The 60,194-nt window shown below is 44.8% G+C and overlaps 2 protein-coding genes and 2 long non-coding RNA genes across 9 annotated transcripts; 2 read left to right on the plus strand and 2 right to left on the minus strand.

Moving 5' to 3' along the window:
• Nucleotides 1-256: 256 nt before the first annotated feature.
• On the minus strand, nt 257-12,194 carry LOC129212612 (C-terminal-binding protein 2). 4 transcript variants are annotated; one of them, XM_054841438.1, is made up of 11 exons: nt 11,939-12,194; nt 11,677-11,756; nt 10,777-10,931; nt 10,540-10,684; nt 7,847-8,053; nt 7,014-7,228; nt 6,101-6,231; nt 5,793-5,920; nt 5,347-5,397; nt 5,109-5,229; nt 257-3,763 (listed from the first exon to the last, which is right to left on the minus strand). In XM_054841438.1, the coding sequence occupies exons 2-11, from the start codon at nt 11,723-11,725 to the stop codon at nt 3,592-3,594; spliced, it is 1,374 nt and encodes a 457-aa protein (XP_054697413.1). In that variant the 5' UTR covers nt 11,726-11,756; nt 11,939-12,194; the 3' UTR covers nt 257-3,591. The 4 variants fall into 4 exon arrangements, with proteins under 4 accessions (XP_054697413.1, XP_054697415.1, XP_054697411.1 ...); XM_054841440.1 differs by lacking the exon at nt 5,347-5,397 and having other exon boundaries at nt 11,939-12,193; XM_054841436.1 differs by lacking the exon at nt 11,939-12,194 and having other exon boundaries at nt 11,677-11,929.
• A 3,432-nt stretch (nt 12,195-15,626) lies between these two features.
• On the minus strand, nt 15,627-19,629 carry LOC129212615 (uncharacterized). Its single transcript, XR_008579229.1, has 3 exons — nt 19,415-19,629; nt 19,187-19,291; nt 15,627-18,939 (listed from the first exon to the last, which is right to left on the minus strand). It is a non-coding gene; the product is annotated as an uncharacterized LOC129212615 (long non-coding RNA).
• Nucleotides 19,630-20,142: 513 nt separating this feature from the next.
• On the plus strand, nt 20,143-31,981 carry LOC129212614 (uncharacterized). Of its 2 annotated transcripts, XR_008579228.1 has the most exons (5): nt 20,143-21,015; nt 21,164-21,235; nt 22,645-22,781; nt 23,185-23,340; nt 28,001-28,473. It is a non-coding gene; the product is annotated as an uncharacterized LOC129212614 (long non-coding RNA). The 2 variants fall into 2 exon arrangements; XR_008579227.1 differs by lacking the exon at nt 23,185-23,340 and having other exon boundaries at nt 28,001-31,981.
• Nucleotides 31,982-32,364: 383 nt separating this feature from the next.
• On the plus strand, nt 32,365-43,591 carry GFRA3 (GDNF family receptor alpha 3). Of its 2 annotated transcripts, XM_054841441.1 has the most exons (8): nt 32,365-32,491; nt 35,218-35,493; nt 36,212-36,304; nt 36,732-37,077; nt 37,156-37,265; nt 38,382-38,516; nt 39,480-39,610; nt 39,920-43,591. In XM_054841441.1, the coding sequence occupies exons 1-8, from the start codon at nt 32,449-32,451 to the stop codon at nt 40,052-40,054; spliced, it is 1,269 nt and encodes a 422-aa protein (XP_054697416.1). In that variant the 5' UTR covers nt 32,365-32,448; the 3' UTR covers nt 40,055-43,591. The 2 variants fall into 2 exon arrangements, with proteins under 2 accessions (XP_054697416.1, XP_054697417.1); XM_054841442.1 differs by lacking the exon at nt 38,382-38,516 and having other exon boundaries at nt 39,920-40,828.
• Nucleotides 43,592-60,194: the final 16,603 nt, after the last annotated feature.

Genomic DNA, 60,194 nt, shown 5'->3' on the forward strand with positions numbered 1-60,194 from the left:
AGCTGTCCCTTAACCTGTGAACATGGCTTCTTCCCCAGTCTGCCACCTTCACAGCCTTGATTGACAGTCAATACTCCAGAATCCAAAGAAAGTAATTTGCCAGAGTGGCTGATCCAGGGAGTGATTGTGTGGAAGATCCAACTTACCCAATCTGAGAAAAGTGGGACTGATGCAGACACTCACCTGTACAGGTTTTCAACCCTCCCCTTCAATATTGTATCTAAGGCCACCCCTTCCATAGACAGCAGCCATGTTCTTTGGAGAACTTTATTAAAATATATCCAAGAAGTAATCAAACATTTTCTAATGAGTCAGGAGAGAGCTGAAGTGAGGAAAACATCTGTACAGAGGACAGTGCTTTAAGTTTTTGTTTACATGCTTTATTTCAATGTTTCACAGTTTAGTCATCGTCTACAAAAATATATTTCTGAAACTCTGAGTCCTCTATAAAAAAAGCTGGTCAGCAGCAGTGACCCTGACAAACAGAATGTACCTTGGGACAGTGTGAGCACCTCCTGTAAGCAGATTAGTGCAGCTAGGGCACTCCTGCCTCACCCTGGGAGACTTCTGTTCTTTGGGATTAAAGCTCTGCACTAGTTCTGAAGGAAGGTGTTAAAAAAAAAAATAAATCCTTCCACTACTGTATACTGCACTAAGCTTGGGTGGGGGAGCTGCAAGTCAGTGTATCACACAGGGAAGAGTGCTAACAAAGAACTTGGCGCTCAGGGGATCGAGAAGACCACAGCGTACTTTAGTACTGGTAAAATTTTCTTTGAGCTATCTGTTCAGAACAGCCTTCATCTGGCAATAATACGTTCAGTCTATAAGCAGAGGTACAAATGGCATACAAGCAGAGTAATCCTATAAACACAAAGAGAGTCCTCCTTTGAGGTCATGATAAGGGTTCTGTTCATTTTTACCTCAACATTTTCTGCTGTGGCTTTAATCAAGGGAAAAAATGCCTTCATATCCAATCACAAGCCTACATAGTGTTGGATAGAACAGAACCACTATCAATGCTGTAAGCTTCAACTCCTTTGTACCCATAACTGGAAATATTTCTTAATGACATCAATTATTTAATTCCTACGCTTACTAGTCACCAGTATATCTAGGCACTAAAAATAAGAATTGAGAAATTCAAGTGTCCCCCAAATGAGATCTTTCCACTCTTCCTCTGCTCAGTTGACTGGTCTATAGAGATACTTGCAGTTAAGAAGAAAGAAAAAAATTGCTGCCTCTTTTAAAAAAATAAATCTATCTTGCATTGTGTTCTAGAAGAGACAAGGTCAATGTACTTTGATCCTCTGTATTCACAAAGCTCATAACTAGAAGCCCCTTACCACAAAATAATCTCAGACCTGAACCTCTAAGCAGGGCAGGAATTTTCAGCAGCAAAAGAAAGAGTAGTTTTGATAGATTCCCTAACATGGTAATAGACAGAAGATGAGCTCTCAGCCTCTGAAAACTTTTCCCAATCTGCCTGTCAGAACAGCAGCTTTCCGAGCTAGTAGCTTGTAAAATTTAGATTTCCTAGAGATTAGAGAATTCAGGAAAGTGCTGCTGGCTATTTTAGGTACAGCTGCAACCAAAGTGCTTCTGAGCTCTAGGTTTTTGTTCAGAAAAAGTTCTCCTGCAACTTGTGCCTACCACCAGTCCCAGTCCGATCTGCTAAACCTGAGCAGCCAAGGAGGTATATGAATTAAGTAGAATCAGCATTATCCATGAAAACACAGAAGCCAAAAACCTTCACCGAGACAACTTATCAAAAAAGACACTCAGCACTAGAGAACTAGTATCTCACTAATGCTAAACAGTTAAAGTGTAAAATCAGTAAGAAAACACCTGAAGTTTACTTCTTGCCTATTTTCCTTTCTTGAATTGCTGAGGAGTGTGGGGGGTGGACAAGAAAGGAGTGAATCACTTCACTGTATCAGTAGTAAGCCATTACATGAAGGCAGTATTGCAGAAAGCTTTAAAACCAGGAAAAAAAATCTGAAAACTTAGTGACTCCGAAAGCTTTCCTCAGCTTCCCAAACTGTAAATAGCCTGAACAGAGGATTTTGTCAACACCTCAATGTGTATTTCCAGTCTGTGCCCAGCTGTTCAGCTTACAGTCAGACACACAACAGAGGGAAGAATCAAGAGAGGCAGACAAACCCACGCATAGGGTATGCCTCCCATATAGCACCGACTTTAATATACCCACACGACATGAACAAATCCATGAGGAATTGTTACATCTTGTGCACGGAAAGGTTGTAACTAAAGCGTAACAAGATGAAATTAAAGGAATATTTGGAATTAAGGAAAATCTCCTGTGGAACCTGTTTTGCTGAAGACTCCATACCCCTTTAAAGAAGTGATTCATATTCAATCATTTGGGAAATGGGAAGAGACTTGAAAGCAGCAATCCTGCCTTGGCTTCAGGTGACAAGCTAAGAGTGTTCTTTCTCCTTTAATATCACAAAGCTTAATCATGTAAAAAAACCCCACTGCCTTGCCCTGCCCACTGTTGGAGATGCGGTATATGCTAGCAGAGCAAAAGTAGACTACTTTGGTCAACTGCTGAAAGCTGCCTTCTCCGTCAGCCCAGAGACAAGTGTCACTAGCACTGGTATGTTACTTCCAGTTGATGCAGTTATGCAAAAAAAAAAAAAAAAAAATCTGTAGCACAAAGCTTACAATTCTAACGTGTGGCTAAACATCACCATTAGACTGCGAGGTACATGTGTGTGAGGAACCAGCAACTGCAGCTGCAAGTTATTGCTACTTGCTGTCTCACAGTGCAAGTTTTTCCCATTTCTGCATTCTCTTGCCTTCTCCGAGTTACACAGACTCTAGGGTGAACTATTCTTGAAGCCTCACAAACACAGTGGCCACCAGAACACATTTGATGACGTTTTAATCCCTTCCAAATTTTTTTACAAGGCCGGCTTTGAGACTGTTACTGTTAACTTCAGGCCTAGTACTGCATAGACAAAGCTTTGTATGGTCAAGAACTAGCAATGCCTGCACTATGTCTGTTCTCACAGGAAACCTTAATAACAAGCAAAATAATACACAGAGCTGAGCCTAGACTGCATTCTACCAAGGGCATAATAAAGACAATAGTCACAACTTCTCCAAATCACTAATATTTTTCTAATATTCCCAGTGGCTACACTTAGAGAGGTTCAGCCAAATTAAATTTAAGCTACAAGTCACAACTGAAAAGCGTGCACTGAAGTCTGGTGTTAGGAACACTGAGGGCCATCCCTGATCAGGCAGCTCCACTTCTGTTTTCAAGTGCACAAGGACAGTTCCCTGTCACAGACAACCGAAGCAGATATATGGGAAAAATCATTGGTTAAACCAAGTATTTCTGAGGGGAGGCAAGGTGTCTGCTGCCTTGCCCCAGAGAAGGAGAAAGATTCATTGAGAGATTAAAACTAAAGGGTTACAAAATAAAGGCAAGAACTAAAGTTTGCCGGTAATGAAATGCATTCTCCCATCCTGTATGAACAGGACACAGTCTCTGTAGGGTGTTAAAGAAGGTCCTAGGAGGAGATACCCTCCTTTTTTCTGCTGCCAGAGGAGCGAAAGATGCTGCTATTGGTCAGCAGGAATCTCTCTGTCTGCATCCAGTTTGCTTGTCTCTCCTGGGGAAGGGGTACGCGGTGCAGAGTGAGAAACAGAAGGGATCCCATGAGCTACAATCCCTTCCACTACTGGCGGTTCTGGTAGCCCAGGGGTGGCTACTCCCACTACTCCTGGAGGAAACCTAAAACCAACAAAAACATAGAAATTACAAGCTTGTCCAACAGCATTATGCAAGGAGACAGGAGCCATGCCCTCAGGCACCTGTTGAATACAAAACCGTCTTTCTAACAGAAATGCTCTAGAGATAGAACACAGGAAAAGTCTACAGAGCTGAAGAGTAGCAGTTATATCCCAATACCAAACGGTACCTGTTCTCAGAGAGAGTGAGTCTCGGGTCACACACTAAGCATTTGGGAAACAGGTACAAAGTTTATCTCCAGTGGGAAACAGTGTGAGGCACCGTATGAAGGTACCCTGAAGGGCTGGAAATTCCTTCCCCATCAGCAGGAGGAGTGCAAGCTGCCAGTTATGATGGAACAAGGGGTAATGGGTTTAAGCTAAGAGAGGGTAGATTTAGAGTAGATGTTAGAAAGAAATTCTTTACTGTGAGGGTGGTGAGGCACTGGAACAGGTTGCCCAGAGAGGCTGTGGAGGCCCCATCCCTGGCAGTGTTTAAGACCAGGCTGGATGGGGCTTTGGGCAACCTGGTCTAGTGGAGGGTGTCCCTGCCCATGGCAGGGGGGGCGGAACTAGATGATCTTTAAGGTCCCTTCCAACCCAAACCATTCTGTGATTCTACGATTATCCTTCACTGGGCTCTAAGATAGAAAAAGTAAGGAGCTGAACTAAAACAGCTACACGTAAGAGGAAAAATGGGAGAGCAATGCTCATGAATTGCTAATGAACCATTCTTCCATTACTTCCATTCTGCCTCCCTGTGCCTTCTCCATAAATATATTTGAAGCTCTGTAGATCTCTCAGAGAAGGGAAAGAATATATTTCCTACTTTGCAAATGGGAGAAAAACAGAAGGGAAGCAACCTACCCACAATCACTTGGAAGCCTGTAACAGACAAATAAACTGAAATACACCCTATTTAGACCATGGCCTAAATCCACTGGGCAGTGTCTCTTTAATAGCCCATATCTGGGCTACAGATAAGAACTGTGCTTTGTACAGCCCTAATGATATGCACAACTTCAAATGTTAAGATCCAACTTTTTTTCAGGCAACCAGCAGGCTTTCTTATATTAAGGTGTCTCTTGGGCAGATCTTGCAAGGATTTGGAAAAACTAACCAGTATGCAGCTGGAACTAAATATGACCAAGTAAATGCTAAATCCTAGAGTACAGCTTCAGAAGTGCTGCTGTTAAGTTTCTGGAAAGAGCTCATATACAGAGTATATGGGAACAGAAACATACCTGCATGCAGGTACAGGCAGGTCTCAAACCCAAAGAAGGATGTTGACCTACTTCAGTAGGAAGATAGGCTTGGAAGCAGTAACTTGGACAACCTAGATATCTCACCTGTAAGCTGCAGCTCCGTTGAGTTCTGGGTGGACAGTTGCAGGATCAAGACTGGACCACTGAGCTGCTAACAGCAAGTACTCCTTATTAACACAGTTCCTCAAAGCATCAGGTATGTGACCTGCAAGAGTGCCAAGAATGACAAAAAAACCCCCAGGACACAAGTAGGAGGGGCTCGTTCCCTGAAGCATTTACAAGGGAAAGTAGAAAGGAAATGCGCAACACCTTTTCCATCTACCTCCACAGGATAACACTGGGCAGGGGAGACTCTCCTCTGAACAACTGGTCTCTGGAGAAGACAAGAAACTGATCATTCCTTTCCACTTCTGTGATCACGTGGAAATTATTGGCCACAAACTGCAATTGCAATGCCTCAGCCTTCCCCAAGAGACAATACGTACTACTCCAGAAAAAAAGGTGTACGGTATAACTGTCAAAGGAATTATTGCAAAGGATTTGGAAGATGTGCTAGGTACAAGGCCTTCCCAGGGAGGGAAAGTGCCCCTCCAGCATTAGTTACAAGATTCTCAGAAGGCAAAGAGACAATTACCAACTTATGCTCCAGTTCCAGAAACCAGCTACTGAGTCTTAAGTTTTCAGAATAATCGGCATAATTGTTGCAGTGAACTAACAAAAGAATACTAATTCAGCAGCAGCTGCAGAGCATGCAGTCTTCCTCATTACCTGTAATAGCTCTGCGGATCTCTTTAGCTGCATCTTCTCTGGATTCAATGGAAGCCTGCTCACTGTACCAGGCAGTGTGAGGGGTGCAGATCACATTGGGTGCATCTTTTAAGGGCCCCTGAGCAAAGCTGTGGGGGGGAAGAAAAAAAAAGAAAAAAAAAAGAAAAAAAAGTGGTTTCTCTCCAGAAGTGATAACCTCATCTGTCCTCTCGAGTATCACTGTAACTCAAATAACAAAAATAAAACAAAAGAATCATCCAGCATAGGTGACTCACAAGATAGCAGCAGGCATGCAGGCACAACATTACCTGAAAGGCTCAGACTCATGCACATCCAATGCCGTTCCTCTGATTCTCCCCTCTTTCAAGGCTTGTGCTAAGGCTTTCTCATCTACCAGCCCTCCCCGGGCTGTGTTCACTAAGAAGCAGCCCTGGCGCATCTGGAAGAAGAAAAATATTAAGTGGGTTGAGAATGAGACTTTTCATGGAAGCTAAGTGAATCTTGGGAAGTCTACTGGAAATGAGCAGGAGCCTGCAGTGATTAGATGAGGCCTGGACGAACTAGGAGTGCTCTCACTGCAAAGCTAACCACAGGGGAAATGCCTGCAAGCAATGCTTGAGAAATTGCTTTAAAAATGAACAAACAAAACCACAAGACAACAAGGGCAAAAGTGGAACTCTCAAGTTCTGCACTCCATATTCATCCTACTACATTAAAAAAGAAAGAGGACATGAATCAAGTATCCAGCTACACAAAACTGGACTACAACGTCCAGCTGTCTCTCATGAAAGCACTGAACAGTATTCATAGACTAGCAGAGTAGAGCCCGAGACTGACTTTGCAGTGGGCTTGGGCAGAGAGGCTTTGGCAGAGCTGTGTAAACAAACTTACACAGCCCCAGCCACACCACATCTGGCATTAACCAGCAGAGTCAATTATGTATTTTAAAGGTAATTTGAAGTTATTGAATCATTTAAAACATTCTTTATAAATGAAATTACTTGGCAAAAAAGAGCCAATCCTACTCTTCTCTTAACATGAAATTCTATACAGCACAAAGCACAGGCACCCGGATCCACACGCTACCAGCCTCCAAAGGCAGCAGGAGGCACACGACAGAGGCAGCAGGATTCACACGCTCTCAGCCTCTGTGAAAGCAGCAGTTTCTGTTTGCATTCATTTCCACAGTGCTCTGTGGGGGAAATCAAGCTCCTGCTGCACCTGTTTAATAGTGAAGTCATTGATGAGGTGATGGTTATGTTCATTCAGGCTGCAGTGCAATGTGATGCAATCGCTGTGCATTAGTAGATCCTGCAGGGTTCCTACTCGTTGTAAACCCAAGGATCGCTCCACTCCATCCGGCAGATAGGGATCATAGAAAATCACGTTGAAGCCAAAGGACTTGGCTCGCAGAGCCACTGCCTGTCCAACTCGGCCTTCACAAAAGAAAACCCACAATCATCAAGGAAAGGTAAAACAAATTTTTAAAGACAAGATACTGGGATAGACTGGGAGCCTACACTGGAGTTTACTGCCAGGGCCCAAGGTACTGCAGCCCTGGAAACCCCTAGGATTGCCATAGGGATCCAGAGGAGGTTATTCAGTGCTGATCCCATGTGGCTAATTCTAGTCCTTCCCCATGCAATAGCCAGAGCTTAGCCTAGAAAGAGCTCTGTTTTTCAAACCAAATCTGGATCCTGAGTCAGAGGCAGTAATAATCTGATTACAAGAACTTGGAGAAGGAATTGGTAGCTTTCAGGTGGCTTTGTTACTGATACAGAGCCTAGCACACAGGGAAACAGTCACCGAGAAGAGCTGTCTGAATGTTCCAATTCTTCTAGCCATTTGAATACAAAAAAAATTCCCCAATCCCATGACATACACCCAACTCTTGAAGATATCCAGCATCACAGAATAGGGCACTAGCATTCCTTATGAGTCAGTGTGTTTCACAATGAACAGCTGTAAAATTATCACTTTTTTCAGTCTGTGACTCTTAGGTTCCCAAAAACTTTCACAGTTCACTTTTCAATTTAACAATTCCCATCACTTACCCAGTCCAATGATGCCCAAAGTCTCCCCACGGATACGCACAGCGCCTCCAGCCACCTCTCGAATCTGTTCTACACTCGAGGCTCGATTCCCTTCCCGCATAGCCTGATGTAGCCAAGTAACACGGCGATAGAGGTTCAAGATGTGGCAGAGGGTGGAGTCAGCAGTCTCCTCTACTGAGGAGGAAGGGATGTTGCAAACTGCAATGCCTACAAAGCCACAGAGGTCATATAAGATTTTTAGCATCACAACGCTAAACAAACATAGAGCTCTTAAAGCATAAGTGCTGAAAGATAATTCAGTGCTCCAGAACTACTGCCAGGAAACACAGGACTCATTTCAGAGGCTCATTCTAGAGCAATATAGATGCGACCAGCCAGCTGCAACCAGCCTGCTTTTTAACCCCAAGGAAATACCATTCCTTCCTTGCAAATATCCCTTTGATTGACACACGGCGGGGCAGGAGAGAAAGGCTGAAATGAGAAAACTGGGTCATTCAAGTGATGCAAGAAACTGACTGTTTTAGATGATCTGCATCCAAAAAAATGCACTTGCTCCAGAGATACTCCTGACAGATTAACTGGCAGACTGTAGAAGAATTAAGACAGATGGTCGAGCTCTTTCACGCCTCACAGTCCAGATGCTCACTGCAAGCATCAGCTTCCCCAAGAGCAACAATAAGTAACTAACTCGTTAAAGGCAAAGAAAAGCCACAGGAGCCTCTCTAAATCCATTTGAAGTTACACTTAAAAATAACATCACATAAACGCTCCCACTCTAGAATAACATACAATCACAAGGGACCATAAAACCAATGGCTAGAATTATCAGGTAAATTACTAATGCAAACAGAGTTTAAACCCTGGAAGCACAAATTACTGTCAGGAATGGCAAAGATGAACACTGTAGCAAAATCTGGTCATTCCTGAGCAGCCTATTTTAAAAAAAAAAAAAAAAAAGGAGGGGGGGAAGAGGGGAAGGGAAGCAGGGGCTGGCAACATACCGCTTCACTGCTGCTATCCTTCATTCAGCAAACCAGCCAAGAAATAAAAATAACTAGATGAAAAAATGGTCTCTTCCCAAACGTAACCCCAGCCACTTGCCAAACCAAGGAAACTCTTCCTCCTCAAAAGTCCACTTCCTACCTAAAAACTAGGAATAAAATCTAGGCAATGGTTGAAGGCACATAAAATTCAGCAATGTATCACTCTTGTAAGCCTATTACAGAGGAGACATTCAACTAAACTCAGACCATGGTCTCCCAGGAGAGCAATGGCCACACACAATCCCAGATAGCTGACTCCTTTTCTCTATCAAATCCTCTGCAATTGTGCCATAATGCCACAGGCGACTCGGAGGACATGAGATGAGGAGATAGGGAAACCTAACTTCTTCTCATCTCACTGGTTACCATCTTGTTCAACTTCAGACAAGCTACATGCATTCATCTTTTATGCAGGTAGACTCAAATTTGTGATTACATGCAATATTATGCCTAAATGTAAGAAAATGCAAACACACACAACAGCCCTTTGGTTTGATTTGAAGATTCAGAACATGTAAGGAACAGTATCTTACCTCAGAATGAATTAAAGGGCCTGGCTAAGCATGAAAATAATCAATAATTGTCCATGAAAAATCAAATCTGGCCATGCATAAGGGTCATCATACTATCGCTCCAAAGCAAAAGTGGCAAGCAGCAGTCTCACATTGAAAGAACTTTGACCGATTTCTCCTTGGGTTAATGAGTGTGGAGTGAGGGGAAAGGGAAAGCTTTCAATCTGAATGAATCAAAGACATGGATGGTGACTTTAAGTAGAGAACCCTAAGAGCAAAGTAAGTTCCAAACTCAGCCCAAAAACATAATGGCCGGATGAGAGTCAAAGACCTTGCCGGGAACTCTTGAGACTACTCAGTTGAATCATTCAGATGAGAAGATTCTTTAGACCTAATTCAAGCACTAGACAAATATGCACTCTTCATTTATTTGCAATCCATCTGTTCTTACAGATCTGGAAAATGTAATGCCTATTTCAATTTTATATATAAATACTTGCATTTGATTTAAACTTAATCCAATCTGCATTACATTAAGTAAGGTTTCAAATCACTGACACAAACCTAAAAAAGAAAGGGCAGGGTACTTAGATGATCCACCTCACCTAGGAGACTACAAGGTCCAAAAGTCTCCCTGTCATACGTTTAATAAATAGCAGCTTTTCGTCACCTGATCCAGAGACTCTTCACATGCCTAGGGCTCTAAAGGGATCAATAATAAAGTGTTGAATCAGAACCCACCTGCATATAAAAAAAATTAACAGGAAAACTCACTTATCAAGCATTTACAGTGAGTTTATCCTGCATCAGCATTTGCAGGCTGCTTTCAGACAGAGCTTGCTCACTTCTTTCCCCACACACAACCCAAAGCCACCTCACCAAAAGTTACCTAGACACCACATTCAGGTTTCTGAATCCCACATAGTCAGATTGCAGAGCAAGCTGAGAATCTCTCTTTCAAGCCACCTACCAGCTCCCATATTGGTCAGCTTCCTAAAGATGCCTGATACTAAGCAGCTCCGCATCTTTTTACATACAAGGTTTTAAATGCACTCAGGTACACAACAGAAAAACATGTGCAGTGTTCCACTTCACATTCAGTTCTCATCGCAACAGAGCCCTAATGGTGTCATCATACCTAATTCTGCAGCGGATTTGATGTCAACATTGTCATAGCCACTGCCAATACGCACAATGACCCTGAGGGCTTTGAATTTCTCCAGATCCTGACGAGAAAGGGTAATGGTGTGATACATCAGAGCTCCTACTGCCTCATTCAGCACCTACAACAAAAACCAGTCCAAATCAATCTCTGCGTTGGTTACACTAAGAGGCAGAGCTCTATATCCAAATGCTTGCACATTTTCTTGCCCACCTTTTCATGGATTTCCTGAGTTGACTGAGCATCACAAAATGCCACTGTAGCAACATCCTTCAAAATGGGCATCTCCACAGTGCAATCTCGTCCATCCAGGAGTGCAACCAGTGGCCGTGCTGGCATTGGGCCATTCACAATAGGAGGACGTATGCCTATTAAGAAAGTCAGCAGGAGCGATTAGATGAAAAACAAGAACTCTGGAACCCTCATTCGTTAGTCTAACAAGTCCTTAGTTCTGTCAGAGTTCTATAGTATTTAGAAAGGGATTGGTCAAAGCAACAGAAATAAATAGGAAACACACACAGGGAAATGAAGCTAGGGAAAAAACCCAAACCTCTCTGCCACCTCTATATAAAGAAAAGTAAAACATGTTTTATCAATAACAAGATAATAGAGGTGGTCTACTCAGAAGCGTGCCATCTTACTCTAGGCTCCTGAAACTAGTTATAAAGCCACTTCAGCCCTGCTCCCCATTAACTTCCCCCACATACACCTCAGCAGGCCAAGATACTAAGTCTATTTCTTCCTTAAGTGACCAGAAGAACCTGTACGTCCACAGGGCCTCCGACAGTCATTGGCAGACACCCCTTTCTAGAAGGGCGAGGCACCGACGCCCCCCAGCAGCGGGGCCGCAAGCAGCGTGCTGCAGAAGCGCCGGGTGGAAGCCCACCCGCAGGCAGCAGGACCCGGACAAGCCGCCGGCCGGTCTCTTCGCCGCCGGCCGGATGGGCACCTCAGCTCGACAGGGAGAGCAGCGGCCGGGCCAGGGTCTCCGCCGCACAAGGGCAACGCTGCCGCGGCCGGCGCTGGTCTCCGCCGCTCGGGCGCTGGGCCGCTGCTGGGCGTGTCCCCACGCGGCGGCACCACCGCTGGCGAGCAGGGCCCGCCCCGCCTCACCTTCGCAGATCCGGTCCAGCCGCTGCCGCTTCACTTTGTGCCGGTCCATGGGCCGGGCCAGGCCGCACCGCCCCTCAGCGCTGCGGAGGGACACGCCGTCACTCGCCGCCGGCTGCCGCCGCACGCGCAGACGCGCCCGCCACCGGCTCCCGGGAGGAAGCGGAAGGGCCGGGCCGCGACCCCGCGCCGAGCGGCCCAGCCGCCACAGAACCGCCGCAACTTGGGGCGCCGCTCGCTTCCGCTTCCGGCCCGCCCCACAAACCTTTGCGGCGCGGCAGCGAGCGAGGCCCAGCGGCCGTCACCGGCACGGCAGGGCGAGGCGGGGGCGAGCCGGATGCCGTCGCCGCTCTGGGGCCTCTCGGTCCTCCCGCGCGCCGCCAGGCCCTAGTTCTCCTTGGCCGCAGCCGGATCCGGGCCGTCTGGGTCCCGCGGGAGCGGCGTGCGCCTGCGGACTTGGAACCAGCGCCGGGGCGCGCCGGGCTCCGCGCCCGGCCGGGGATCCGCCCCCTTCCTGAGGGCCGCCGGGCAGCGAGAAGCGGGACGGAGCGCGGCAGCCGCCCCGCCCCCCCGCGCCGGGCGGGACCTGTGCTGCCCCCGCGGCACCGCCCGCCGGGAGTGGCTGCGCGGCCTTAGCTGGGCCCACAGTCAGGCCTGGCGAGGCCTACTCAGCCGCGCGGGGGGGGGGGGGGCGTCTGTGTAACGTGGCTTCAGCAATGACCAGAGCGGCAAGCGTAGGATTAGGTGGCACCTAGCCTGCTCTGTGTTGGGGGCATCTTTTTCTCCACATTTCTTCTGCTTTTGGAGGCAGGAGCCCAAGTCCTTCACCGGAGAAGGCAAAGCGCAGCTAGTCTACCCTGTGGCTTCTGCTCCTTTAGCCCTCTGCCACCCCCTCCTGTGGATCATTTCATATTGGGGCCTGGGACTTGTTCTTGTGTGAACGTGAGGTTGCTAGTATCTCAGCACTTCTGCCATGGAGGCATATGAACTCTTGGAAGGGCAAGAATGAAAAGCAGCAATGAGAAGCACCAGTACAGGCTGTAAAGATCCAAGATGTATCCAATTCTCAGACACTCAACAACAGGGAATTCCCAGCATAGGCCCAGGCTAAAGAAAGGGGGACGGCTCATTACTGCCTTGTGCAGGCAGGAAAAAACAAAAACACTGGAGGCCTAGCCAAATCTGAGAACACAGGCTTTTTGGGCCTGGCTCTGCTCTGCAGTACCTGTTGGAAAGGCGAACTAAAAAAAGTCTTCTCCAACATAAATGATTCCTCAGTAGATGTTTGAGATGCAAGTTTGCCACTTGAGAGCAGTGTCTTGGCTGCAAGGAGCTGACCAGGAAGGGTGGTTACAAAAGCCTGCATTGCCTGGAAGGTAGGTCCTGGGATATGGCTTCAGGTCTTCCCAGGAAGCTTGCTCTGCATGAGACAAAATGGGGAGCTATTCAAAACAGCTCAACTTCTGTCCTGCCACATTTGCAGCCTTATCTTCCACACTTGTCCCATGGTCCTGTGAGTGGGTCAGCACTACAATATCCTCTCCAGCATCTCTGTATCCCATCTAGTAATATCCTGCACTTACCTTGTTGCTGAATGCATCATGCTAACTGCCTTTCCTGGAGGAAGGTTTGACCCCAGGTGCATGCTGACAAACATCGCAGTTCAACTCCCTTAGCTAGTCACCACAATTGTTCATGCTTCATGTACAAATGAGCTGCACAGCATCACAAAGCAGACTAGTTTTCTAGCTCACCAGCTACCCACAGTCTCCCTACTGTTCCCCAGTGCCCACAGAGCTGGAGCTGGTTACTTCCAGACATGGGTCCCAGAATCCGTCTTGTTTGCACAGATTGTGCTAAATAGAGACAGTTTCCTTCTGACCAAGCAAGAAAGGATGCAATCGTTGTGAGATAGGTGGGGCAGCAAAGGACATTACATAAATGGAGCAAGCCTCAGGAAGTGGGACAAAGTAAGTGAGGACACAGACAGCACAAGCCTTCCTCACTCCAGCTTACATTCTGGATATCCAGAACTTACTGGCAGAGCATTAATATACACCAGTTAGAGTTTGGAGGTGAAAGAGGAGATGTGATCACCTCCTTCACTACCATTTTTTCCTCAAAAAAAAACCCTGAGCACAAAGAATTTTACTGAGTGTGTACACAAGTCTGAATGCACCAAACTGAAGTACAGCAGATGCCACAGTCACTGCAGAGCTCCCAGAATTCACAAGGCCTTGCTGCTGCACCATCAGTTCTTAAAGAAGCCTATTTTCACAAACACGCTGAAAAGCTGGTGATCTCAGTTGCCTACTAATATCATCAAACCCTCAGTTGAATAAATACACGCAAGCTGCATTTCTGGATATGGGTGACAGATGAGAGATAGGACATGCACGCCTGTGCTGTGGAACCACAGGAGCCACCTTGAGCTGTCACATAGCAAATAGTCCAGCTGCTAAGTTTGATGCCACAGAAAAGCCAAAATCATGCATGGTGGGACAAGGAGAGTTAAGACTAGACATATGGTGAAACACAATCTTGAGACAAAAGAAACAAGAGGAAAGTCTCACTCTTGTGCTTCCTAGAGCCAGACAAGGGTCTGAGCATTTCTCTTTACCCCATAAACTTACACACCCACTTTGCAAACTGACCTCTGGTCAAATCCATACCACTTTTGCATTGACCTCATCTCTGATAACTATTTAAACTAGTAAAAAAAAAAAAAAAAAAAGAAAAAAGGGAAAACCAAACAAATCAACAACAAAAAAAACACACCACAAAAAAGTTGGGGGGCAGAGGAGACTTGATGTGGATACAAGTAAAATCCAGCCAGACAAATTAACAGTTGCACATTGGAGGAACTGCCATCACAGGCCACATCTGGATGATCAGGGAAAGGTTATGGAGGGAAAAAGAGTCATCACATCTCAGGAAAGACCAAAACCCTTGCACCAACCCACACAGTGATGGCCACCTCTGGAAACCTTAAGCAGCGAAGCATGACACACCAATTGTCACCACAGCCCGCTACAGAAGAGCGGATTTCTGCTCCACTCGGTACTTGCTCAAGTCAGTCTTCTAACTAGACAGCAAGCCCCTAGCCTACAAGTAGTCTTCTGGTCAGTGAACCAACTCCTCTCCAACAAGCAAGCTCTTTCCCTCTCCTGTGATGTCCACGATGGAGCTGGGGAAGAAAATTAACATGAATGACCACCAGTATATCATATATATCCATCTGTCTCCTCTGCTCTGGGCTATTCTGGGTACTGCCACTCCAACTTCTGACTATAGAAACAGTATAACAAAATACAGCCCTTTTTATATCCTCTTCCCCCATCGTCCCCTAGTGCCCAGGGACCCACCTTTGCATGGCATGACTGCACCTTCCACAAATCCCAGATAGCATACCTTTCATCAGAAAAGCACAGCAAGCACAAGGAAGAATAAATTCAGAAAATGAGAAAATTTAAATCCACAGAATCAGCATGGTCAGCACTGAGTAAAGTGTGCCCCTGCTTTCTTTGCAGCTCTTACTGTTTACTGTGTTCCCTGGAAACTCCATGGAGTCTCTGGAAGAGTCTAATCAAGAGACACATCCCTTGCTGTGCCTGACCACAATGTAAGACAACATACATGTTTGCTGACTACAGCCAAGTTCAACACAAAATCCATCTTTGCCTCTCTAAAAGCCTCAAAATCATGAGTTACTTTTGCCATCCTTCCCAGCCAACATAGAGAACAATCTCAATCAACTACATGGATCCTGTACCACATCCTAGAATCTGTTAACTTTAGGATCAGTCCAGGTAAGGAGAAAAAAAAAAAGTTACTCACCCTGAGAATCCACTACATAAATTAGGACAAGCACAGGGGAAGTAACATCACCAAGCAAGTGCTGTACAGTTTATTGAATATCAAATCCAAGGTATTTATTATACAAACATTCCTGGTACCTGATCTGAAATCCATACAACTGATCTACTTTAACATGGCCCTTTTCTTCAACAGCTCCCAAATTCCATTCAGATACACCACTGTATGTTTTAACAAATCTATGTGCCTTTCTCCTGCTGTACGTTGGGATTTGGTGAGCAAAAGGACAGATGGTGATAATGGGAACTGTGAGCTGGTGACAAGGGCAGTTAAACAATAACAAGAATATCTGGCAAAGATACAGACAACAAAAGCATAGAGAGTGCTTAGAAAAATGCCGTATTTTCAGGCTCGCTGGGTCTGAAGACCTTTAAATATCTCAGGATATTTCATGAACTGGTTGAAATAATGACAGATTCATGAAGGGTGAATCAGATACCAGGAGTGTGAAAGAGGCCAAAACCTGCCTATGTGGAAAAAGACAAGAAGATAAGCTAAGGATTATGAACCAATGAATTTGCCTATAATTTAAAAAATAATAATAATCTGGTCCATGTAAGTTGTTTGTGGAAATCACTAAGACTACTACTCATCTCCAACACAGTTTGTCAAGAATTAATCTGTTTTCTCTTTCAAAGTAACAGCCGTTATCTATAAAGAAGAAGCAGAAAAGATCACCTATCTTGACTCTAGCGAGCCTTCTGAAACTGCTGTGGTATTGTGGTCAAGCTAGGGAATCATGAACTAGATTCAACTACTGTAAATGTCTTTGTAATTAATACTACTCAGTGGCTAGCTGCTGGAGAGCATTTTAGGGTAGTATCATTACATATCCTATCTTTTATGCCTCCCAAGGCATACACTGCTGAACATCATCCATAAGGATGAACTACAGTCAATGCTTAAAACATTAGCTATCCAGAGATGTTGGGAGGACACAAACTAGGGAGAATTCAAACAAGACCGTATGTTAAACAAACAAAAACAAAGTGCTGAGAATGAAAACTATTTTACAGGTGCCTTCAGAAACAGCATATTCATTAGAAAGACTTTCAATTGACCCAGTATGGTTGTTTTTACAAGAGTATCTCAAGCTGACAACAGGTGAACTTCTGGTCTTCCTTGGGAGAGCAGGATAGACCAGAGGACCTCTACCTGTTCCCTCTAGCTCTGTTTCTTTACAAGTACAGATCCTGACCCAAAGACCGTTAAGTCAGTGGGCAGAGATTTGCTACCTCCAGCAATCTCTGAAGGCTCTGTAGCAGATAAAAGATGACAGAAGAACCATTCTTTCCCCCGCTCCCGTTCTCCCAAATGTCAGTTTGTCAACAATGCAGAAAGCAAGCATAAGAATAGGTGTTGAGCTATCCAATCACCTTCTGGAGGTGCATGTGCACACTCACAATTCTACAGAAGGCATTGAAAATGAGGAAAGCTGTGGAACACCTCTGTACAAAAAGCAGTGAAATTAAGACAATTATTAACTTTGGAAAAAGACAGTGAGGCAGGGTAGACAGAGTTCTATAGACTCTTGAATTGTCTGGAAAGAGCGAACAAAGGCTGACTATGAGTACCAAATTGAACTGGCAGGTTCCAAACAAGTGTCAAGCACCTATTTCTGCACCACCACCACTACCCCCAGCTCCCCTTCAATTAGTTGAACAGTGGAACTCTTCGCTAGGAATGCGACAAGTTTACAATGATCAGAAAAGAAACAAAACCTCCATACCCACCCATCACATTGACAAAAGAAAAGCACACTCAGGACTACTAAACACTTCCAACTTGGGAAATCCTTTAGTGGCAGATCACTGGAAACCAGGATTGCTGCTGGAAAAATCTTCCAACCTGATTTCTTAGGCACCAGTTCTTGGTCACCGTCAGAATACTCTGACTTGCTCTGACTCGATGGAACAAAGAGCATTTCAGTATAATGTAACAATTACAACTGCTTACAGATTAAATTAAGGTAATGACTTGAAATCTTGTAATAACTCGGATCCAAACGTAAACCAGCATGTTTACGTTCTGGTTGTCAATGGCCATTTCGATCCTGATCTGGGACGCGGACGGGAAGCAGAAGGGAAAGCCGAAGCCGGGCTTAATCGAGGCTCAGAGGAGAGCTGTCGGCCGGCCCCAGCGCTGAGCCAGCCCCAACCCCTCCCGCCGCGGGGAAGGGAGGAGAAGGGGCGCGACCGGCGGCCGCTGGGCGGAGGAGCGGCCGGGACCGAACCGGTGAGCGCGCGGCCGTTGCAGACGGCGGGGCGGTCCCGCGGGCACTCACCGGGCGGCCGCTCCTGCGGCGCTGCCGCTGCCCCGTGAGCAGCGCGCCCGCGTTCCCCGCGCTGCGGCGGCGCTCGGCACCGAGACGTGCCGGGAGCGCTTCGGACCGGGCGGCGCGGCCAGGCAACGCGGTCGTCCCGGGGGAGGCACGGCGACGCGGGACCCGGAGGCGCTGGCTGGAGCTGCGGGGCCAGAGCAAAGAGCAGCTCCGTGGGGTGCCGAGCCCATCAGCCGCCCAGCCGCCTCAGCACCGCTAGCAGGGCTCGGACATACCGGCCCCTCCTCGCAGGGTTTCTTGAGGTTGCAGGTCACTGGAGCACGCTGCTGCGGATCCCAAGGGAGCAGCCAGCCATCTCATTCACCAGTCCAGACAAGAAACAGCAGAGTTCCTTGATGCCATTGCGAGCAGGGCTGTTTCTCTGACACGGGGTGAAGTGGTCAGGTACACCTAGCAGGTGTTCTGCTGTGGCACAGAGGGAAGGGACATCAGGATAACAGATGCCTATAGCCTCGATCTGTGTCCCAGAGCATTTCAGACTCCAGTCACCACAGCACTGATGGGACAGAGATAGGTGACTGTGCAAGCACAGGAGACTGCATTTTATTCTTCTCCAGTCCTCAGAAAGCAGCTACCAGGATGGCAGAATTGATGCTGAACACTGCAGAGAGGGAAGCAGTGTTCAGAAGAGCTGGCAGGCATCAGGGCAATGTCTTAATCTCTCCTCTGAAGAGACCTCAGGTGCCACAGAGCACAAAGTCTCACAAGATGCCTGCTATGCACAATAAGTTCGGTCAATGTGTTTGGGCTGCCTGAGAACAGAAATGTGACAGCCAGTGTCAAGTGAGAGCCCAGAGGAGGATACTCAGGTTTGAGAGGTCCAAGATTAGCATGACTACACTTCCTCCATTCTCCCTTCCCTCAAAGGGCATCTCAGATACGACTGAATAGACACCTAGGACAATGGACAAAAGTGTCTTCCAGAAGTCCTTGCCCATCCTGAGTAGGATACCTGTTAGAAGGGTCCCAGGCACACAGAGCTCATCTCCACATCCCAAGAGCAGCAGCTATATTTCTTGTACTTGTTTGGAATAGGAGGATGAATCTGGCTGCCAAGAACAAAGCACAGAATTCATAAGTGAGTAGAAACCTCTTAAATCCCCCTCATCTAGCAGCAAGTCTTCCTCCTCTCCCCCTTCCAGGGGGACATGAAAGGGCAGTGAAGGTGCTTTTAGCTCATTTGAAGGAAAAAGGGACACTTCAAGTGATATTTCAGGTACTTCTCCCCAGTAACATCTGCAACCAGCCAGAATCAGAAGGGTTGTAGGAAAGCAAATAGACCCAGAACTGCCTCACCTGAGGACTTGCTGAAGGAAGAGCTGGTAGCCCACAGTGTTCTTTCCATAGGCAATCTGCTTCTGCCTCCTACACAGGATGGCCTCATCCCTCTCAACATCTGATCTGGGAAGGGAGTAGCCAGCACTAAGACACAGCACGAGAGATGCTGCAGGCACAGCCTCTAAGCACCAACCTGAACACTGAGCAGGCTCCTCTTGGGATGCCTGTTCTCACATCAACACTTACCACATTCACACCAGAGGCAGAGGGCTCCAACAACAAGACCTGTCCCAAGTAAGAGGGAATCTGTTCAGCTGAAAGGCTCTGCAAATTAAGTGATTCATTACCAAAAGCGCTGGAGGAATTGCAGGTATCCCATGGTGAGAACCATGGCTGCTTCCTCTCTCGGCCATCAGGGACCCTCCGGCGCCTAAAGCAGCGGGAAGGGAGGCCCGGCACAGCCGAGACACTGGCGCTCACACGACCAGGCCCCAACAGACCCGACGCCTCGTCTGCGGCCGGTCACGCTTTACACACCGCAAACCACGCCCTCCTACACCGAGGAGGGTGATTGGCTCGCTAAGTACGCCGAGCCTTCTGGTAAGCGCAGCGCCCCGCCTGCGAGTTACGTGGTCGAGACCCAATCGGAACGCTCCTCTCCGGCCGTGCCCCTCGGCCAGCCCGACCGCCCTCTGGCGGCGGTGGCCGCGATTGGGCGGCGCCGGGCGGCGCGTTGGAGGCTGCAGCTGGTGACGTTCGAGCGCGGCGGCGGAGGTGGAGGCATGGCACGGCGTAGCACGGCACGGAACGGCTCGGCTCGGCACGGCACGGCTCGGCACGGCACGGCTCGGCTCGGCACGGCTCGGCACGGCACGGCACGGCGTAGCACGGCACGGCTCGGCTCGGCTCGGCACGGCACGGCACGGCACGGCGTAGCACGGCACGGCTCGGCTCGGCTCGGCACGGCACGGCACGGCACGGCGTAGCATGGCACGGCGTGGCTCGGCACGGCTCGGCTCGGCACGGAACGGCCCGGCATGACGTGGCGTGGCGTGGCGTGGCGTGGCGTGGCACGGCACAGCACGGCCGGGAGCCGCACCCTCCGCGCGGGCAGGGCTCTCGCCTCGGCCTGCACGCCCGCTGCGGGCTGCTGCTGCGCCTACCGCGGGAGGCTGGGCTCGCTGCCCAGTAGCCGCCAGCGGCTCTGCACGGCCCTCGCCGACCTGAGGCGCGGATTCCGCCGCTTCAGCACCGTGCCCGGATGAGAGCTGGAGGCCGGCGACGGGCGGGTCCCGGGCCGCGCTGACGCCGCCGTGCCTGGCGGGCCCCCCACGCGCCGCCCGGTCGCCCGGCCCCGGTGTCGCCGCGGCCCCCGGTGGCGGTAGGCGCGGAGCCCGGCGGCGCGTCCCCGCGCACGGCCCGCTTGTCCCGGGGGCCGCCGCCTGACGTCTCGCCTCTCTCCCGGCAGACCGGGCGGCTCGTAGGCGGGGGGAGGCGGAGAGAGGCGCCGCGGGAGCGATGGGCCCCGGGCCGGTGTCCTGGTTCCTCCTGCCTTAGAGCTTTCCCCCGGGACAGCTCGGCTGTTGCTTGAGACCCGAGACGCTTCTTAGATGACTGGCTTACCTTTTGTAAGGGAAAGCGAGCGGTGCTTGTACAGTAGCTTTGATGAAAAGACCAAGATTTGAACAGAACACAGACATTGCATTTACCTTAGTTAGGGCTCTTTGGCCTAGCGCTGCCCATAAACAGGCGAAATGAAATTTCCTACAGCATGCAGGCACCTGCTGATATCTGGCAATTTTCTTCCTTGCAGAGTGACGCAGAAGCAGCATGCGAGACCTTTCCTGGTAAGCAGTTCCTCGTTACTGTGAGATGGGCTACTCTACTGTGAGGATACAACCAGGAGGAGGGCAGCGTGTGTGCAGCGTTTGAACATACTGTTGGCTGCTGTTGTCAGGATTCACGGTGAATGTTTCTTGTCTGTTTTGGACACAGGTGCTGTGCTCAACACCACGTTTCCAAGACACTGTGCAGTGAGACAGCAGGGAGATTGATAGCCTCCAAAAGGTGAGTTTTCTTTCAGGTAGGAAAAGAGAACAGTGGGCATTTAGCAGTAGCTTGAAACTCTGCTCAGTAAAGGAATTGGAACATGGGATGGGGCAAATCTTTGGGGTTTGCAATCCCCTGTTGTATTTTGGGAAGGGGCTTCCCTTATGCAGGGATCTGTGCCTTCTTACTGCCATTGTGAAGTCTCTTACATAGGTATTGGGAGGTGTTACTGGCTTTCAGTGCTACCGAAGTGCCACAGCCCGCCCTTTCTCATTTTTCTCAGGAGGGTAGCTGGTTTAGGCACTTGGGTTGGCACGTACCTGAGGCTCTGCTGTTTTGGGAGAAAGGCACAGACCCTCTGACCCACCTCACTTCTCTGTTTGTGAGTTCATGCTTCAGTCTTTTGGTACCTACTGACTTAATGGCAGGTGCTGGGACAGTAGTATCACAGTGGCCCAAGCCTAGGTCAGGTAAGTTTGACCTCCCTGTGGGTAGAGAACAGGGCACTGTCTGCTATTCGATGAGAAATTTCCAGTAGGGAACTGGAAACTGTTGAGATGTCTATCTACGTACATGCACATCCACGTACTGTGCTTTGGTCATGAACAGTTAGTGAATTCTGCTCTGGATCAACCATAGGAAATGCTCAACAGGATAAACGTACTCAGTCATGACAAGAAAGCTTGAGTGTTTGCAATTGCTTTTGTTCAGCAACAGCAGAACAAGTGTGAGAGTAGTGCTATAGGACCATACATAGTGACTTTCTATGTAGTGATGACTACTAATGACTGTGTAGTTTTCCATTTCACGCTCTCCAAGGCACTCAGGGTTTTATAGACCTCTGTCAGACCCTCCTCAGTCATTTCTTCTTGACTGAAGAATCTCAGTGTGTTCAACTCTTCCTTGCTAGGAAGCCATTTCATACTTTGATCAGCCTTGCCACCGTTCTCTGTATCTCTTCCATCTCTGTTATATTCTTTGAGGTAGAGGGCCTAGAAGGACTTCATACAGTTGCACAATGCTCTTCTCTGTTTTGTTGTTCATTCTTCACATTTAATTAATTTTGGTTTTGGCCATTACTGAGCTGATGAGAACTGATATCATAAAAGGCAGTTTTGTGGAGCTCCCACGACCTTCCTCCCAAATAGTCTGTGCAAAGCTGATAATTTTTTTTTATGTAAAGCCAGGATTGTTTTCTCCCCATAGGAGCTGATGTAGCTAAAGATACTCCTGGATTGCCTGACTCCTAGTTTGTTTCAGCCAGCGGACTATGCTGCTGTCTCACCTGTAGGTGCTGGCATGGATAAGCAACGATTCTGCCCACACTGAGAACATGCTAGCTCCTGGGATAAACGATCTACTTGTGTCTGCCCAGCACCTGCCAATACTAACCACTTGACCTTATCCATTTTCCCTCCATTTACCAGGAACTCTGTGAACCTCAGAGCTATTGTCCAACGCACCATCAGGACTTCAAAGTAGAGCTGCTGCAATTTCACGCCAAGAGCAAGTCATGGACTATGGAGCGAAGGAAGCAGGACCAGATCACTCACCTCATGAAACGGTGAGCACCAAAGCAATATCTGGAGTAGAAGCCGCTTAAGAGAGTTGTGTCTTCCAGAGCAAAGTTCAGGTCCCTGAAGACAGCTAGACTGTGATGGTGAAAGAAAGAGAGGGAACATGCCTTATTCTGCTGAGACTGGGAGGACAAATTAGGAGGTCTGTTTAAAAAAATCTTGACACTGCCTCTGCAAGACACTGGCTGAGCATAAAGCCTCAAATAAAAGAGTACCGTAGCTGCCTAGGGAAAGAACAGGCTTTGTTCACTAAAGACTAAGCTAGCTTTTAGGCTGTCTTGCCTAAAGACTGCAAGGCAGTGTGTCATCGAGCTCTCGCCCCTCCTGCTTCAGACAAGAGCCTCCATGTTTTTCTTTAATACTAAACATTGCTATGGATTTTGTTGTTAGCTGTCACTTCTGACTGGTAAAATAAAGAGTTGGAGCAAAGCATTTGAGCACTGGACCTTCTTCCCTGTGGCAATTCAGTGTTAAGAAAGGAAAGTATGCGGGTGCTAATGGATACCTAAAATGACGATTTCTCATCCCATCACCAGCCAGGATCAGGTATGCCCAGCAAGTAAGTTCCCAGCAAGTAAGTCTGTATGCTTCCATAAAGATTAATAGTGAGAACTGGCGAAGGGTAACTTCTGTATTGTGTGTCTGTTAAGTCCTTATTGACACGTCAGCCATGGTCTCCCCAAGCTTCAGCTATTAAACTACAAATACTTTTTTTTTTTTTCCTTGAGTACTGGCTCAGTGTAATTGAATTGCTGGTATCTCCATTTAGACTCTAGTGGGGATGACAAGGTTGAAAATCTGGTAGTTTTACATATATTTATATAGCACCAGCCAAGAGATGAGGTTAGCAGACAGCTCTCCATAAGGGAAGGCTACTCAAATTCTCCCTTTTGGGTGGTTTTATGGCCTCCTATGGAGCAGTTGAGGGTGGCTGTTTTCAGAGAGAGACCAGGGCTAGGATGAACTCTATCCTGCTGCTTTCTGCCACCCCAGTGGTTTGGCATGGGTTCTGAGGTTGTATGTAATAAGAAAGAAAATTATCAAGGTAAAGAAATATTGATGCTAATTGAGAGTTAATCATCATACGCAATGAGCGTGTATGTTCTGCTTTACAGCTAAATTACTTGTTACCACAGAGCTCCTCACAATTAAAAAAAGGCATGAAATGGGGGTGATAACACTAGAGTTAGAAAATACTTCTCTTCTGTTAGAGTTCTATTAGGTGCCAGACTAAAATTAATTGTAATTTACCCGCCATGTCTGTTTTAATTTTCTCCTGCCCTATGAAGTAATACTTTTGAAGGCTGTGATTCTCAGATGTGTCCATTTCATTTGTCAGCTCTTATCTAACAAAACCCACCTGAAAGCAAGAGAGCCTGAAGATCACGCTCGCTAGGAAAGAGTGTCACCTTTTCTGCACGTCCTCTAGAGATGGTAGAAATAAACACAGCACTGTCCCTAGCAGTGCTTTCTAAACACCGCTCTGTGAGGGCTGAGGTGACGCACCGCGCACCCCTGCCGTGCACCCACTGGAGCTCTGTCCAGGGCTTCTGGGCACGGTGTGAGGACGGGACCCACTGGGTGGCACTCCTGCAGCACCACCAGGCGCTGCGGCCACAACCTGGTGCAGCCAACTGCTTTTCCAGTACATCCTACTCCTAGGAAAAGGGGATTAGGACAGGTGTCTCCTGAGAGGTGGCGCAAACAGAAACTTCAGAGACCTGCAGAACATCTAATGTTCCTGAGCCTTCTTAGGCCTGCATGAGTTTGTGCGTGGTCTTTTGTTCACCCCAGGGCCTTAGGTGGGCTGCAGATTCCAGTACGGTAGCCCCTGTGTATGTGACTTCATCAAGAAGAGATGGTGCTGTACTCCTTTGTGTTACTTCCCAGCTATCCTGCCTCCCCAGCCATGCCACCTACCACTGAGCAGTGCCCTGGGGATCTAGCTAGAACATCTTCCATTTTATTACAAATTATCTCAATCATTGGGGTAAAAGAGGTGCCTGAGCATACCTGCGAGGTGCCTCAGCTACTGGCACAGCTTCCCTTCAGCATGAGTTACTGAAAATAAAAAACTCACAACAACAGTGTCTATATACTGCTACTAAAAAAAAAAAACCACAACCGGACAGCTTTACCCATTTGGCTGGCATGCAAAAAGTGAGAGGCAAGCCTTACCTTCTCACCTGTTAGCCAAACAGCCTTAGCGTTCTGGAGCACAATCGCGCGTGGCACATGGAGCCTCCCTTTACATTTACGCCAACTGACCTTCACCTCTGTATAAAAAACCTCAGTTAAAACCTCTCTGAGCGCAGTGAGGTATCCTCCTGGACTGTCAACAGTATCTTGCTGACAGCTCTTAAGGCAAGTACTTTGTTGGAAAAAGAACAGGAGGGATAGGAGGGAAGAGAGGGTTATTCTGAGGACAGACAAAGAAATTGGAAATCCTAGAAACCTTGTTGCCAGGGGCAGAACCAGCAGAGAAAGCCTCATCCATCTGGACACAGCGGCTCTATGCTGTGGTCCAAAGTCCTGCAATGTGGGAGCGGCTCGTACCTGGGTCTTTCCTGGTAGTCTCTAAAGCACCTAATGCTGCTGATAAGATGTAGAGTAAACAGCCCCTGCGCTGCTGCCCAGCCATGTGCCCATCTCTTTTACAAGCACATAGGAGAAAATGTGCAGGAGTGATTAAAACAAAAACCTACTGCAAGCAGCTGGAGCCTGCTGCCTCCGGTTGTCTTCCACAGCACTGAAAGGCAGTGAAGCAGGGTGGAACCACTGATCTTTGCTGCCTAACGTGCCTTGGAGTCCCCTGTCTTATGGCTTGAATGAATGGAAACCCAATCCATTTCACGGTGGAAAGCAGCTCTAGGGCTGCTACTGAATCAAAGGGAAATAGTCTAAGACACGTTCTGTAACTTGATTGCTCTCATACCTGTTTAAGTACCTTGCCAACCTACAGGAACAGTAAAATCTTGGGTTTGGTTCCATGATTTTTCTGTCTGTTATCATGTTCAGTACAGTACAATGCCTCTGAACAGCTGCTCCCCCCAAGGCCTGGATCTGTCTTGCCACTGCCAGATCCACTGTCCTGCATACTAATTGAGCTTCACTTGAGACAAGGAGAGAGCAAGAAGCTGCTCTGACAATATGCATCATGGATATACCAGGATGAGAACAATGGGCTCACAGTGTATCACTTACTTAAATGTCTTTGAATCAAAATCTAGTGTAATGCATTATTAAAGCTGCTTACTTTTTCCATGTTCTTGTCTCTAAAAAAAAAAAAAAAATTAGACTTAAGGTACTAGAGCAGTGCTGTTCTAAGGAGCTCCTCCTTTCTTCTCTTGAAGAAATATTTTGGCTTTCCTTTTGCAAATAATTTTTCTTCTAAGCCGTTCATGACTTGAATTGCTTCTGAATCTGTCATCCAAGCATGCGCACACTAACCATTGCCTTGACTAGTTGGTGGAAAGGGACTTACATAGTCTCTAATCTAAAACCTGTGTGGTAGGCAGTACTACCACCAATGCAAAAGCAAGTCAGCTGTGGCTTTTTCTACGAGTTTGGATACAGACTCCAACATGTTTCTGGATGACCTGTTCCAGCACTGCACCAACTTCTTAGCGAAAAAGTTTTTCATAGCATCCAGCCTGAACAACCCGAGCTAGAAATTGTGGCCATCATCACTTCTTATATCGCCTGCCATTGCCAACATGAGTTTGGGTTTGTTGCCTTTGCAACTCACCTTCGAGTAGCAGAAGGCTGATAGGAGATTGCCTCTTAAACTCCTCTTTGCCAGGCAAACAAGCCCAGCTCTGTTAACCTCTTTGTAGGTCACATCCTACCACCTTGGCAGCCCTCCACTGTACCCTCTCTAGTTCTTCCACATCCCTCTTGAACTTCAGGGGCAGGGAACTGCGCACAACAGTCCAGATGTGGCCACACCACTGCTAAGTAGACAGGAATAACTTCCTTCAGTCTCTAGCCATGGTCTTCCCAATACAGGGTGGTGTGTGGGTTGTCGTATTCGTGATCAGAGCTTACTGGTATCCACAGCAACTTCCAGGTCCTTTCAGTGGGGCTGTTCCTCCGCCAGTCAGTCCCCAGCCGGAACGGGTGCGTGGGGTCACTCTGCCCTGGTACAGAACTCCACTCTCCTTCCTAAACTTCACAAGGTGCCTGTTGACCCAGTCCTCTCATTTCTCAAAGTCCCTTTGGATCAAAGCTCTGTTGTTCAGCATGTCAGTTGCTCACCCTAAATTATTATCATCATAAATTTACTAGTTCCTTTTTCCTGTAGGATGACTTACAGACAGTTATTCTCACCAAAGATACAGTCTATCCATTAAGCTATATGACTTTGTACCTATCCAGACAGACACCTAAACGTATCTGATCTTCCTGCTGTGAACCACACTGAGGCTAAAATACAAGAGCAGCTTTATTCATAGGAACAAAAGAACAAAACTATCTGAGCCAGAAGTGGCCAAATACCACAGGTACTGAAGCAGAAAACTATGGGTAGCTGCTATGGATATCAAACCCCTGAACCTTCTTTGGCAATGAGCAGCCAGAGCTGTTTAAGGCACTAGTACTCATGCTAGGAAATGAAAGAGCTTTTTATTTGGTTTTCTCTGAATATAGACATTAACTTCTGCTGGGCTGTTTGCATTAGGTTAATATTTCTGTAGTGTACAGGTGTTAATATGAGCTGTGAGTGTCTGCTGTCTGTCTCTAGCCCTGTAAAGAGCAGAGTGTGGCGCTGTAAATATTGGTCCAGGCAGGGAAGTGTTTGCACAGCCCTCCTCTGTGCTGCCTCCTGCAGTAGTACTCTGACAGTATTCCTTACAAATGACCCAGGCTCAGCTGTAAGAGCCTCAGAATCTTCTGCATTGCACAGTAACATGCTCTGGTTTTGACTGAGGAAGTGTTGTACTGATCAAATCCTGAAAAAAGCAGCAGAAGCACCATGTGCTATAATCGTCATAAGATTAGTACGACACAAAATAAGGTACAACTGAGTAACTCAGCACATACTGCAAACAAAATACTTGCTTGGTCAAACCCACTCTTCACTGGCTTCGGCAGTCAGATGTAGAGAAGAAATGCCTAGAACATCACTGGAACCGCCACTTGCTTTAATACAGTGATATAGTCATTTCAGAGGGAAACTAACGCTTTGTGCTCTTGGTTTGTTCAAAAGGGCTCCCCAGTAATGGAAAGGATTGTCATCGCTGTTGATTGGAACAGAAGAGGAAACGGAAATTATCCTCCTGCAGATACAGTAGGGATCCTCCTTTCCACCAAAGAGAGGAACAACTAATGAGGAAACAGCACCAGTATGGTGAATGGATTTCTTGTTTCACAGAGGATCCTGCGTGCACCTCACACACCATCTATGCTAAGACATAACATAGACGTGGCCTGCCATGTGTCCAAACCTGCTGAATGAATTCTTAATACGTTAGAGGAAAAACTTCCATGCACTGCATCAGGTCCTTCGTAGCCTGAAAGCAATATGAAGATGAACTGCGATGGTTCCAATGAATTTCAAGAACATGAGATTTGGTGCTAGTATTTTCAATGAAGCAGTTGGATGGTAATCTGCACTGCAAGGACCAGAAGATTTAGACTCATGAATGATAAAACAAAAATGAAAAGCAAATTAAGGGAATGTTCCAGGGAGGGGAGGAGGGGGGAGCGGAGAGGGGAGGAAATGTACAGATCTGTACTGGTCATGCTGCCTGTAATGTACTGGGAGGAAGAGCGAGTTCCTACAGCTGCTGTAAAAGCAGTTGCTCTCTTTGGCTGATGATTCTCAGTGTAACTGTCAAAACCACACAACCTCCATGAGGATGAAATAATGATGAAACAGGCAATGCAAGAGGAAAGATGGTTCACTCCAGAGTTAGAGTGCAAGTTCTGTCTTCATGGGATTCAGTCGAAAGGAACTGCGGCTCTGTAATAACATTGGCTCTGGTTCTGTAAGGTAACTGCCCACTTGACCGTGACAGACTGCTTTACTGAACGTTTCCTCAGCTCTTTTGAAGCGACAGCCCATCACTCATACATGCGCAGGGCTGATGCCCTCCAACCAGTTGCTGAGGAGCAAACCCTCTTTAGATGCTAGGAAAAGAGTGCGATCACATGAATGTGACTGCATAGGTCTGGACTAAAAAAATTTGCATGCAAATTGACTTCCTTGATGAGTTTGGGCAACTCTGTGCCTCCAGATCCCGTGTGTAAATGGTAACAGTTCTCAGGAGCTTGTGTTCAAGTGAGTGTGTTTAAGTACTTAAGTGATGATATACAGCCCAGGTACTGCTTAGCCTTGCGAAGAGAATTGTGCTTACTGCAGTAGGTGTTGGCAAGATGCTATGGACAAATCTGCCAGAGCAAGAAGGAAAGGACCAAGGTGTCCAATTTTTGCATGTGTTTAAGCCCTATGCAACTTTGATGCACAAGGTTAACACTTCGGTTTTGGCTAAAACAAAATACTGGCAAAGATCTGTCAAGAATTCACTTACTATGAGCCTTAGTCACATATCTATTTCATCACAGGACCTGCTGACATCACTAACCCAAAAATCAGCCAGGACCTATCTGAACCTGCAAAGAGCAACAAAGATAATGGAAACCATGGAAGTGGTGCTAAAAGCTGAGGAAATCAGATCAGAGCTGATCACTGTTTCTGCAGCTGTTTGAGAAGGTCAAAGGCCTGGACCTTCCACAGAATTAGAGGAACTGATTCCTGAGATATTATACATTACGCTGGTAAATGACCCCCACAGGTCAGAGGTGGCCTATACAATTTCAAATGGAAAGAGTGGTGAAAGCTCTGTTTGTGAGAGATTGGTAATTAACCAACTCTCTGAGGCCTGTAATGAGGTTACAGCGCTCCTCCGCATGTGTGCGGGGAGGGTGAATAACCAAATAACCTTGTACGTCATGGGTCCCATGCAGAGACACGTACAAGTATGCAGAAATCGAGAAAGACTATTCCACTGCAGTCACAGGCTGTGCTGGCTACTGAAGTGTAATGACTTGGCCAGCTCTTCACCAGATGTTGAGCTAGGGTTCCTCCACCTGGCCACTTGCCAAGGCAACCCGAAAACACTGCTACAGCATTCAGCTTTAACATGGAAGGAAGAATTTTCCCTTTCCTTTTTTATCTACTGCAGAGCATAATTCAAAGCTGAGTTAATGAATAATTTCCGTGGGCTTTGGGTGAATATTTATAATCACAGACTCAGAAAAAGAGTCTGGAAAGGAACTTGAAAAGATCCTCTACACTATTCTCTTGTACCAAGCTGGACTGGCCTGTCTAGAGCTGTTCTTAAAGATGCCCAGTACATATGATCTCTTCTTTTTTCTTCCCTCTCCACAAAAGTTGTTACCCTGTTGTAGAAGAAATTGTATTGGTCCTTGACAAATCCATCTGGGAGACAAATAGCAAGCCTATTATTTTTGACACACTGACAGACAGTTTATGCGTTCCAAATTTTTCCTAGAGCTTGAAGTTAAGATTACTTGCTTATAGTCTTTCCTTTCTCAAGGCACACACACTGTTTTCTCTTCTCCAGGCTTTTCTCCTGTGAGATGCTGGCTATCAATTCACTGAGTTTGGTGAAATCTGTCTTTGCTTAGGAAAAGCATAAAACCAGCAAAATAGAAACAGCAGACTAAGGATCACAGACTGACAACCACTACCATCCAAATTGTCCTTTATGTTAATATTCTCAAAAAGCTGTACCTGTCAGCTACAATCAGGTCTAGTGGAGCTTCCTCTCCTGTGGTTGTCATCATCTTCTGTACCAAGACATTCAGTAACATGTTCCACAAACTTCCCACACCACCAGTACTCCTGTAATGAGGGATGCCTGGGCAGCTGTAATCTCCCACTGCTGTGCACTGGATGATTCTGCTTGGGTTTACTGGCAGGCAGCCTGGAACATCAACGGCAGTGCCCAGTTTTCTTCCCTTTTAACAATCACTCAAATTTGTTTAGAAAAGATCCTCCTACAATCTCAAAGCAAGTATACAAATCCACGACATAGAAGGCAACATCTCTTCTTCTTCGTCTGCCAGTTATTCCTCACAAGTTGCACACTACTGTATTAATATTCCAGCCATAGAAATCATCCAAACAGGTCTCTACTGTGCCACAGTTATAATTTGGATCACAATTAAAACCTTTCAGATCCACTTGTTTATTCTTATAATTTCTCACAAAAACATAGATAGAGAAGTTCACTGGACCAAGTCACTTCTTGGTTTTTTTATGTCTTCATTATAAGTAAACCTCTTTGCCCCTAGTTTTTCTTCAGTTTAACTACTCTGTTTCCTCCTGAATGGGAACTGCAAACAATTCACTACAAAGTTAAAAAGGCTGCGTCCCATCCACCATTTTCCTTAAACTTCTCCAACCACTAGACTTTGATTAGACTTTGAGCCATAGTGAGAATGATTTTTCTCTCCTCCTTAAGCATGAAGAGCCTCCAGTGTTTGTGGACAACTTGTTCACATTCAGAAGAATTCTGTCACAGCAGCTCCCTGCAGTAAGCAGAAGAACTATTTCTTTTCAAAACCCAAGAATTGGATTGTGAATACTCAATGTGTTTGCACAGTTATTACCCTTTCTGTTGGGCTTTCCGGGCAGATGGGGTAGGTGTCTCTACTTGTGCAAACAATCGACCTACAAAAGGTTTGCCTCATTTTCATGTACTAATGTTTGATGTGCATGTTGGACTGTTCCTTTTTTGCATTGGTTAATTTGACCTTACGATGCAAACTAAAAAGAAGGATCTGTTCAAAAAGAAGCACAGCTGCCTAAATGTCGAGTGGGCTCTCAGAAGTGCCACCCTTAGAGTGGATACAGTCAAACAGCTCAATCAAGGCTGAGCCAGCAACAGGTAAGATACTGAAATAAGAGCCTTCACAACAAAGTCCATAGGAAGAAGCCAGAAGCTCGCTCATCCCTCCTGCAGACCAAAGAAGCACCAAGGGAATTTATTCAAAAGCCAATCAGCATCTGTCCCCTCCAGGAACACTCCCGCTGTTTAAGACTTTCTTTTATCAAAGTACACCTCTGTGGATGCTCCTCACTGAGCAATCACAGCTTTGCCCTCAGGGCGAGGATGTGGCATGAATTAATAAACAAAGTCTTCCACAACCCCTTTCAAAACCGCCTCTGTTGAAACGTCCTTGCAAATCTCGCCTCGGCCCCGCGTCCCTGCACCGCGGGGCCCGGCAGCTGCCCCTGGCGCTCTGCGGACACCCGCAGCGAGCTGCCCCCAGCTCCGCAGCCCTACCCCATCCCGCCACCGGCCCACCGGCCGCACGCGCTCCCCGCCCGTCGCGGCTCCGAGCGGACCCGAGACCCCCGCGGGCGGAGCCGCCGAGCTCTCGGCGGGCAGCGCCCCCCCCCCCCCCCCCCGCTCCCCCGTGCCGGCTCTCGGGCCGGGCCGGGCCGCGGGGCGGCGCTCGCCGCCCGCACCTCGACGGGGCGGGCCGGTCGGGGCCGGGCCGGGCAGACCGTGCCGTGCCGAGCCGGGGCGGGGCGGGGCGGCGGCCGCTCACACGGCGGCGGGCTGCGCGCAGCATGTGAGCTGCGGCCCCGGAGCTCGGAGCGACCGACCGCCGGGCTCCAGCATGGGGCTCGCTCTGCTCCTGGGGCTGCTCCTCTCCCGAGCCGGTAACAGCGCCCGGAGCGCGGGGCGGCGGACGGGGCGGGCGCCGGGCTCGGGGCGGGCTGGGGAGTGCGGCGGGGCAGGGCGGCGCGTCCCTCGTCCCTCTCCCGGCGGGCGGCATCCGCGGCTCACGTTCGGGCGGCCGGCGCTCCCCCGGTGCTTGGGCGGGCCCACGGCGCGTCCCGAGCTCGGGGCTCCCGGCCGCTGCCCGTCCCTCCCTTCCGCGGCCGCTGGCTCCGGCTGCCCCGGGCGCACGCGGGCGGGGACGACCCCGCTTTTCGAACCAGGAAAGGCGCGCTGCTGCTCTGACCCGAAACGCGAATTGCAAACGCGGCTGTGACCCAACCGGAGGGACGCGCTGGGGAGGGGAAACGATTGTCCTCGAGGCGAGGCTTGAGGAGGTGCCGGAGGACGCCTTGGTGCTCTCCCGCAGCAGAGAGGGGCAGATGCCGGGAGCGGATCCCTCAACGCGGCAGAAAAGGCACAAAGCGAACATCTGCTCTGGCTGGACCTCGCTTAACAGATCCTTGCTGCACCTCTCACGCTGACTTTGTAGAGCTTGTTTTGATACCTGCCTTCCAGGCATTCCCCCCTCTGAAATGCTTCAGGCTGATAGTTGTCTGAGATGAGGCTTAGCTTGCAAACACGAACCCAAGGAGCTCCTGCAAAGATGCAGCTGTTTGTTCTACTCTGCCTTCTACTACCGCCAAGTCGCAAGAGCTGAGGTTAGAAATTATTCCTCTTTCCAGATCACCTCTCATGCAGTCTTCATGGCTGATGTGACTAGAAATATGGAAATTACAAAACTGCTCTGAAGCATTCCTACACCCTGGCTATGGGATGTCAGTGCTTTACATTCAGAAAAAACTGCGGCTGCTGAATATCACAGTGACTGCTATAAAAATGGGCTATTGCACTGAGACCTCAGTAGCACTTGCAGCCGCATGATTACAGTAGATTTCCCACAATTTTCCATGTCCAAATACTAATGCTTCTTTGGTAACGGTGCTTAATAAAGGAAAAGTTTCTCTTCTGCAATTGTCTTCTCTATCAATAGCATGGTGCACCAAAAGGGCATCAAAATAATACAGATATATATATATATATATATATGACAGGACATGGACAGTTCATTGAGGTTGTGCCTAGGTGTAACAGCTAACCAAAACCCATTGTGCTGGGTACAAAGCATTTCTGATGAGAGATTTGTTTTTCAGGGAGCTTACAAAGTCATACAGTCTCTACGAAACAGTCAGATGAACACACTACATTAAGTTGCTAGAAAAGCAAAGAAATTTGTACAAGTGAGACAGAGATACTTCGACAGTGTTAGTGGGCTGTAGGAAAAGTAGAAAGTTTGAGAAGCAGAGTGGCATAGAATTATGCAACCTACTGCTTACAGCAAATAAATTGATGAAGCCAGCAAAAGTGAAGGAAGTGAGAGAACAGATTAGATGGTGGAGACGGTGTACCAGGTAATATGTACCAAGATTTTTTTTCTAATCTGTAGTAAAGGCAGACTGACATAGTACTACTGCACCTGCTGAACAAGAGAACGATAGGTAAGATCACGTACCCAAAGGACATTAAAGGTAGATGTAAGGCTCAGCACAGTCATTTCCTAAAACCAGCCAAGCAATATTGTCCTGAAGGGAAGAAACATACTAGCCTATATATGAATTTTATTAGCAGTCTTGTTCCAGATCTTCATTGTACTTGTACTGTAAACACAGATTCATATACTACAGAAAAGAAAAAAGATTACAGGCTGAATCCACCTACCTGTGGTGTACCCCGGTATTACCCTTAGGAGACAACAGTCCATATAAAAAAATTAAAAAGCTGAAAAAAAGTCTAGTTTAAAAGATTATATTGCTAAATTGAGATTATTTAATAATTCCACATAAGGTGGTGCATATGTGTGTGCACATATATAATCAATGCATGTGTTATGCAAATATACACACACAGAGATAGTCAGAGTTCACAATCAACCAACAGATGAAGCTGGCAGGCCAAGCCTGCATCCCAGCATTTTTGGCAGGGATTTCAGGGACTGGGTTCTATATACTTAAATTGATTGCATATCAGCGCTTCTATATGAAACTACTTGTATCTTATGTTACAGATTTCTTCTATTATGCCAAAAATAGGCATTCTTAAGTTTCCCAGTTCAGTGAAGTAGTTGCTTTTACACCCTACAAATGGCTTTCTCAGTACATCTCTTAATGACCAGTATATACTTTAGCAATGGCAGCAGCACCGACTCACAGCACACAGTATGGTGTTGCTATGTGCTTATTGCACTGCGGTTTTCATTACCCAGACAGAAGAGCTTCTTCAAGGCATGCCTCAGCAACACCAGGGTTTCCACAGGGATTTACTACTCCATAAAATACAGAGCCATCACTCCATAAAATACAGAGCCGTCTCTGATCCTGGCCAAGTTCAAAGAGTTAAGTGTGATAAAAAAAGGTTTTATTAAACAGAATTATTTTTGAGACTTTTCTTTAACCTTTTGTTCCCTCTTTCATACATTAATACTCATCCTTTTTTGTTTCTAAATGGAGACACCTCCTGTTCCTTTGTACTCCGTATGAAGGACCCCAACCAGTTCTGCCTCTTGAGAGGGGTCCTTACTGATTATAGGATGCTTACAGAACAGTGACAAGGTGTTTGTGTGGCATTCATCGTGACTGTAATCCTAACAACCTTTTCCCTACTTGACCAGGAGACCTCCTGGCTCTGCCAAGGAGTGACTGCATAACAGCGGAACAGCTGTGCCTCTCGGACTCTACCTGCAATGCCACCTACAGGACCCTGGAAAACTGTGCCCTTGCTAAGACTCGCTTCCTTCCACTGGATCACGATAGCAGGGTTAGATGTCTGAATGCAGAGCTAGACCTCGGAAATAGCTCTTTGCTGCACTGCAAGTGTCACCGGCGCATGAAGAGACAGGAGCACTGCTTACGTGTTTTCTGGACCGTTCACTCCAGCATGACAGATGGTGAGATGAAATAATACGAATTTACAAGGTTCTAAGTAAGGCTCACCCCTGTCCCCCATCTGAAAACAACTGTGAAAGGCCACTTCCCAACACTGCAGGCATCGCTTTGGAACCGCATCTCCTAGTGAAGTGGAGTCATTGCTGCTCTGTTCGATAAGCAAACTGATCCGGTCTGGGACCAGTCTTTCAAATACACCAGGAACCCTAAGAAGCAAAGATAGCTACTCTGAAACGGTTAGATTTAGTGTTGGGAGGGGAGACTGCTGTGAAAATCACCTCAAAATGGTCACATCTGTCCATCACTGAAAATGGACGTGTGCTTATGACACATACTGCAATGGCATCCTTGAGCATGCTGCTTCTTTCCAGCTTTAGTGGGATGCTTCTACTTGGCCTCCTACTAAAGACTGCCTATGCTGCCCGTCTCCTCACTTGTACTGAGGCTGAAACAAACCACATGACAACATATACCAAATTCCAGTCAGAGGAAATCTGAAGACAAAATGTAATGATGTTTTTATACAGTGATACTTTTGCATCGCCAGCAGAACCATTCTTGGCATTTGGCTTTGAGCAAGACAGAGCATCTCTGAACTCCAGCCTGAGGAAACAGCCAGGCACAAATTTAAAAAAAAAAACAAACCCCAATTAAAAAAAAAAAGCAAGCTGGTCACAAAGCATTTCTGCTACTACATAAAATATCTTGTATCTTGCCTAGGTTATTTCAATTTGGAGACCTCTCCCTATGAGAATCCAGCAAATGAAGAACACTGGAAGACAGATTATAATAGACTGGCAGCTCTGTTATCAGGTAAGGATTGTAATGGTTACATGATGTAATGCTGCCCTTTCTTATCTTTTCAGGGGCTGAAAATTATTAAGAAGACCAATTTGGGGTAATGGCCCCTTTAATCAGAGGAACATCTGCTCTGCCTACTTGCCTAAATTTGTCCCCTGTCCCAAGTATAAATCTAGCCACAGATCCAGGCCCATGAAACAGGGCATAACCCACAATGATGCACCTTCTGAAACAAGCACCTTAACATGAAGCAATAAAAAATATGATTTTGTAACTAATGTAACTGCAATGTCATACTACAGGCACATAGCAGGACTACTTTGCTTTGTTGTTTTTGACGTTCCCGATCTGACCATCAAGTAAAGGCTATTCCTGTTTCTGCACAGAATCTCTTCTGGAGACTTGTTTCAATGTTTCTGGGTTTCTTTTGGCTTTTTAGGCTCACAGTTAGCAGGAGATGCAACAAATCCATGCCTGAAAGCTACTCACGTCTGTAATCTGAGCAAGAAGTGTGTTCGTCTGCGCACAGACTATGCCTCTATCTGCACCAAGGGAGCAGGAAGCGAGGACATGTGCGACCGTCGCAGATGCCACAGAGGGCTAAGGCATTTCTTTGAGAAAGTCCCTGAGGATTTCACCAAAAGGATCCTATTCTGTCCATGTCAAGATGAACTTTGTGGAGAACGACGCCGGAAAACTATTGTTCCCGATTGTTCCTTTCAGTATAATACCAAGCCCAATTGCCTCTGGCTTTTGGACTCCTGCTTAGAAGACCATATCTGCAAGTAGGTCTGGCAGCAGTGGATATTATCCAAGAGAAGAGAGCAGCATAGACACTCATAGTCTTATTTTCCTTCCTACAGGTCCCGACTGGCTGACTTCCAACAAAACTGTCAACCTGCGGACATGTCTCCAGATGGTTGCTCTCAGCACAGCTACGCTGCATGCCTGCAGGCTTACATGGGGATGATTGGTAAGTGATATCCACACATACAGGAACATACAGGGTGGAAGCTTTCAGGCCACAAACTTGCAGGCGTATTCTGATTCTGCGAAGGACCATCTTGCCCTCCTGCAGGAGACAGTGCTCTGTATACCAATGAATATGCCTTAGCCTGACTGATGCTAGTGCTCATTCTTGCTTCTGAGGTAAACGCAGCCTAGAGAGAATTCTTCCATGGCATTTATCACTCCACTTTGTCCCATTCTCTGCTGTCAAATCAGCAGCACTCGCTTGAGATTTTTGAGCACGTTTGCATCATCAGCTGGTGCAAAGTGCTCTGAATCCCTGACCAACAGGGCTCTGTAGGCCTGTATGAACTAAGTCATTCCTGCTGCAGGATTTACATCCCAGTCACAGCAGTGATTAAACATGACGTTCCCTCAGTGCCTGACTTTTAGACGCCTGACGGTTTGTTGGTGTTGTACACACTGTCTTCTCAGACCCAGCCAGAACATGGCACTACCAGCTGTTTGAAGGAAGGTCGTCTTTGCTTTTAGGCATCCACTGCCAACCTGCTAATACTTTTTCAGAGTGGCTCAAAAGAGGAGCTGTGAAGCAGAGCAATATCGCAATATAGCAAGCTGTAAATCTGGACTATACCTTCTGGTTTTCCAGATGTCTTTGCTGGTTTTGTGCTAAACGAACTCTGGCTGAATAGGACACTGCAGGTGTGCAGCATTCGCTTGGCAAGAGGCGTTTGGCCACACCATGTTGCCGCTACACAAGAAGTAAGAATGCCTCTTGCTGCCACATGCCAGTTCCGCAGTTGAGTCCCTGCAGATGCTTCACATCCTTCAACCTAATGCTTGCACCAGCTTGCACTAAAGCTTCAGTTATCAGTATACCTCACCATCAGATTGCCTGAGTCAGGGGTAGCAATCTCCACGCTTTCTCACAGCCCAGCAGACTTCGTGTAGATTCACCAGGCACCTCGCGGGCACTCCTCACCTCTCCTGGGTAACATGCATATCACAACGGAAGGCTTCTGCCTCCAGGGGAGCATTCCCTTTAGTAGAACAGGACTCACTATGCTGCTTTCACTTGGTGAGGTAAATCCTGATTCCAGTTTCTGGGGGTTTGGGACAGGCACGCCCATGACACCCAACTATGTCAGTAACTCCAGCGTGGAGGTCTCCCTGTGGTGTACATGTGAGAGCAGCGGAAACCAGAAGGAGAAGTGCGACCAGATACTCGGCATGTTTGAGAGCAACAAATGCCTTGGTAAGCATCATTCATATCACAGAACCAGAGAAACAGCTCAGCACAGGGAAATTCAAATCCTGTTGATTTCAAGACCCTGCATTGCATTGCTCTTGCATACAGTTCTGTATTCTTCTGCAGTGTCTCCATGATCTCGTATCCAGCCTATGGGACGAGCCTGGATCTGCTTTCAGAAGTGTTTCTGTATCTTTTGGCAACACTTCTGTTCATCTCAAACATGATTAAGCTATTTCAAATGAAGAGGTTGCAAAAAAAATTACAAGGGGAGGTCAGACAGGCTGTATCCATAGGTTGCTGAGTAACCATATAAATGCACCAGGATTATGGGGTTGGGGTTCCCCTTCTCCCCCTCCTTTCTTATGCTCACCTTTGGCCCTCACTTACTTCAAGATAAGTGGCTCCTGACATAGCCTTGTTAATGGATTCAGCAGCATAGCAGTTACAAAAATCCTGTTACATGCAACTGTGTAATCCTAAGTCTGTATTTCTTTTCTCTCTCTAGCATTTCAGCAACAGACTTTAATAAGATTTAAATATTTTGTGTTTGTAAAAGCTTCCAAATGATACCAAAGAAACCAGCATCATTAGCTAAATGATTAATATTAAAACCTACCTCCTGCTGTATAGAAAAGCCTCACACCCAGCACTACAGATGCACCTACAACCTAAACATCTGAGATGCTACATACCTGCCCCTGACAAAATAGACAGCTGGGAAAGTCCCAGAGGGACCCAAAAGTCCTCAAGTACAGTGCGAATTGGCTTTGCAGTCTGCTCAACCTCACAAATGAGCCCACAAACTAACAGGCCATTCACTGAACAGAGAATACGTATTTTCTAAATTGAAGCCGTGCAGCCTGTGAGTGTATTTCCTAAAATAGCTTCCCTATACTCCTGTTCACTAGACTCCAAGGCATGCTCAAGAAAAGCGCAATAAGACTCTTGCTTTACTTCTGTTTGCAGAAAATACCATTTGGTCTCAAATGCACCTGAAGCAGACAGCTCTAGAAAGACAGGAAGACTTATTTTATTCATCTTCCCTAAGTTTCCAAGGGGACAGTGCCAGCACATCTCTTGCTTCAGAAATGTCCCAGGTATGCATCGATTTGTTGCCTCCACAAAGCAGCAAGTCAAGTGGCCTAGAGACGGTACTTGAAAAACCTTGGATCCGGAAATGTGTGATTTTGGACATCAAAGCAAGGGATGCCACACATATGCAGAACCCTGGACCACTTTACCTTGAGCTATTCCTTCCACAGACAAGCAGAAATAGGAGGCCATGCTGCCTGGCCACAGGAGTTTCCTCTAGTCTCACGTTAGGGCTCAGAACTTTAGGCTCTGTAACCAGATGTTTGAGCATAAACATGTCTAACTGGGATTCATTCCTCCTTTTCATTTCCTAGGTGGCTGAAGGGAAGACACAGCGAGACATCTCTGAACACAGCAGTATGCCTATGGCCTCCTCTGTATACTCTGGAGCTGCTATTTCTTGGCCATCTCTGGCTCTGTTCCTGCCCCTGTTGCTGAGCCCACGTTAACTTGACATAAATGGCATCTTTCCTTCCTATATTATTAATCTTATTCCATGTCCAGGCACCTCCCACTATTGATTTACCTTTGGGAAACAGAAGGCTTCCAGAAAAGAGGAATGGAACAGTCTTAACCCAGAACGGCAGTCACTGAAAACCTCCCCCCCAATTTGCACCCCACTTTCCCCCAATCAGTTTGCACTGAGCTCTGCAGATATGGTGCCCACCATTGCTTCCGCCATGATAATATTTTGAGTTACAGTCAGGCTAATATTCTAGCACAATATTTTAAGACAAAGATCTGAGTTCTGTCAGAAGTTGTGCAGTGTTCAGTTTCTGATTGCAGGGAGGGACCTGACGCAGTGCATCCTACCACCCCACCTTCTGGAGGTCTTCCTCAGGCATACAATTATAGAATGGTTTGGGTTGGAAGGGACCTCAAAGCCCATCTAGTTCCAACCCCCTGCCATGGGCAGGGACATCTTCCACTAGGTCAGGTTGCCCAAAGCCCCATCCAGCCTGGCCTTGAACACCTCCAGCGCTGGGGCATCCACAGCTTCTCTGGGAAACCTGTTTGAGAGTCTCACCGCTCTCGTTGTGAAAAGTTTCTTCCTTATGCCCCATCTAAACCTACCCTCTTTCAGTTTAAAGCCGTTGCCCCTTGTCCTGTCACTACAGGCCCTGGTAGTAAGTCTCTGCCTTTCTTACGATTCCCCCTTTATATATTGAGAGGCCACAATGAGGTCTGCCCAGAGCCTTCTCTTCTCCAGGCTGAACCACACCGACTGTCTCAGCCCGTCTTCACAGCAGAGGTGGTTCCAGCCCTCTGAGCATCTTCGTGGCCTCCTCTGGGCCTGCTCTAACGGGTCCACGTCTGGCTTGTACTGGGCACCCCAGAGCTGGACGCAGGACTCCAGTAGGGTAGGGTAGAGTAGAGTAGAGGGGGAGAATCGCCTCTCTCGACCTGCTGGCCACGCTGCTTTTCATGCAGCCCAGGACATGCTATGGCTTTCTGGGCTGCAAGTGCATATTGCTGGCTCATGTCCAATTTTGCATCCGCTGGTATCCCCAAGTCCTTTTCTGCAGGGCTGCTTTCAACCCCTTCATCCCACAGTCTGTATTGATACTAGGGATTGTCCCAGCCCAGGTGTGGGACCTTGCACTTGGCCTTGTTGAACTTAATGATGTTCACGTGGCTCCACTCCTCAGGCTTGTCAAGGCATAGAGAACAGCATACCATCCTAAAGACGAAGTCCATACTCCAGGGTGGGTTGCAGGTAAAGCTCAGTAAACATACACCTAAAGTCCCTAGTAAACACCAGTTCTGGATTACTTTCAGTTCCTTTTTCAAATCCATTCTTTTAAGTATATGAAAAAACCACCCCAGATCCAGGACACTGTACTACAGTTTATATTCTTGCTCCTTTCTGGTTTGCCCCTTGCAACATACATATATCATCCAATATCACAGCTAGCAACAGACTTGGGTTTTAAGATGGATTTCTGTGCTCAACCCCAGTAAATTTAGTCTTAGGTAGCAAAGGATGACCTTACCTGGCCTCAGGATGATCCTTCTTGGTAATGCTTAGAGAATACATATAGCTCATTGAAGCTGTGTTGACCACAAAACCCCCGGGGCATTCAGTTGCAAAAATCTCTGGGAGCTGCAACAACCTCGTACCCCTCCACATACTCAAGTTGTCATTATCCCCTTCCACGCTGCCTGCCCAATCTCATCCTCCTCCGCTGCCAAACTCTATTTCATGACCTGTTTATTCTGAGTGTAAACGTGTGCGCTGTGTAACTGCCGTTATTTGGTACTGCATTTGCCTGTTAAAATGTGGTGTTAAGTGAATATTGATTTCTGAGCATAGGTTAATAGTCCACAATCAATTGTGTGCAAGAGTTGCTTCATCAGCCAGCCTACGCTTTCAGGATAGCTAGAAACTCAGCTGAACGCCGCTCCTCTGCGCACACACGTAGTGCCCCTTGCTCATCCTACGAGATACAACACATCTGAACAATATCATACACAGCCAAACAATATTACAATCCTGATTAGGTGCAGAACAGGTGGGTATTTCTTTTTACCCTGTGCTTTATCTGTTGCAAGGAAAGTACCAGGTGATAGGTAATACGCTGTGGTTCCCAGTCACTGTCAGACACCTTATTACAGAATCTTACATTGTTGTGTGTATCAGAGTAGTTGTCCTTCTGCAGTTATAATATTGCCACTTCAAATTCCAGCCTTCTCTTTACTTCCTGGGCAGGTAGGGCAAGGAAATCGCTGTATGGAGCAGAACCATCTCCTCTGTCGCACAGAGAAGCAACATCTTATTTCCATGCGGTAGGAACAAATACTTCTTAATTAAGAGGAGTACAAATGCTGGTATTTCCAATTACCTACTGAAATATGGCTATTTGGATCAAGACACAGCACTATTTCCACGTTTGCTACCATTCTTTAACGAAAAGAGAGTCCATGTTACCATATTCCAATATCTGTATCAGACCATCCTCCATATGGTGGGACTAGAAATGTGTCAAGACTCTTGGCTGTAGTGTAATAGTGTCTGTCATCTCCAGAATTTATTAGAGTGACAGGGAAGAAGAAAATGTTCTTTCCAATATTCCACAAATCAGTGAGAGTATTTGCGAGAATAACGAAATAGATTTCCCTGAGCCATCTGTACCACACACACACACAACGTACTGCATTCATCTTCCACTCATCTGCGCTGTGATCCTTCCTCTTTCCCCACTTTAGTGCCCTAAGGTTGATAGGGGAAAAGGTATTACCATTTTGTTGTTCATACAGACAGCACTGTGGATCTTTACTCCCTTACCCCTACTATGAAGGTTATTGATTGTAATTGCAGCCTCCTGTCATGTCTTGTGTTACATAGGAAAATGCTTGACACTCAGACAAATCCTAGTCTAGACTGAAATTAAAGCAAAACATGTCAGTTTGGGTTTTTCTCCAAGTGGCCTATGTCCCTTTCGCATGTACATATGCATCTTTATATACATCTGCCTCTTAGGCTTGGTTCATCAATAACTGCAAGCAAAATTCAGCTCTGAATACGCCTTCATTCATAGGTACTCACAGTGCTATGAGTACAAACCCATTTTCACTTAGTCTTTTGTAACACCTGATCTCTAAATATCACAGTTATTCAACCACACAGCATACATGCATGCACAAGTATAACTAGTACTGAGAAATATCATGCCAGTATCAGTTCAGTTCTGTTAGCACCACCAATGTTCAGAGACTGGCACAGTTACCTGGACCAATTCAGAACAGTTCTTACTAACCATACTATACAGCAATTCACAAAAACCCCTCAGCTTCTGTTCCCCAGAAACTGGAATACAACATCCTGTGAGTACCTTTGGTCTAAACACAAAAATAATCTAATACAGTCTTAGCATTGAGCTCTCAGCAAGCATATAAAAGGAGGGAACCTTCTAATTGTAATGTAGATTATTTTTAAAAGTGTAAAATAATGCTAAATCGCACTAATAAAATTTATCTCGCAACTCTAGCGGTCTCCTGCCTTCCTTTGCATTTAATAGAAGCTACACTCCTTGTCTCCTACTGCCGGAGGCATTATGGGAAAGAAATTTAAAGAACAGTTAGAATTTCTTACAAAGCAATCCTCACAACAGCTTTTACAGACATCACTCACTGTCAGGTACTTCAGATGTGGCTTCTAGAACTCTGACATAGCTTTAGATCCCTTAACACGGTCAAATGCAGCATCTACAAAGGGCATTCATATAGTCCTTCTCCAGCAGTGAGCTCAATCACTTCTTAGATTATCTAAGTTGTTTCTTACGTGAAAAGTGAGAGAAGCAGCATGCATTTCTTGCCTGAGGTGATAAGCAAGGTGATGCCAGAGATAAGCGTTGAAGTCCAAATTTATGGTGTCCTTGCCTCGCTACAATCATTCCACTGCCTCCAACGAATGCATATGTTTCAGCAAGAGCCAAGTGACTGCAGTTTTCCTGTTAAAGGGGGGCACAATATGTATCACAGATGAGGAAAAGCTAAGCTTTACTTCAAACAGTAATTCCTGGCTACCGATCCCTGGCATGCCTCTTAAAATCTGCTGACAATAAAAGGTAACTTGGAGTTGACAACACAACACTACGGGTTCAGCACCTATAAAGAATGATTCAATACATCTGAAAAATCACAAGTCACTGTATTGCTAAAATGATAGGCAACTTTACAGAAGGACGAGGAAAAAAAACTTTCAAAGCCATCTTTGAGGGGTCCAGGAGCCAGACAAAGCTTTTGGGGACAACAGTGGAGAAGCAGGAAACCAACCAGCATCGCTGAGCCGAACAGGATCATTCAGCACTGCCATGGAATCAAAACCAGCCGCTACTCTACAGTTGCTTCCCCCACCGAAACAGATACTGGTAAATACCATCAGAGGCTAATCACTTCTACCTTAGGGATTTTGCGGCTGAACCTTTTTTCAGATGAAGGAGAGAGCGTTGAGTCTGAGCTTGGTTTAGTCTCTAATGGAAGCTCTTCTTATAGGCGATTAGCTTTCCTCCAGGAAGTGACTTGGTATTTGGGTTTCTGCATACCCCAGGGTTAGCAGAGGTCAGGGGATGCAGCACTTTCTCCAAGTGCCTTCATGAAAATAGCCCCACATACTTTCCATTTACAGCTGATCACCTCCATTATCCCCAGGCTAGGAGGAGATGATCAGCAATTGTTAAGTGCTTGAATCAGACTAATAGCTCACTGCTAATTCCCCCAGTAATGTGAATCTAAATTCCTGGTAAACAAACTGACTGCTTTTCACACACAGGGATGAATGCCAAAAGCCTAATATTAGAGCTCTAGAGCTAAAGCTTTTAGAGCAATCCTGTCCACTTAATGACATTATGTACTAAATAATTAGAAAATGAAGGCCCACTTGGAATCAATGGGTTACTGTCTAATTAAGATGAAAAAGGGGCTCTACCCTGTTTTAAACAAGTTTATACTAAAATGGTGTACCTGATAAATGGCGCTGATAACTATGTCTTTACCTTTGGGCAGAACAAGGCAGCCATTAAGCTAGCACAAAATAATTGCGTGATTTTTGGCTCATCTTTCTTCTTATTGGTCCCACCTGTTTTCCTGTAAGGCATGAGATTCAGCTGTTCTCCCCCTCTCCCCACCAGATGACAAAATTTATTAAGCAACATTCAAATAGCTTATCCTGACGGACAGAAAATCATCTTTGCCTCTGTTGTATTGCATGGCCAGAATCACGGAGTTCACACCACTAGACGTTTGAAGAGGTAAGGGATATAGACTGGAGCCTCTAGAAGCACTTTGCAAGTGAGCTACTGAGCTTGAGAACACGGGAGAATATTACCATTATCTCTGTCTGTAGATAAAAAGACTGAGAAATGTTCCACTGATTATCTGACTGAATTAAAGTTAATTAGTAAATTAGTCTTCAACTGAATTATATCTCAGCAACCTCTGATCAAAATAAAGAGCAAAAAGTATAGAAAAGCACTAAACAGAGTTACAGCAACTGGAACTATATATCTAATAATTTTTATTCCACTTTCATTACACCACACACACATATACTTTGTCGCATCTATCATACCCTTGAAGACAGTGCAAGAATAAAACAGTTGCATGAGACTTCAGTTTTCTTTCTCCTGCCACAACCATACAGGATTCCACATTCACATCCAAAATTAAGTTAAAGATTTTGATCTTTATATTCCCATCTTCCTCCTTCCATACTATACTGCTCAGTAAGGAAATCAGAAGTGTTTTCCTGTAACGATACTTCTTGTTCTAAACTGTGTCCATTCCTACTCCTACCTTTTTGGCATTTGGTCAGCGGGGAACATTACATGGAAACATCTGCATTGCAACACATACAGAGCCAAAATCAAAACTTTGTTTTACAGTGACATATTCAGCAAGAAAAAGCTGCAAGCTGTTTTATAATGCTGGAATTGCTGTTGCAGATAAATTCCCCTGGCATCCACAAACGACTAATTTAAACTCCACCGAAATAAAAACATTTAGTCCGTTATTGTGAGACATATAAATCATAACACATTTTTTCTCAGAAAAAACAAGTATTATGTGACAGATTATATGCATGAACTTGCGACTGTGATAACAGGTGATTGAACCTGATGACGCAGGAAGTTCCTTGCAGTCTTAAGTTCCTAAAAAAGCAAATGGAATTTTTTCAAAACTGTTTTCCGCAATATTTGTCCTATTTTAGTTATTCTGGCTTTGTTCTTATAATATTGGGCATTTCAGTGGACTATAGAAAGGGTGATCCCCCCCAGATTTCTCTTAAAACATCTAGCACTCAACAGTTAAAAGCAGAACATAAATAAAATGTGTTTTCTCCTAAGAAAAGGACACTATTAAACCCAAGCTGACTTCAAACCTACATGTCAATTTAGAATTCCACATCAGAGATTTCACCATGGGCTCTTCAAAAAAATGCCAAGGACTTTCAAGAGCTGTGGGGCATCAGTTATAATTCAGTGCTTCCTTTTACCTAGGACCACAGGAAAATGGCACGAGTCAGAATAATGGCCAATGTTTCTTCATAGTGGGGCATGTTAATATTCCAGATCATGCACATTGGATAATTCTGTTCTCTTTGCACCTATTATTGCTGTAGCCTCTTATGTGCTTGCAGATTCATACACAACTCACTCAAGAAATGCTTTAATAAAGGGTGAGCAAAGTGCTGCTGTACTCTCCCCTTTCACTTTTTTTCTCACCAGTCTAGCACTTATTTTTCCTTATATTTAAGTTTGCCCATTAGATACCATCATTATAGGTCACTGAGCCCCACTGCAAGGAACTGAAATTTCTTAAACTATCTACACACAGTTCCTTGTTCTGCAGCTTTCCAAACAAGCAGCTTTTTTTTTTTCCCCTCTCCCTAAAGAATCTTTTGATTAACTGAAGTCAATTTTGCTAAGTGCTAGTGGCTCTCAGAAGCTTGTTGTGTCAGTGATCCCCAGGGCTCCATTGTGTTTTCAGGGCTATAAAACAGGAATTGCTCAGTCTTTTTGTAGAAATGTGAGATTAGCAGCTAATTCTTCCAGCCTCAAGCTCTTTGGATTTCACTCCCATCATTCCAAATCAGAGCATGTGCGTCTTTTATCATAGTTCTAGCAGAAATGGGTTAAGAGATTTCCCATCTTTTTTTCTCAATTTCAATCCAGCCTTGTGCAAAATTTTTAATGCACAAGTAGTCCAGGTCCTCAAATACACTACACAACTGATTGCTATTCTACATCCAACTTGGACCTGTAGTGGTATCACATCAGAAGCACATTTTTACTGCACTGAACACTTCATTCTTAACATGCAAGTACAAATCACAGTGCAAATGAAACTAATAAGGAACTGCAAATCACAGTGCAAATGCAAGTTTTTCAACACAGAAAGGCCCTTAGGCAGAGAGAGATTATGACTTGTCATGAAGGAATTTACTAAAACTTTGGGAGTAAAATCTCAGCTGTTTTATTCATACTACATAGGACATACATTACATGTACGGGACTGAAATGCTAACACTAGAAGCTCAAGGTTGGCATCTGTTCTCAAGCATCATCATCTGGTACATCAGGCACATTAAAATGGTTAGGAAAGGGAAAAGATGAGTTGATCAATTTACTAGATTATTAATTTCTTTTTGATCGATCTCAGCTTAGCAAATCTCACAAGAAATCTTACTATTATTCATGATAGCATAGCATCACTCAGGTATCCACCTGAGTTTGTATTTTCATTCTGATTTTCAAGCATGAACTTTTCAATTCAAAATTCAGTTGCCTATGTTAAGGCATAACATTTCCAAGACTTAGTCTAACACCCTGTTTTAAGACCCAAATATTTTTTTTCTTCTTCAGATGTCTTTTATGTTTTAGTTCTGATTATGTCTTCAATCAGCAATGCCACACAGACACAAGTAAAAATGGTCTCCATACTTGCTAATCTAATAATTCACTTCTGCTTTTGAGATAAAGTTCATATAATCTGATATGTTGTAAAAAAATACAAACACAACTTTTCAAACTAAGCTCAATCATATTACATCCTGCTATCACAGACCTCGGCTAACTAAGGAACACATTCTGTCAAAGGTTACACAACCTTCTTCAGCATTGCTCAAGTAAGTAGAAGCAGCATCAACTGAAGTGCCTTTAATGTGCCAACACTTTCTTGCATGTCAGGCCACTTCCTCAGCAAAAGCAGCAAAGCTTCCTGAAGGAATAGATCAAAACTCCGCTCCAATAAATCACCTCTCTTGCATTCTTCTGTTCCCAGCTCTTGAATAAAGCCAGACGCTGGAGGGAGGAGAGAGGAAAGAAAAGATCCCTCCCTCTACACGTGAACTACAGAGTAATGATTTTGGGAAAAAAGGCAAACTGTGGATTTGCATCAATTACTCTGTGTTGTGCTCCTTTTAGGCCGTGACTGTCATCTCTACTCAACTGTCCTCATCGCCAGCAGAGGCTAGGCTTTCTATCTCACAGGAGACTGCATAAATTCTCCACGAGACTGCCTTTTCCTCCCAACTGCTTAGTGCCAGCTACTGCAAGTTGGCTTCAGGATTCAGTACGCTTCTGCCGGGTATCAGCCAGGAACACAAACATGGAATCCCCAACTCGGACACCTTCTCTGGCTTGTTCTGTTTAATACTGATGTCTGATTTGCTTTTTCTCTACACCCTGAATAGAACAGTTAATAGGAGAAAGACAAAGCAGATGTAGCGAGGCCTAGCTGTTTGGAGGCCCTAGAGATGGGACCACCAGAATAATTTTTTAAACCAAAATCTTAAGATGGATATTTCTCTTCCAACCACTACTATTGCTTACTGAGCAGAAGTCTTTACTGTATTGGCCATAGTGATACATGGATCTTTTAAAGTGGTTATAAGCAATATAGAGCCCCATAAGCATGAGTATCCCAATCATTCCTTCTTGTATGTATTCTCTAACATGTGCCAACACCAAATTTCATCTGTAATCATGCTGCCTACTCCTTCGGCTTCATTAGATCCCTTTGATGACCAGGGATCTCAAGCACCCTGTCTAATTTTGGGTACTGTTCATCTCCTTGCCAATTACCTTTCTTTTAAAATTGCTGATAAACCCACCTTTGGGCCTCACTCACGTTAACCTTTTGCCACACTGAAAAATTGTTTACTATTTCTCTGTTTTCTGGATTATGCTACTTCCTCGTTCCTCTGTTTGCCGCTCACTGGCTGGAAAGAAACCAGATTATGCAAAAGCAATGCCATGACCTAGCAGAATATATTATTATTGCTACTACAACATGTACAGACTTTCTATTAACAGAAGGTGACAGTACTAATTTCACATGCAAGTCTGTGGCAAATAAAAAGTGATGGATCAAGAATTAAATCAGGACTGGTTGCGTTTCTTCAAGTAAAATTAATTACTCAATATATGCCTAAGAGCATAACTAGGAATCACCAGGACTTAAAAAAATAAAAAGAGGTATAGGCCAAGTGTTAAGCACAGTTTCCTGAGCATTACTTGCCAGAAACAGAAACAAGCAGTCACTTCTACTGTCTTTCACCAATACATAGGCACATATTTTGTTATTAGTGTAATTTAAAAGCTGTCCTGGTTGACCCCACCACACTGAATAACAACCAGACATTTCATGGTGTATTTGTTTGTCAGCACTGAAGCACTGTTCCATTAATGCCTCAAGGGGGGGAAAAAAAGCGTCGCCTTGGAAAGGAAAATGCCTGCTTTCTAATCAAAGAATTCCAGTTCTCAGACAAGAAGGTGACCTTCAGATCCTCAGATAGTTACAAAGTACAAGCCACTCAGCTTCTGTTGAGATTTTTCTGGAAGACAAAAAAACTTCCAGCACTGGAGTTGGAATGCAATGTTGTTACATCCATTAATTCTCAGTCTGTGTAAAGTGAAAATACAGTAGTAAGACTGATGCATTACATCCTACTTAACCCGAACTTTCCTGTTTTTACATTATCAGTATACTGAACTTCAGGTACTGATCATATTTTTGCTCTAGTAACTTTTGTGAAAGGCTATGTGCACTGTGCAGTGAGGTAGTTAATTAGTGAAGAGGAAGTAAAGAAAAAGGAGGGGAAAGGCTTAGAATTTGTAGAGTACTGAGGGAGAGAAAAATTATTGCTTTCATCATCTAGTTACCTCTCTAAGTACGTGCTGAGATAAACACTAGGAAAATAATATAAAAATTATTTTGTTAGTTCTTACCAATGTACCAATATGGTACAATGAGGAAAAAAGAAAATCTATCACTGTGAATAAATACTTAAAGTACTGAAAGCTGTACATTTTCTTAGCAGAAACTGGAACGAGACCATCATTTTAGTATAACTAAACCAGAACTAGAATTATTTTGTTACACACAGATTAGAGTAAGAATTTTTTTTATCATTATATGACTAGAATAACATGGGAAACAACTTGCACCCTAAGCAAAGGAACTAATGAAACCTGCTTTCGCAGATGTATTGTCATCTTTGAAGTAACAGTGTGTGTGTGTGCGTGTGTGTATCTATATATGTGCACGTGTGTGTGTACATATATATATATATAGAGAGAGTGTGGGGTGTGTGTATATATACACAATAAGCCCCCACAATAAGCCTGCATTCCTAACAATACCCCACCAGGCAAGAAATGGAAACTGCTGTAAACCCGTTCAGGATTATGTACGTGCTGACCATTAAGTGACATAAGCACATGCTGACTGAAGCAGCTGGTAGCTGCTAGCTGAGTTCTATCAGTTTTCCCTCCCAGCACTAACGTTCATCTCTCCTCATAGCTAGTAGCTGCAGAAGTGCACAGACACACAACTCTTGAAACAGTTGTCAGCTGTCAATTTTGGCTGAACAGCCACCAAATGAACACTGGAAATGCAATCATACATACCTCTTTTTCTTAGGAGATGGTCTAACCCCACGAACAACATAGACAAACAAGTGGCTCAAGTAGTATCCAAAGAAAAACCTAACACTTTATACACAGAGCAAGAGGAACCAGCTTCCTGCAGTGCCTATCACTGAGCATGAAGCTTCTACAGAGATAAAACCGTAATGGAATCTTGACTTCACATCGTCTTTACTAATGAGACTCACAGCCTTCTCCCAAAGCAAATGTGTAAACACATACGTGGCAACAGCACACATAACAAAACAAAATAGCTGCTTGTGATGAACTTCTGCAAACTAGTGGCTTTAACTTCTTAAATCCTGTAAAAACATTTTTGCACCAGAAACATGCATTTTATTTTTCAGATGCTGAAATAAAAATTTCCCAATTTGAAACTGACAGTTGTAGATTTGGCAATCTGGTTTCCTAAACAGATTACCCCTTCCAATCTAGCAATGTTTTCAGCTTGACTTAGTCATTTACATCTGATGGTTGCTTCATGACCTAAGACATACAAAATGACCTATTCATCCTCAGGTCTTCATACCCCATCTTTATCTAAATTTACACCTTTCTTGGCAGCCTCAAATCAGTCAAAGGAGCAAAGAATCCATTGAGAAGGATTAGGAAAGCATCCAGTCAGTGAACCAGCTCTGGCCAGGCTCACCAGCAACATAAGCACTGGACGCTAGGCAGGAATGTAGACTGTGGAAAACCAAACTTGCTTTACAAGATATTTAAAAGAAAAGTCAATCCTTCAGATGATCTATTTTGCACAGACTGAGGTAATCTGGACAAAATCTAACATAAAAGGAAGACACATTTCATAACACGAACAAGTGGGCAGCTTCAAGCAGGGGGCTCTTGTTCAGCCTAATGCAGATGTCAGTTAATTAGAGTAGAAGGTTATATCATTAAGCAGCCAAATCGATATAAAAGGAATTAAGGGCTTGGACAGCAAGCTCCCCTGCTTTCCAGCACAGCACCCGGGGCTGTATTTAGCTAAAATTCAATACACATTAGCAGACAATCAATGTAGTCTTGTATGGGGATGTCTTCTTGAAATACTTTAATTGGACTCTCTAGTGTTATCAGTGCTAAACAAGATGTCAGATTAACATAGAAGCGTTCCCAAATGGGACTGGCAGCCTACAGTCTGGAGAAGCCACGCTTACTTCTATTAAAACCTCACTGGCTTTCCAACATGTATTAACAGTACTATTTTCACAGTTATCTTAAGAAAGAGTGACTGAAAAGCATCTTTACATACAGATGCTCCATCCTGTAAAACAGCCATCTCTATACTGGCAACAGCAGATCCACCCCATTTTCCAACTTCAGTCCTGGGCTTCATTAATCAAAACCGTGTCAGTCACACTAGACTGACAGTTTTTACCCCGAATTTATAACCTCTGCAGAGGATACAAGTCGATATTGCAATCAGCAAGTGTAAAATACTCAACTGACAACTCCCGTAACTGGTATGAAATGTGACACGGCGATATTATATGTAGCAGCATACACTTTTCATGACAAAAACTTAAAACACTTTCCATTCTTTATATTCCCTAAGTAAAACTGCAATATTGTCTTATCGCCTAACCAGGAAGTTCTTTTTACTGTATTGAATTTTACCTTTGTTTTAAAGGTAGCACATAGCATCTACATTACAGATTTCCTGCTCAATGGAGTGGATGCTACAAAACAAAAGCCAAATCTTTCCTCTGAAAAGTTTTACTTAACAAGATAAGAAAAAAGTACATCTATAAAAGGACAATACTAAAAGAAACAAGGATCATGTTCACATTACACAGATGTGTACAACATTTCAAACTTTGACATTTCAAACAGAATAGAAGCAAACATTGACTCTATCTAAAATGCCACAGAATATGTAGTTTAAATATTTTCTGACAGAAATTTAAATTCTGTAACCAACTAGGAACAGGCAGTACTGCAGCTAGTACTGACTGGCACTAGAATCAGACAAGAGTAGTTACAACATCCACAACATGCTAAGGGAGACTAGTATCTATAAGGCAGGAAACAGCTTATTCCTGTTTAGATGGTGTGCTGGTTTTGGCTGGGATAGAGTTAATTTTCTTCAGAGTAGCTAGCATGAGGCTATGTTTTGGATTTCTGCTGGAAACAGTGTTGATAGCACAGGGATGTTTTTGCTATTGCTGAGCAGTGCTTACACAGAGCCAAGGGCTGTTCTGCTCCTCACACCACCCCACCAGCAAGTCGGCTGGGGGTGCACAAGAAACTGGGAGGGGGCACAGCTGGGACAGCTGACCCCAATGACCAAAGGGATATGCCATACCACACGACGTCATGCCCAGCATATAAAGCTGGGGGAAGAAGGAGGAAGCCGGGGGACGTTCGGAGTGATGGCGTTTGTCTTCCCACGTCACCGTTACACGCGATGGAGCCCTGCTTTCCTGGAGATGGCTGAACACCTGCCTGCCTATGGGAAGTGGAGAACAAATTCCTTGTTTTGCTTTGCTTGCGTGCGTGACTTTTGCTTTACCTATTAAACTGTCTTTATCTCAACCCACGGGTTTTCTCACTTTTACCTTTCTGATTCTCTCCCCCATCCCACCGAGGGGGAGTGAGCAAGCGAGCAGCTGTGTGGGGCTTAGCTGCTGGCAGGGGTTAAACCACAACAGATGGGTAAGCATAACAGCATGGAACATTACAGCAGACTGAGAAACACGTTATCAGAGAGATTACAGAACGCAAAAATACACATGAGAAACAGTAAGTGCATTCAAAGCAGAAATGCCCAATGTCCCAGTCAACTTCTGATCATCTCAGAAGCAGAGATTCTTCAGAAACAAGGGAGTCCTGATAGGTTCCCCTTTCATTACAGAGGGTAAAATAGTTTTGACAGTATGGCTTCTACAATCCCATTCTAAAAGTTCTGGGGGAACCAAAGACATGAACACAGTTCTGGTGTCCTATCTCCCTTCTGTCCAAGACACTGCACAGCAGGAGGACAACTTAGATTACAGTGCTTTGTCTCAGTGATTTGGATACTGCAGGTCTGATTATCAGAGATTCCACTGGGGCAGCCCACCTACACACTACCATTTTGTCAAAAGAAGTGTTCAAAAAACCTTCTAGAACTAAGTACTAATCTGTCCCCCTGACTAAAATTTTCCTTCTGTCCGGATCAGTTCCTTGGATCCATTTTGTGCACCTTGAGAGGCTCAAATGTCACAAAGCGAATGGATTCTTGACAGCAGGCAGTCCTGCAAAGGACTTAAGAATAAATGTAAGTGAACATGACAAATGATTTGAACATGACAAATGATTTGAACATGATGTCTTTTCTACAAATATTGCATATCACGGTATTTAAGAAAAAAAAAAAAAAGACAGCCTGAATTAATAAAAAGTCTTCATATCCTCCCCCTCAAAACAACACCCTCCTTCTAAGAACTCTCTAAACCTTAATGCTTTCATTAACTTTTTATTGTTTAAAGGTTGTTTCAAGACCTATATTCTTAAAATATAAGCCTCTCTTTACTTCTCCTACAACCCCCTCATTCCCAGGAGTTTATTGTAGGACCTTACTATACAGTTTATTTTCTCACATTTCCCTTAAGCGTAAAAAGGAGGATGACAATTGACATCAATGGATGCATCTGTCCAACTCTTCCCTCTCCTTTTCTCATACTAAGTCTCCATTCTTTCATGCTTAAAACAGGACACAAAGTTTGCCTCTATTTTTCAGTGTGTTCAACCCCTTCTTGAAACTGGTAACTGCATGTGCAAAAGTATTCACGCTACAGCACAGGTAAATATCTGCATGTGGTAAAAGTTCTAACTTTGGATCACAACTACTACTACACACTTTCAGATGGTTTAATATACTCCACTCAAAATTTTTGGATACTGCAGTCTATCCAAACTTTACCAAAATGTGTCTTATTGCCCCATCCATATACAGTTCTTAATAACGTTATTTCTAAAAGACTGTCACATCGAAATACATGCTCTTTCAGAAAGCATCATCTTTCATCAGCCTTAATTTTATGTGTGGAGTTAACATAGTAAATGAAAAGAGTGACTTCATGGTCAAAAAACAGCAGAAAGGTTTCATGAGGGAAGACCACATACTGGAAAATGGAAAATATGAAGGATCATTCAAGGTTCTGGAGAGAATATATGAATTGCTATGTAATGTAAAATAGAAAGAGCTGTTTTCTATTGGACTTTCTGAAGTCAGTGTACAGAACAGCATCTCTTTAACGAAGTAAAATGCTCCTAAAGGACCAGCAGTGTTCCCTGCACAATGTGACTGTTAGGAAAAGATTTCTGTTGGAAAAAAATAACAGCCTAGTCTAGGAAGAAAACTGACATTCCCTCACTGCATGGCACCTTATTGCTGTGTAAACTTAAAGGTATTGCTGTGTAAACTCGAAGGTATTGCTAAATTGACCCCTAGCTACTACTGTTTTTCAAAATTATGCCCCTGAAAAATGCATTGCAAACATCAGTTTCCCCTTATGCAACTTCTACAGAAAACAGTGTGTAATTGCCCAACTACATAAATATGCAGCAGTGTAAATCTCCAGCTGACAAGTAGCACATTCACCCAAGTTCTCTCCATCAAAAAAACCCCAAATCACAGAGGAAAAAAAAAAATAGAAGGAAGAAAAAAAGAGTTACAAGTCTTTCTAGGGAACCATAAAAGTTTTTTGCAGACGACAACACAACAGAGTATATTAAGGAAGTGTCATGCCTATCAAGAACTGGCTATCAATTCACAAAACACACACGCTGACACAAGGAATCAGATTATAACCTATGGCTCCACTACTGACTTTGTAGTATTTGTCAAAGGTGTTTTTTAAATAACAGTACCCTGAACTCTTCAGATGGGCCACCAGAATTTATTGCTTTTGGATGTACAGTCCAAAAACCAATTCAGCATAATAAAAATACTGAAGGTTATATCAACGTAATCTGTGCAGCTTTCAAACGTTATATAGCACTTTCATACTGTGTCCTGGAAAAACATGAAGCTGTTATTTCTCCCTAGGAATAAATCATCTAAGCCATGTAGTACTTTCTATAATGGAAGAGCTACACACTCTATCTTCCATTACCTTCCAGTTTAATTAAATGTTCCTTGAATAAATCTTGTGCCTACACTCTTGTGACATGGTATCAGTGCTGACTTCTCCATTTATAAACTGACTGGATTCAGTCCAATCATCCCTGTTTATTGTACCTGTCACTCAGAAAACTCCAGACTCTTAGAATATTTGGGTCCTTCTTTGCTGGTTATTAATTTGATATGTCTGTAGAACTGAATTAATTATACAAGCTAGGTACCAATAGACATCTTTTAGCTCACTTATTTAGAGTGGCCATGAGGATGAAGGAGGACAGGACACCAACATTCCCTGAAGTGAAACTACTAGAAAAATTCAATTACTAAGCAGGAATACATGCACTTGATTTAGTTTCAGTCTTCAATTAGGCAGAAAGCATTGGCTCAGGGAGCATGAAAAGCCTCCTCTTTGCCTTTGAATATAGAATCTTCTTTCTTATCTACCCTGACAGCATAATAGCAGTATGGGAAGATGACTTCAGACAAGTTAGAGCAATTTTAAAGCATGAGTGTCCTTCAAATGGCTACACATTTCTAGTCCACTGAAACACCATGGTGATTTAAGCTAACCTGTTTTAGTTAGAACAGATGAGAGGAGAGTGATATTCAACTGTCATCCTTCAGCAGATAAAGGGACATATGTCAGAGGAGATGCAGTAATAGTTTAAATCACTATTAACTTAATCATTAACAGTCATCTGACCAAATGCCACTATGCAACCTGGGAAGAGGAGACATCAAGTGCCATAAAAGTTCTTCCAGGTCGTGTCAGCACCTAATAAAACAGAATGAGAATAAGCAATAAATCACAAACCACTGGCAGTAAACCTATATGAAGTGGTATTTTCCTTTCCTGAACCAAGACTGTTACCAGGAATTTTTATAATGTTGTATTTTAATATGCACTCCATGATGATCAGGAGTCATTCTAACTGTTCATGATGGTAAGAAAAACAAAGTAATCTACTTTCATTAAAAACATCCCTACAAATTCCCTTACAGTGCATCTCCATTATATTAATCTAGCGGGGTTTGTGGGGGGTTTATATTTCTTGCTTTTAAAAGGGAGAAGAGACTTATTCTATATATATGTTTAAAATACTTTAACAATCTGGGCATCTAGATGAAATTCACAAAACTCTGTCAGAAAGAGTTTAAAAGCATGGATTACAGAAATCATTAAATTAATTACTTCAATGGCTTGAGCTAACACTCAACATATCAATGCTGGAGTTAAACCACCAGTTAAACTGAAGGTCCTTAATACCCCAATTTCTGTTGCCCTGTGGAAAATTAACTATAAACAAGCTATGTCATAGAAGTGACTATTGGGTTTCTTGGACTTTCTAATCCATCATAATGTGGCTAGCACCAGACAATTTAGATGTACTAAATTCTGTCTCAGAACAGCATCACTCTCGATTAAAGAAAATAAAGTCAATTATGTGCAGAACACACTTTAGTAATATTTAACTTCATTTTCATCAGGATGTTTAATATGATACACTGTTACATCAAGGAAATAAATTTTGCATTTATATCAGATCCAGTCACAGCAGAAACCACTTTTGCAGCAATTCATCAACATGGTGGAAGTCTACGTGTGCACTACTTTATCTTCCATCCATATCAGTATAGCTTAGTTAACAAGCTAGGAATTTTAATTAGCACAGGTAATAAAACCCCTGTAATCTAGTGTTGCTGTTTACTTGGATATTCACAATGTTCTCAGAAATTCTTCACTTGAGCAAGGCTTACAAATCATTAAGTTCCAAAAGAACTGGTGAAATCTGAGGAGTCATCACGACTATACTAGAAAGTCAATTAAAATTCATTTTATCACCACCACAGTAGAACCTAACCTGCTAAAAAATATTTTTAATTTCATTCTAACACCAGGCCTATGAAGCAGAAAGAAAATTACTTTCTTAATACATGCATCAGTATATGCTGGGGGCCACCCAATTGGAAAGTGGCTTTGCAGAAAAGGACCTGGCGGTCCTGGTGGACGCCAAGCTGAACATAAGCCAACAGGAGGCTGATGGTATCCCAGGCTGCATTAGGAAGAGCACTGTCAAGCAGGTCCAGGGATCTTTCCCCTCTACTCAGCACCAGTGAAGCCACACCCAGAGTGCTGTGTCCAGTTCTGGGCTCTCCAGTAGAGACACAGACATACTGGAGAGAGTGCCACAAAGGGCCACAAAGATGCTGAAGGGACTAGAGTGTCTCTCCTATGAGGAAAGGCTGAGAAAGCTGGGATTGTTCAGCCTGGAGAAGAGAAGGCTCGAACAGGGATCTTGTCAACGTGTACAAACATCCAAAGGGAGGGTACAAAGAGGATGGAACCAGACTCTTTTTAGTAGTGCCCAGTGCAAGGGCCAGAGGCCATTGGCACAAACTGAAACACAGGAGGTTCCCTCTGAACATCAGGAAACACTTTTTTACTGTGAGGGTGACCAAGCACAGGCTGCCCAGAGAAGTGGTGGAGTCTCCCACCTTGGAGATATTCAAAAGCCATCAGGACATGGTCCTGGGAAAGCAGCTCTAGGTGGACCTGCTTGAGCAAGGAGGTTGGACCAGGTGACCTCAAGAGGTGCCTTCCAACCTCAGCCATTGTGTGACTCTGTGAATTTTGTGCATCTACAACCACAGCATAAATTAAGCAACTTGCCCAAATCCAAACAAGGTGATGCACAGTATGAGTACCCAAACTCATGTTCTGTGTTCCAGTCCAGTGTCTGAGACACATGACGGATCACACAGCTTCACTGCTTCCAACTGCAAAGACTTGTCTACTAGAAAAAAGTCACAAACTACTAAAATACCACACCGTGACATGTCTTGCACAACTCCTGCTTTGCTTGTCAAGCCTAACTGTTAGTGGACTTTTTCTGAACCAGAAATATTTCACAAATCAAGGTTTTCCAACCTTCCAACTCCAAAGAGTCTTCTAAGGTAGCATCTTTTATACAAGTTTCTTCCTCTCGTAGTCTATTTTTTTCCTATAGGGGTAAAAGACAACACACAACCCAAAAGTTCCACTTTACAAACTCAACCATTCTTCATTTTCTTACCTGCTGAACTTTTATTTATTCTAGCTATTAACCACCCCCCCAGAAAACCAACCAACCAAAAAAAACCTTAAACACAAAAGCAAAACTAAACCCAAAACAAACCTAGATGAGTCTTTTCATTCTATTATCTTGCTGAGACAATACAGTTAAGATTTCTGCTCTTGAGCAGTGATGATACTCATCAACTCTCACAAGCTGTCCATAACTGCCAAGACAAGCTATTTTTCAAGGTAAATTCTACAAGGGTATCCAGAGTACTAGCATCTTCAGCATCTTAGGAACTATCAAACCTTTCTGACAACTACCTATCTCTGTTTTGTTTTTGTTCACCAATATATACAGCTCTACTTTGCACTATGCCTTCATTAGCCCCACAGAAACTGCAGAAAACAGTCACAACGTTCTTTTTCTGGAGAAAAGTTGGGTTTATAGCAGCTATTTAAAGGGTTTTTTTCATAATGAAGTATGCAGAAAACGTTAACCAACACTACGGCTCAAAAGAATATTAAAGAAATACTGTGTTTTATTTAAAAAGATCAAGTTGATGATGACATCCTTGCTATCAAATACATCCTCTCAATAACACAGATGCAAAACAGAAATGCTACTAAGCATTCTGATTTTGTGATGCGTTGAGCAACCACAAGTCCTTCTTGCAACAGGAGAGGCTGTGGGTACTGATCATTTATTTATTTTGTAAGGTCAAAATTACTGCTCCAATTTGTATAAAATGCTACTGCCTTAAAACATAGTAATGGATTGCTGATCACCATAAAATATCCTCCTCTTCTCAAATGGAGAATAAGTATAGTGAAAAAGGGAAAAAAAAAAAAAAAGCCTGGACAGACCAAATATAAATAAGGATTTGTGAAAGAACTTTTAAAAGTTTCCTGACATTAGAAATCTGAACTGACTTGCTCAGTGACAAAACTCTGACGCATAAGGAAACTACCAGCAGCTTTGAGCACTATTTTACTTT

This window comes from Grus americana, chromosome 14 (genome assembly GCF_028858705.1).
Source record: "Grus americana isolate bGruAme1 chromosome 14, bGruAme1.mat, whole genome shotgun sequence".
NCBI lineage: Eukaryota > Metazoa > Chordata > Aves > Gruiformes > Gruidae > Grus > Grus americana.

Bases quoted from the DNA above. Each gene is read 5' to 3' on its own strand.
- LOC129212612 (XM_054841438.1), bottom strand. From the start codon at position 11,725: ATGGACCGGCACAAAGTGAAGCGGCAGCGGCTGGACCGGATCTGCGAA. The intron at 10,932-11,676 runs GTGAGGCGGGGC...CTTTCTTAATAG, and splicing joins GCTGGACCGGATCTGCGAAG to GCATACGTCCTCCTATTGTG. The intron at 3,764-5,108 runs GTGAGATATCTA...TGTTGGTTTTAG, and splicing joins AACGGAGCTGCAGCTTACAG to GTTTCCTCCAGGAGTAGTGG.
- GFRA3 (XM_054841441.1), top strand. From the start codon at position 32,449: ATGGGGCTCGCTCTGCTCCTGGGGCTGCTCCTCTCCCGAGCCG. The intron at 35,494-36,211 runs GTGAGATGAAAT...TATCTTGCCTAG, and splicing joins TCACTCCAGCATGACAGATG to GTTATTTCAATTTGGAGACC. The intron at 38,517-39,479 runs GTAAGCATCATT...TTCTGTTTGCAG, and splicing joins TGAGAGCAACAAATGCCTTG to AAAATACCATTTGGTCTCAA.